Below are 71,391 nucleotides of genomic sequence, written 5' to 3' on the forward strand. Positions count from 1 at the left end.
TGTCATTTTTAGATACGGTGGAAGAACTAAGAAGGAACTACGAAGAACACGAAGAACAACCGAAACCCTAATGCGATCTGAAGCGTTGGAGGAGGAGCACTTACAGATGCAGATCCAAATACGGTGGAGCACCGGTATACTCTGGTCCGACACAGGTTGATGCAGTGGCCAAGGACGATGAGGATGAGGTGCTTCGCGGCGGCGGCGGAGCTCGAGTGGCAGAGAGTCGCGAGACAAGGAAGATGATGGAAAGGGTGGAGAATGAGAAGAGGTCGGTCGTGACTATTTATAAGGAGAAGGCTAATAAGTGGGCGTGAAAAACGAGGAGGCCAAAACATGGTTATCCAGCTGCCCAAGCGCCTCCATTGTTGGGACGATTATTAAAGTAAAGATGTGTTGAGATATGTTGGATATTGTGTGAATTTATGGCAGGCGACGTCATGGCGGGTTATCACAAATCCAGAAGATGACGTCATGGCGGGTTATGAATTCACAAATGGAGAAGGGAAGATTTCTTCTAAGTATTGAAGATTGACATGAACCAGTTCAAATCAATCTGGGGCCTAATGTTGGGGATATAACTATTAGGTATGACCCGCCCAGGAGGGGCCGGGTTATACCTATGGCGATTCATCATATGAAGCCCACGAGGAATTTGAGGATGGCGGTTTAGTTAAGGGCCCAAGGCCCAAAGGCGACTTAAGGCCCATAGGGGTAAACCGCCATATATGTAAAGACTTGTATTATAAGGCATGTAAAGATAGTCACCGAGTCGGACATGTATCTATGAGCCGTCGGGACTCTGTGAGCCGCTGGGCATCAACCTGTGTATATAAAGGGACGACCCAGCAGGGGTTCAAGACAAGAGACAACAGATCGAAAGCTAGGTCAAGCGGATTCGCTCCCTGGTAATCGAGACATAAGCAATACCACCTCAAACTGGATTAGGCCTTTACCTTCACCGCAAGGGGCCGAACCAGTATAAACTCCCGTTTCCTTTGTCCCGTTTAACCCCTTTAAGCTACCTAGTTGCGCTGGCTCCACGACTAAGTCCTTTTGCTAGGACATCTGTCGTGACCTTTCCACGACACTAGGCCTCCCCCTTTTCCTTCCCTAGGGCTGTCCAAACAAGTGGAGGGGCGCACCAGCCCCCTAGTGGGCTGGTCTATCCCTCCCTTTGGCCCATTAAGCCCATAAATTGCCGGGAGGGTGCCCGAAACCCCTTCGGGTGACCCGATTCCTTCCCGGTACATCCCGAAACACTTCCGGTGTCCAAATACCATCGTCATGTATATCGATATTTACCTCTCAATCATTTTGAGACTCCTCGTCATGTCTGTGATCTCATCCAGGATTTCGAACAAGAATCGTTCACCAAATCATATAACTCATATAACACTATATCGCTAACGAACGTTAAGCGTGCGAACTCTAGGGGTTCGAGAACTATGTACACATGACCGAGACACCTCTCCGGTCAATAACCAATAGCAGAACCTGGATGCCCATATTGGCTCCTACATATTCTACGAAGATCTTTATCGGTCGAATCATTATGACAACATACCTAATTCCCTTTGTCCATCGTTATGTTAATTGCCCGAGAATACGATCATCGATATCTTTATACCTAGTTCAATCTCGTTACAGGCAAGTCTCTTTACTTGTTCTGTAATACATCACCTCGTGACTAACTCCTTAGTCATTTGCTTGCAAGCTTATGATGTGTATTACCGAGAGGGCTCAGAGATACCTCTCTGATACTCGGAGTGACAAATTCTAATCTCGATCTATGCCAACTCAACAAACACCTTTGGAGATACCTGTAGAGCATCTTTATAATCACCTAGTTATGTTGTGATGTTTGATAGCACACAAGGCATTTCTCTGGTACCCGGGAGTTGCATAATCTCATAGTCGAAGGAATATATATTTGACATGAAGAAAGCAATAGCAATAGAACTGAACAATCATTATGCTAAGCTAATGAATTGGTCTTGTCCATCACATCATTCTCCTAATGATGTGATCCCGTTATCAAATGACAACTCATGTCAATGGTTAGGAAACCTTAACCATGTTTGGTCAACGAGCTAGTCTAGTAGAGGCTCACTAGGGACATGATGTTTGTTTATATATTCACACATGTATTAAGGTTTCCGATCAATACAATTCTAGCATGAATAATAAACCTTTATCATGAATAAGGAAATATAAAATAACAACTTTATTATTGCCTCTAGGGCATATTTCTTTCAGAAACCAGAATTGGGCACCACATTTGACTTGCTACAATTTCCCCTGTCTTTGCGATCAAATCATCTGAGAGAGAGGAGCTTCGGGCTTGTTACAATTTCATAACTGCACTGTACCACCTCAGTGGTTTCAGTCGACGAAAGAAAAAGGAAATCCTTGATGTTTCTTGTATCTATGTCATATGCTTATAATATTTTTGCTTTTAATGAATTGTTAGATCAAATGATTAAGATTGCACAACATGGTTCCAGGTGTTTGAGACTAACTGAACTTTGATAACTGCTGCTGGTATTGTATCATAGCAAAAATTCAATCGATCATCAATTGAGCAGTCCTCATTAAGAAGCGGCTCGGCGCGATGGCCAGGTCGCCACCAGACCGAACCTCGACACCCAGGTCGCCGCTGCCCACCAAGGTGGCCTCCTTTTCCTCTTTGTTGTATCCCATTCATAGTCATCGTCTTTGAGTTGACGTGATGATGATGATGATGCAGTAGATGGATGTTGAATAGGATAGAATATTCTGAGTTGATCGATACTGGGCAAGTACAGTCCAGATCCTCTTCATAAACAAGCTTCCTGAAAGTGTTCGTTTTGGGGGCAGAGAAGTTCATCCACTGAATAAATAGCCCTTTATAAGCAAACTTGCTGAAAGTGTTCATCACAGATCCTTTTGATGATTATGTATTGAGAATAATTCTGCTCTTAAATTAGGCAAGGTAACACTTCAAAACTAGGCAAGGTAGGTATTAATCTGCAAGTTTGAGGGTAGAGAAGTGTTTATTTTCCTAGGTAGCAGCTTACATCTAGCATGTTCGTCCATTGAATAAATAGCTCTTCCCATATGGGTTGATGTGATTTTATAGCAGGAGAGTGAAATTAGCAAGAGAGTGAATCCTTTATTGTTTTCTGTTGCTTTTTCTTTTCCACTTGTTTTTGATGTTATAATTTAATACAGTTTTACTATTTTAGCAAGTATGTTTCATTTAGCAAGGATGCTATGCTTCCCAGCAAACAAAATAAAACAATATCTAGAGCATGTTCATTTTTATTCTGTATATAGTGTTCTAAAACATAAGGAGATATTTGATCTCATTCGACATTGAACTATATGTAGTTGCAGGGCCCTTCAAAATCCATGTCAAAGGTTTCAACATATTGGAGATATTCAAAACAAGAAGAAATAAATGACTCATGTAGCCTTATCGAGTACATGTGGACTACTCGTAAAGTTGTAATAGCAATCTTTATGCCTTGACGTAAATTTGTCGGAAATTTTAGCATTGTTAGATGTACTCGGTGTCTTTGTTCACAGTTTTTTTTTGTCATTTCTATTGTTTATTAAGGAAGCAAGTGATGTTCACCTCTGAAGCAAAACTGGTGCTACAGTCTGGTTGATTGTAGCCTGAACCAAGGTTATATTATTTTCAGATGATTTCAATCAAGTGTTGTAGCTTGTATAACTTGCAACCATATTTGCATGTAGCATTGTTATCATTGGACACACATCGTGATACCATACTCAATCATATATGCATGTAGTTCGGGAAAAAAGAATCAGATATACGTTTGTTAAGGGGAGTCCACTGTGAAACCAGATCTGAGGACTAGTAGTTGGATTAAGAGTAAGTAATGTTTGATTTGGTGTTCAGTAAGGTAGTTTCATGTCCTAGGCTGTCCCTGGTACTGATGGATCAAAAATGTTTGTGTGGATGCTATCCAAGAGTAGAAATAATCAACATGGCATGAATCATATATAGTTTTGATCTGTCGTTGCCGAAAACATTGTAGGGGGTTGGCTGAAAAATCATGAGAGACGTTTGTTATTATTGTATGTAATTAGCTAATTGCTGGAATGTATGATTTGGTCGTGCACTAAATTCCTCTGTTCTGGCTTAGCCTGCACAAGTCGAAATCGGAACAGGTCCGAGCCCAACCGGACCATGAAAAAGGGCAAAAGATGAGACCGTAGAAGACCATGGTTGCGGGCATCAATAAATGCAGTCTGCATGGCTATCAGGCGCACTATACAACAAGTCTGAAGAACATATCAATACTCCATCTTATACCATCATACATTCAGATGACCAACAACTCAGATAATATGATCATATAGTAGTACAACCCATATGGAATTTTTTCTATGTTTACAACTTACCTACGATGTTCTATAACTGAAATCTCTATTTCTAAAAAAACAATGATATCTGTTGTTGTTGCATATGCTGCTTAACTTGCTTCTCACCTAGATTGAACTGAACGCATGAACACCTGGTGGAATTCGGTACTTTGGAGAGCTTCAAGATCACTGTTACTGGGGTAATGAGGTTAAGTTCTATGAACATCATGTAGATGCTCTCTTTGCCATGTTCTGACACAAAAGGCCACACTTCGACTACTACGTATACACTATCAATAAAACATATGCCAAGCCAGACCAGCGCACGGTAACCTAAAAAACAAACTATACCTTCCATATCACACAACACTCTACATTCATCTGAATTGCTTGCTTTCTCCTAACAAAATTTTCAGGTCCACTATATGAAAGAGAACCTGTTGGAGTACATTGATCCAGATGATCATACACTCATGGTCAAGCTCGCCAGTGGGCGGTCTGCTCGCCGAGTGTCGTATTATGGTAGGAACTGGCAAGAGGGCCACTATCGCCACCAACTGGTTCGAGTTTCATCACCGTGGCAACATTTGTGAAGGAGACTGTCGGTGTCAAAACCGGCGAATCTCGGGTAGGGGGTCCCGAACTGTGCGTCTAGGCGGATGGTAACAGGAGACAAGGGACACAATGTTTTTACCCAGGTTCGGGCCCTCTCGATGGAGGTAAAACCCTACTCCTGCTTGATTGATATTGATGATATGGGTAGTACAAGAGTGGATCTACCACGAGATCAAGGAGGCTAAACCCTAGAAGCTAGCCTATGGTATGATTGTTGTAATCGTTGGTGTCCTACGGACTAAAACCCTCCGGTTTATATAGACACCGGAGAGGGCTAGGGTTACACAGAGTCGGTTACAATGGTAGGAGATCTACATATCCGTATCGCCAAGCTTGCCTTCCACGCCAAGGAAAGTCCCATCCGGACATGGGACGAAGTCTTCAATCTTGTATCTTCATAGTCTTGGAGTCCGGCCAATGATGATAGTCCGGCTGTCCGGACACTCCCTAGTCCAGGACTCCCTCAGTAGCCCCTGAACCAGGCTTCAATGACGATGAGTCCGGCGCGCATATTGTTCGGCATTGCAAGGAGGGTTCCTCCTCCGAATAATTCATAGAAGATTGTGAACACTAGGATAGTGTCCGGCTCTGCAAAATAATTTCCACATTTCCCCGTAGAGAGAATATTATGTACACAAGTTCAATCTGCTGACGTATCTTGTAGCATGACGTCACGCCACTACCAAGCCTTTACTTGAATCGTTTTTTATTACACCACCTCAGCGCGTTTAGCGAAGTGGTTTCCCTGGCACGTCTTGTCGAAGCAGAGATCATGTTCCCCTTATTCCGGGATTCTCATCAATACGGACGTGGGTAACCCAACCGCGCCATTGATGGTGGCGCTTGGGAGATAAGCGAGTTTTACCAGGCCGGTGGGGACGCATAGTTTTTGTTCGCCCATATATAAGGGGATAAGGATCCACCCTTTTTACCTACGCCTTCTTTCTCATTTGCTTATCCATCTCCGCGCACTCGAGCTCCAGCGCCCAAGTCCGCGCATCTCGTCTCGACCTTCTCCGACCATGTCCGGAGCGGGAGGCAAATGGTTGGCCTCCTCCGTTACGGAGGAGCACATCACAAAAATGCGTAGCGCCGGATACCTTTCCGGTGACATCGCGCACCGGCTGCCCGACAAGGGGCAGCTCATCCCCACCCCCAGGCCCCATGAGAGGGTCGTATTCCTTCCCCACTTCCTCCGCGAACTGGGCTTCCCGTTGCATCCCTTTGTCCGGGGGCTCATGTACTATTACGGCCTGGATTTCCACGATCTGGCGCCAAACTTCATCCTCAACATCTCGGCGTTTATCGTCGTGTGCGAGGCCTTCCTCTGCATCCAGCCCCACTTCGGCTTGTGGCTCAAGACCTTCAATGTCAAGCCGAAGGTGGTGAAGGGCACTCAAGCGGAGTGCGGAGGCGCCATGTTGGGCAAGATGCCCAACGTCATCTGGCTCGAAGGGGCCTTCGTGGAGTCCGTCATGGGGTGGCAAACGGGGTGGTTCTACATCACCGAGCCGCACGACCCTAAGTGGGCGGCGGCCCCCGAGTTCAGATCTGGTATCCCTATGCAGCTCACCTCCTGGAAAGAGAAGGGCTTGCTATGGGGCAGTTCGGAGGAGCTGACAGGACTCCAGTCCTGTCTTCAGACCCTGGTGAACAAGAAGCTTAGGCTTGTCAATGTGATCCAGGTCATGCTCATCCGCCAGATTCTCCCCTGCCAACAATGGGCCTTCAACCTGTGGGAGTTCGATCCGGCACAGCACCGGACTCTGAGCGGGCTCTTCGACACGATGTATGAAGCCGTATGGAGGGTGCTGTTCAAGGGCGGAGAAGCCCCCGTGTCCGCGACTGAAGATCACGGATTCAGCACCAAGCGCCCGGCCGGTGAGGTAAGCATCGTTATCCACTATGGGACAGTTGTTTTCTTTCATAGTTTGACTCTATGTGGGATCTAAAACTCCCAACGCCTTTGACAGGACTGGCAGAGGACGTCTGGACAGGTAGACTGTCCGGCTCCCCTTCCCGAAGACCCAGCGGACGCCCGCTTAACGGGGCTGCTGGTCCTGATACTCTATGTGGTGCCAGAGAAGAAGGCCAAGAAGAAGGCCACGGGAACTCGAAGAAGTTCCCGGCGCCAGGTGATATCGGACTCATCGTCCAATGGCTCCGAGGCGGACTCCTCCCCCGAAGACGAGGAGGAGAAAGAGGACTCTCTCCCAGAGGAAGGAGAGAGGAAGAGGAAGGCCGAAGGGTCCAAGAGGGGAAGAACTATTCCCCCGGACAGCTCCGCCAACGCCAACGTTGGCGACGAAGAGTGGCCCTCAAGGGCCAGGCCTCCAGCAAGATCGTAAGTATCTGGATTCCTGAATGATTTATAATTTCTCTTTTGCTTCACATAGTGTCCTTCTAATGCCGCACACTGCCTGTAGTCCGGCCGATGATGATCTCCCCGCTTCATAGAGCGGGTCGTTGGCTCCGTCGGATGTAGACTCCATCCCGACTGCCTCCACCCCTCGCGACGCTGAGGACGCCGAGGTGGGATCCCGGGAAGGGACCCATCAGGAGGAGGCTCCGGAGGCGCCACAAGGCAGCCTCCCGGACTTTGCGCCGGACTCCACGCCGGAACTCGCAGTGGTTCCGGAGTCCGGCAAGCGGCCCCTTCGCAAGAAGGGCAAGACCGTGACGCCGGCGGCCTCCGTCCAACCGGAGGAGCCGGACAACTTGTTGGAGGCGCTCAAAGGCGCTTCCATCGAGGAAGAACACCGCACTATTATGAGTGCGGTGATTCAGAAGGTTCAGCTTGCTAAGAGCGGGCTGACCGAAGCCTGCAGTAGCCTTCTAACAGGCTTTGAGGTAAGAAGTTATAAATATGCAATGTAATACCGCATAGACAGTAGCCCCTGATACTCGGTTCGGTGTTCGGAAAGAAAAACCAGATTGAGGATCTAAAAAAGATATACGCAGGAGTGCTAAGAATTATGTCAATATGGGTTTGCAGGCTGCACTGCTGACCTCTGCCGCACTGACTGCAGAGGTCGGTGCTTTGAAGCAGGACCTCGAGCGGTCCGAGCAAGAGCTCGGCCTTGCCAAGAAGCAGCTCGAGGATAAAGAAGGTGCATAACACCACTTTTAAATGTATACCTTACAGAAAAGGATTTTGGTTGCAATAGAAATAACAAGGATAATGTGGGTACTGCAGGGGCCACGAATGAGGTGGCCACCCTGAAGGAGGCCGTGTCTGCGGCCGAACGCAATGCGGCCGCGGAACGGGCGGAGCGAGAGAAGCAGGAGGCGCGGGTGGCGGAGGTGCGGTAAGAGCTCCAGGCTCTCATAGAGAAGCATGAGAGTTTAGAGCGTGACTCGAAGACTCGAGAGTCCGAGCTTGCCTCGGCTCTTGAAAGTGCCAAAGCCGCTAAGGCCGAGGCCCATAAGGCCCTCCAGGAGATTGAGGCGGTGAAGAAAATAGCGGCGGGTAAGGCATTTTTCATGCAAAGCAAGCATGTTAATGTAAACTACCAAACACTTACCCGAATTCGGAGCTCTCCAGGGGCGTTTGCAGATCTGCCTCGTAGCGTGTCCGATGCCGCCGCATTCTACCGAGCCGAGGAGGGGAGCTCAACGGAGAAGGTCTTCTGGTCTCAGTACGCTGAGGCCGGCCATCCGGTGCCCCCTAGCGACCAGCTGAAGCAGCTGGTCGAGCTCCACAAGGTAGCCGAGCAGGCCATGAAGGGCCTCATAGTCCGGCTGTGGCCTGGGGAGGCCATGCCTGGGAGCTACTTCGGCCTCGTGGGGCGGTTGGTGGATGCGTGCCCCTGGGTGTAGGTCATCAAGCGCTCCGCATGTATTGAAGGTGCTCGTCGGGCCCTTGCCCGCGCAAAGGTGCACTGGGGCAGGCTGGATGCGAAGAGGATTATCACTGACGCGCCGCCAGCGGGCAAGGAGTATCGTACGCCCGAGATGTACTACAAGACTGTCCTGAAGGGTGCCCGCAAGATTGCGGATGAGTGCCCCAGAGATGTAATTATTGAGTAAATTCGCAATGTGTTATCCTGTGCGCTGAAAACTTTGTTCATATGCGCTAAGCAATGCTTATTGATTTAAAATATTACCTTCTGTGCGGCTGTTTATTAAATCTGAGAGATGGAAAGTCGTCGGCTTCAGCCCCCATGCCACGAGTGCTGGGGTGTTCGGGATAAACTTGAGCACTCTTGTTCCCATTTTTGGGTCCATCTAGGGAGGCGCTCAACACAACGAATAAGGCAACCGGACTTATAATGCTTGAACACTCTCACTTAGCCATAGAATTCTATAATTTTAAATTTTGGCGAAGCCCCTAGTATTCGAAAGACCGAGTTCGGGGCGCTATCCACGCCTTGGCCGGACATTATCCGGTTCTTTGCTCGAAGCGGCATAAGTCTTTAGGGACTCAAAAAGACCTCTCAAACAGCGACTAGTCTCTCGCCTTATCATGACAGTCAGTTTTAGCTTTCTCCACTGAGGCGCTCGCCCAGCTCAACCGGGGCGCAATCGCAGTGGTTCTCCCAGTGCTACCTTAGCCGATGGAACGGAACGTAAGGTACCAAAACATGGGAGCCGGGCAAACCGAACTATTGACCCAAGACATGATTCGGAGCCGATTCATATAATGCTATAAGTTCGGGGTGCCGCACTTGTGAAAGTGTTCGGACTTATCACACCATAATGCGGGGAACATAAGCCCCTGGTGTATTCGGCCGTACCAAAATATACGGATGCGAGATGTCATTGATGAACATATATATAATGTAATGCAATTATAGGCAAAAAGCGCTGCATTGTTTATTCAAGAAATTCTGCTATTAGCGCAGAGCGATACAAATACTGCGGTAAGCAAGGGATTGGACTAATTAAGCGTGTCCCCATCCAGGGGTGGGCTGCGGACTGATGTATTTAACAAATGTAATGCTCGTAATGGAGACCACCTGAGTGTTCGCCGCAGCCTTTGTCCCTCCCTGGCTGTTGCATCGTGAGTTCGGCAGGTTCGCCGCCGGACAGAGCCTCTGGTGAACGGAGTCCTGTGTATAAAAAGAAGGAAAGAAAAAAAAGAGCGACACACTTGGGAGCCCCTGGTGTGGTCGAGCCGCACTCTGGGTCTGTTGTGGTCGTGCCCCTCCCCCTATGCCCATGGTATCTCCAGAGCGTAATGATGTACGCGGAGGGCTGGCCTTGCAATCATGCGAGGGCTGGGGTTGGGGCCGCATTGCTACGCGTGCTCGGAACGTGCCAGGTGGTCTTGATTGATGTTGCTCCGGGCGCGTTTGGCCGTGTCCAGTCGTTTAACGGCCGGACTCGAAAATTGCCTTAGAAGGCTGTTCTGTACTTCTGCCGCGAGAGCCGCTATATGTTCCTCCGTTCGGAGGGAGCGTACCGTATTACCGTTGACCGTGATGACTCCACGAGGGCCTGGCATCTTGAGCTTGAGGTATGCATAATGCGGCACCGCGTTGAACTTTGCGAACGTGGTTCGTCCGAGCAGAGCGTGATAGCCGCTGCAGAACGGGACTATGTCGAAGATTAACTCCTCGCTTCGGAAATTATCCGGGGATCCGAAGACCACTTCCAGTGTGACTGAGCCTGTAAAATTGGCCTCAACACCTGGTATGACGCCTTTGAAGGTCGTCTTTGTAGGTTTATTCCTTGAGGGGTCTATGCCCATCTTGCACACTGTATCCTGATAAAGCAAGTTCAGGCTACTGCCGCCGTCCATCAGGACTCTCGTGAGGTGAAATCCATCGACGATTGGGTCTAAAACCAATGCGGCGAATCCGCCATGGCGGATACTGGTCGGATGGTCTCTTCGATCGAAAGTGATCGTGCAAGAGGACCATGGATTGAACTTCGGGACGACTGGCTCCATCGCATATACGTCCCTTAGTGCACGCTTACGCTCCCTCTTGGGTATATGGGTTGCGTATATCATGTTTACCGTCCGCACTTGTGGGGGGAAGCCCTTCTGTCCTCTATTGTTCGGCGGCCGGGTCTCTTCCTCGTCATCGTTGTGCAGCCCCTTGTCATTGTTTTCGGCAATTAACTTGCCTGCCTGCTTGAATACCCAACAATCTCTGTTGGTGTGGTTAGCTGGCTTTCCGAGGGTGCCATGTATCTGGCAAGAGCGGTCGAGTATTCGGTCCAAATTGGACGGGCCCGGAGTGGTTCTTTTGAATGGCTTCTTCCGCTGACCGGGTTTAGAGCCCCGGAATCCGGCGTTGACTACCGTATCCTCATTGTTGTCGTCGTTAATGCGGTGTTTGTTTTTGTTTCGACGCGACCTGCCATTGTGGTCCTTAGTATCCGGACTACCAGCATTTTTACTGAGGTTGTTGCTGCGAGCTAGCCAGCTATCCTCTCCCGCACAGAAGCGGGTCATGAGTGATTTCGGCTTTTCCTGTCCTAGGTGCCGGGCCAGCCACTCGTCGCGGATGTTATGTTTGAAGGCTGTGAGGGCCTCTGCATCTAGACAGTCGACAATTTGATTTTTCTTTGTTAAGAACCGTGTCCAGAATTGTCTGGCTGATTCGTCTGGCTGCTGAAATATGTGTCTTAGGTCATCGGCGTCTGGTGGTCGCACATATGTGCCCTGGAAGTTGTCGAGGAATGCGGCTTCCAGGTCCTCCCGACACCCAATTGACTCTGCGGGCAAGCTTTTAAGCCAATGTCGAGCTGGTCCTTTAAGCTTGAGTGGGAGATACTTGATGGCATGGAGATCGTCTCCGCGGGCCATATGGATATGAAGGAGATAATCTTTGATCCAAACCGCGGGGTCTGTCGTGCCATCGTAGGATTCAATGTTTACGGGTTTAAACCCTTCAGGGATTTGATGATCCATTACTTCGTCAGTGAAGCATAGTGGGTGTGCGGCGCCTCTATATTGAGCAATATCACGACGTAGCTCAAGAGAGCGTTGTCTGCTGTGTTCGGCCCAGCCGGAGTTGCTGTGTCCGGCACGACGGTATTCGTCGTAGGTCGTGGGGCGCCCACATGATCCATAGATAGATCTGGATTGTCTTGCCTTGTCCTCCAATATATCCCGCAAGTCCGGCGCGTTACCCCGTGGCTTCGTACTTTTTGAGCGGTGCCGGGGTACGGTTCTGGTGGAGGGCCTAGATGCCTCTCTGTCGCGGCCACGAGGTGGTCGGTCTGCCGTATTGTGCGCTGGTGATGAAGGTTTGTATGCTTCCTCCTCTAGTCGGGGGAGCAACTTGCGTTTTGGGTAGCTTTTGGAGGGGCGTTCGAGTTCATACTCTTCGGCCGTGAGGACCTCGGTCCATCTGTCGGCCAGCAGGTCTTGATCAGCTTGAAGCTGTTGCTGCTTTTTCTTTAGGCTATTTGCTGTGGCCATTAGCCTGCGTCTGAAACGCTCTTGTTCCACGGGATCCTCAGGCACGACGAATTCGCCGTCATCGAGGCTTGCCTCGTCTCCGGAGGGAGCTATGTAATTATCATCCTCGACCTCTTCATTTGCTGCTCTCTCGTGAGGGCTGGCTTCTGCGTCCTCCTACGCTGAATCTTGCTGGAGGGGATTGTCTTCGACACTTTCTGGGGTGTTATTATCTCCTGTGCCGGAATCTCCATTCTTGCTTCGGCGGGATTTAGAGCGGCGGCCGCTGATGTCGGCGCTTGGGCTGTTTCTTTAAGGAATCTGCCTCTGTTGCTTCTTAGCCGTCCCCATCTTTTGGGGTGTCCACCATGTATATGTCGTATGACGAGGTGGTCTTCCAGTGCCCTGTAGGCGCTGGTTCTTGATCGTCTCCGGCATCGTCGTCCATACCGTCGATGTCCTCGGAGTCGTAGTCTAGCATGTCGGTTAGATCGTCGACAGTGGCTACAAAGTGGGTGGTGGGTGGGCTTTGAATTTCTTCGTCGTCCGCATCCCAACCATCCTGGCTGTAGTCCGGCCAGAGCTCTCCAGATAGCGAGAGATGCTTTAGCGATTTTAGGATGTCGCCAAAGGGTGAGTGCTGAAAGATGTCCGCAGCGGTGAACTCCATGATCGGCGCCCAATCGGATTCGATTGGCAGGGGCGCGGGAGGTTCGGAGTCCGGCAAGGAGTCCGGCACCTCGGAGTCATGAGCTTTATAAGGGACGAGGTCAGTGTTCGGCTCCATCGCCATGGAAGTTGCAGCTCCCGAGGCGGTGTCCAGCCACCCGTCCTCGATCTGCGCAATCGGCTCCGGACTATGGGTCGGAGCGGATTCGTGTGCGGCCTCCAAGGTACTGTTCGGCGGCAGAGTTAGATCATGCCCATCGTGACAGTGCGGCACGCTCGGCTGCGACTCGGATCCATCAAAGATCAAGTCTCCGCGGATATCCGCCGTGAAGTTTAGGCTCCCAAATTTGACCTGATGGCCAGGGGCGTAGCTTTCGATCTGCTCCAGATGGCCAAGTGAATTGGCCTGCAGTGCGAAGCCGCCGAATACGAAGATCTGTCCGGGGAAAAAAGTCTCACCCAGGACTGCGTTGTTGTTGATTGAAGAAGCCATCAAGCCTATCGGTGACGACACAGAGAAACTCTCAATGAAAGCACCAATGTCGGTGTCAAAACCGGCGGATCTCTGGTAGGGGGTCCCGAACTGTGCGTCTAGGTGGATGGTAACAGGAGACAAGGGACACGATGTTTTTACCCAGGTTCGGGCCCTCTCGATGGAGGTAAAACCCTACTCCTGCTTGATTGATATTGATGATATGGGTAGTACAAGAGTGGATCTACCACGAGATCAAGGAGGCTAAACCCTAGAAGCTAGCCTATGGTATGATTGTTGTAATCGTTGGTGTCCTACGGACTAAAACCCTCCAGTTTATATAGACATCGAGAGGGCTAGGGTTACACAGAGTCGGTTACAATGGTAGGAAATCTACATATCCGTATCGCCAAGCTTGCCTTCCACGCCAAGGGAAGTCTCATCCGGACACGGGACGAAGTTTTCAATCTTGTATCTTCATAGTCTTGGAGTCTGGCCGATGATGATAGTCCGGCTGTCCGGACACCCCCTAGTCCAGGACTCCCTCAAAGACATCTGAACTTTTCGTTTCAAGCTCACTGCAAAGTGCCGCCTCACCGTGCACCACCTCTAGATGGACCATCGAAGCCTGTTGATGGGCCATCGAAACCTCTAGATGGTCCATCAAGGACAACGCAAGTCTTCTATGAATATAATCTAGCACTCTTAAGTACTCCTAATCAAGCTTTAAAATATCGATATCATGTTCGTATCGGTTTTGCTTTTACATATCGGGCGTCGAATATCGGGTGATATATCGGGCCATATGTAGATATATTGGAAAAAACATGTCCAATGTTTTTCATTATTCTTGTTTAACACATTTATTTTTAGTAAAACTAAATGTATGATGTCAATGCTTTAACATAACACTTTTAGATTCCTAGTTTATTAACTTGTTGATTAAGAAACTATTAAGGAAAGATTCACAAAATCCTTACTCTATGGGGAAAAGATTCACAAAATCCTTACTCTATGTGCAGGGGGCGCCGTGATGTCAAGTCATTGGCAAAGATGCACACACAGATAATACCCCAAATGAACTAACATGGCATATCTCTTAATCATTTCTAAACATGTACCAACAGTCACATTCAAGTATTGCCCCTTATTTCACAAGTTTTGGTTCATTGGCCCTATTAAACCTACAAAAAAAATCACAAAACCACAAAAAGGAAACGGAGTGGGAAATAGGAAATGTAGTATTCAGTAATTTCAAGGAAAACCCGGAAATAGGAAACACGCATAATCAAGGAAAAATAACTCCAATCCACATCACACGTTGACCATATATAACACAAATCACATATATAAGCAAGGATAAATTTGGTGTGCTAATCATGGTTTAATATTGAAAATATAACCAAGAAATCCAGCAATAATAAGCATTCAGTTCCATTATAAAGATGTACATATGGGACTGATCCATGCTAAAATGTGTTGTTACTGGAATAATCACTCTACTGGAACTTCCACCATCAAGTTCTTTGAACATTTTCATTGGTTAGCTTTAGGAACCTGCAAATCAAAAAAGAACAATGTAGTTACTATACAGTATCACATTTTAAACTATATGTAAGCACATATGCATGGTTCTCAATGAAATAGATGCAAACATAATATGCACACACTGATTCCCTCCGTTCCATAATAAGTGTCATGGTTTTAGTTCAAATTTGACATAAATAAAATATTGTACTCTTTTATTCCTAGATGACCATGGCATGAAAGCCATCATTTGGCAAGAAAAGAATGTTAAACTGAAACCAGCTTGAAAAAATAGTCCTCAAAGCTTTTCAATTGTATAAACATTATTCGAATTGTATAATGTTCAGAATAATATACACTAATGTCGGTTTCCCAGGAGTGGCAACCTTAAGATCAACACCCAAGATGCATATATATGTAATCAGCACAAGATCCATCATTAGCCCACGTGTGCATAGATGACTACACAACCCGATGCATATTTCCAAGAAAATTTACAGTACTGTGATGTGCATATAACAATTCAACAACATTTTGAGCTAGCTATAACCAGTAACAATCGATCAACTGACATACCACACCACTTAAATCAACAAAACACAATCTCATCATGGACTAGCCTACCAAAAGTATGAATGAAGAATATATTGCTGGACGGAAAAATATCCAACAAAGCTTATGAGTTTGTGTTCACGGTCTCCCCCAAGAAAGAAAATGGATGCCACCAAAGCTGTAGAGCATGCATTCACAAGAAAATGCAAGATAGCCCTCCAAGAAAAAACTACCATGAGTCCATGAGCATGAACTCATTTGAAGGTGTTGCTTTCTGTACCTTCCCTACTATACTATCTGCCAACAAAGGGCCATTTTCTAACAGTACATTAGTAACTGATGATTTAACAGCACTACATCGATAACAATATCAATTGGCTTTGCTGCAATCACATCAAAATGAAACCACCTCTCTTTTTTCATAGGAACAATTCGATTTGGTCAATGTCACTGTCTTCTAGGCTAGGAGGGTGACATGAATGTTTCTGTACTTTCAGGTTTTGGACAAGTCTTGTGTCGTAAAAAATGGATAACCTGTGTTCAAACTATCTTGATGTCTCGGGATAAACATCCCCTGTGCACTGATCGGTCTCGGTCATCAAATACAAATTTTCTATGACACATGTCTGCAAGCTAGCTGAAGTGCAGGGTGCAATTGGTCAATAGTCTAATCAAAATCATGACTTGGCTGCCTTTTGCGTTACATTTCTATATCAATATATTATATTCAGTTACGGTGTGTTGTGAGTAATAGTCTAGACAAAATACATAATTGAAGAGTTCATTGTGAGCCATAAAAAGGTACGAAAACAAAAAGAAGAATAGACACGTGAAAATTTACACAAAATAGAAGACTAGCACACAAACCTATCAGTGAAGCGCGGCATGCCGCCACGCACAAACCGGTGAGTTCACCTTGTTGGCTTTAGATAAGATTCCATGCGCCTTTGCACAAAGGAGAGATACTTTCGAAAGTAGCACGTACGGATGTAGTCACACCACGTCAGACGAAATGGACATATTCCATCCTGGAAAGAAGAATACAGATCAGAGGGTACAATATATATTATAATGGAAGGAACAAAACAAGTAACTTGATTTACCTTTGCAGCCTTCTCAGGAATATGTACATCACAATTTCTTAGAACATGAAACTGTCGCTCTCCTTTTTGTATTAGCTTTTTATTGTCATCCTCTTCATTCTCCAACTTCTCTTTGTTCTCCTCCTTTCTCTTCTCCAGTTTCAAAACCCCCAGTACCGAGTTATAACTGGCGACCTCAGTTAGGTAAGTGTTTTTTGTCATAGTGTCTACCCATGTTTCTATGTACGAGCACTGTCGGTGTCAAAACCGGCGGATCTCGGGTAGGGGGTCCCGAACTGTGCGTCTAGGCGGATGGTAACAGGAGACGAGGGACACGATGTTTTACCCAGGTTCGGGCCCTCTCGATGGAGGTAAAACCCTACGTCCTGCTTGATTAATATTAATGATATGGGTAGTAAAAGAGTGGATCTACCACGAGATCAAGGAGGCTAAACCCAAGAAGCTAGCCTATGGTATGATTGTTGTAATGTATGTTGTGTCCTACGGACTAAAGCCCTCCGGTTTATATAGACACCGGAGGAGGCTAGGGTTACACAGAGTCGGTTACAATGGTAGGAGATCTACATATCCGTATCGCCAAGCTTGCCTTCCACGCCAAGGAAAGTCCCATCCGGACACGGGACGGAGTCTTCAATCTTGTATCTTCGTAGTCTTGGAGTCCGGCGGACGATGATAGTCCGGCTGTCCGGACACCCCCTAGTCCAGGACTCCCTCAGTAGCCCCTGAACCAGGCTTCAATGACGATAAGTCCGGCGCGCATAATGTTCGGCATTGCAAGGCGGGTTCCTCCCTTGAATAATCCAAAGAAGATCATGAACACCAGGATAGTGTCCGGCTCTGCAAAATAAATTCCACATTCCACCGCAGAGAGAATAAAATGTACACTAGTTCAATCTGCTGACGTATTATGCGGCGTGACATCACACCGCTACCAAGCCACTGCTTGAATCGTTTTTTACTATACCACCTCAACACGTTTAGCGAAGCGGTTTCCTTGGCACGTCTTGTCGAAGCAGAGATCGTGTTCCCCTTATTCCGGGATTCTCATTAATACGTGCGTGGGTAACCCAACCGTTCCCGTCGCCACACCTCCTCTATCGAAGGTGAATCCCAAACGGTCACGGAGACGGCTCTTGGTATTTTTCCCCTTTATAAGAGGACCAAGGCTCGTTCTTGTTCTTCAATCTCGCATCGAATCTCCTCCTCGCTCCCAGTTCCAACACCCAGAGCCTCAGATTCGAGCGCTTCGGATCCTCAACCATGTCTGGCTCCGACCTCCAGGGCCGGTGGATGCCCTCCTCCGTCACGGAGGACATATTGAAGTTACGTGAGGCCAAGTACCTGGCCTACGAGGTTTCGCACAGGTTGCCCGCCCCCGAGCCCGGCGAATATGTCGTCTTCGTATCCCACCTCCATTGGGGTTTAGGCTTCCCGACGGACCCCTTCGTGAGAGGGCTCATGTTCTACTACGGGCTGGATTTTCATGATTTGGCTCCGGAGTCCATCCTCCATATCTCCGCATTCATTATCGTCTGCGAAGCCTTCCTCCGCGTCACTCCCCACTTCGGCCTGTGGCTGAAGACCTTCAATGTGAAGCCGAAGATGATCGGGGGGCGTCAAGCGGAGTGCGGCGGGGCGGCCATAAGCAAAAAGGGCGATGCCCCGTGGCCCGAGGGTTCCTTCCAAGAGGAACTCGGACTGTGGCAGCAGGAGTGGTTCTATATCACCGCTCTGAAGGGCAGCAAGCAAAAGCCGCCGCCTTCATTCCGCCCGGGACCTCCACGCCAACTGATGTCGTGGGTCAACCAAGGGCTCAATTGGGGGCCGTCCGAAGACGTGCCCTCACTGCAGGGACGGATTCGAGACCTCCAAGCGAGGGAGATCAATCTGGTCGTGGTGATGCAGGTTATGCTAATCAGGCATCTTCTGCCCTGCAAACGCCGTCCTCTCCGTCTATGGGAGTTCAACCCGGAGGGACCTCGGATTCTCCAACACTTCATGGGTGCAACACCCGTGGAGATGTACAAGTTGTTCTTCGAACCGCAGGTGGCGTGTCCGGAATTAGCCGAGGACGCAGGCCTAAGCCGCAATCGCCCGGATACTCAGGTAAATAGCTCAGAGTCCGGACATTCCGTTTATCTGCCTTTCTAGAGTTCGCCTCCTGACCCATTACTCTTCACAGGAGTGGGTGGCGCGATCAAGGCTGATAAGGTGTCCGGCCCCCCTCCCAAAGACCGCACTGGAGCCCGTGCTGGTCAGAATGCTGGAGGTCGCGCCCACAGAAGGGAGCGATGGGGAAAATAGAGGAGCTAATATTTCGCCCAAAGGGGCGTTTGAAGAGGGGGGAATTAAAAACCCCTCCCTCCAAGGGGATAAGAGGACCGCCTCCGAAGATCCGGAGGCCAAAGCCCCTAAGCGGGGGAAGAGATCTTCGCCGGGGGGTCCGGCGTCCGGGGAGAGTCCGGACACACAATCATCGCCAAAGGATCAGCCCTCCAGCGAGCCGTGAGTATGAAAAGGGGGGGTTAATTAGTAAGGAAATACCTCCATTTGTGCTTCTGTGGGTGACCAAAATGTTTATCTTGCAGGTCGGATCTGCAGCCTTCTCAGATGAGTTCATCTTCGGGGGACCTTCTTCTGGAGATGATGGAGAGCGAAACGCCTCCGTCTTTCGCGCCGTCAGATAAAGCGGACGAGCCTGAAGTATCGTCACGGAGGGTATCCCCGAGTCCGGAGGGGCCAGAGAGTTCGGCACACACTAGTATCCGGCCGGGAGAACTGAAGAATCTGCTTGAGAGGGCGTCCATTTCAGAAGATCACCGTGCGTTGATGCGTATGGTGATTGGAAGGATTTCGTCCGCCGAGAGCGGATTGCGCAATGCCGCCATGAGTTTGCTGGCGGGGTTTGAGGTACACGAAAATGACGCATCCCTTTGTCTATTAACAGTTTTGCACATAAAAATGCGCCCTGTATAGATAGTAGCCCCCGAGACTCGGTAGGTTGTCGAAGACGACAGCGTGCCGAGGATCAAGATCGCAAGTAATTAATGTCGCCATTCCTATGCAGGTGGCGGATAGTCCGAGGGGTAGCTGGACTAGTGGAGTTGCCGAGTTAATGCGGCAACTTGACGTGGCGGATGCGGACATCACGCTTGTCAACCGGCGACTTGACGAGTCGCAAGGTAAATGAGTTGTCCGCAGTCGCTTTATTAAGGGGGTCAAAGCCCTCCTCTTGATAAATTATATGATGTTGTACAGACGGTGCTGCTGCTGTGGAGAGCCTTCGGGCCGAACTTGCTCAAGCTAAGGAGCAAGCCCGAAGGAGTGACGCGGCTGCCTCGAGGGCGGCCGAGGAGTTGAAAGCCGAAAAGGCTGCTCTCTGCCTAAGCAGGGAAGAGGTGGCCGAATTGGCCGTAAAAGTGAAAGATGCTGCCGACCGCAATGAGGCTCTTGAAAAGGAGCGCTTATCGGAGCGGGAAGACCTGAAGAAGGCCACCGCCGAGGCCAAGGATGCCCGCTCTGCAATGCAGGCCATGAGGGAGGAGCTGCGCCAGGCCGGAGATATTGTGGCTGGCAAGCCTTATCTGCTGCGTCGCCGGTTTATGGATCAAAAGTATGCTCAATTTGATCGGCTGTGGAGTCCGGAGGATCCGTATATGGACTTAGCGGTAAGTGCGGCTGATGCCGTTGAGCACTTCCGGAGCCAGAAGGATCACAAGACGGAAGAGCTATTTTGGTCTCAATTCCATAGTCCGGATCGCTCACTTCCGTTGACCGACCGGTTGGCCGAATGGGCCGAGCTAAATAGGTTGTCCGGACTTGCCATGACTGACATCGTAGCTCATGTCTGGCCAGAGAGGCCCAAGGCGACGAGCTACTTCGGCTTACTGCAGCAATTCCTTGGGGCGGTGCCGCATATCAAGGAGATGAAGCGGTCGGCCTGCATCGAGGGCGCGCGGATGGCTCTTGCCCGCGTGAAGGCACATTGGACGGAGATGGATGCCACCGCTGTTGCCGCCCAGGGCTCGGATGAAGACCGGCTCCCCGCCGAGCACTATTTCGGGGAAGTTATGCGTGGCGCTCGTGTAATAGAGTCGCAGTGCTCAAAAAATGTCACGTTCAAATGAACGTTTTAGCTTGTAAAACGATGATTATGCTATAACTGCTTTTTATACTTGTGCGTCCCAAGTAGTAAAACTTCTCCTATGCGGCCGTTTACGTATACACTTGTATAACCTGAAAGATTGCAGTCTTCGGCTTCAGCCCCCACGCACAAGGTGCAGGGGTGTTCGCAAAAATAGCGCGTTTTCACACTTAATCCGACGTCTCGGTCCTGTTAAGGAGGTGGTAGCGTAGCAAACGAGGCAATCCGGACTATAATGCTTTATCACTTTCACTTAGCCAGTGGAGCTCGAGGGTGGGGCTACGATATAGCCCCTTGGGGCACCGCACTTCTCCGAGTTCGGGGCGCGTGTGTGCCTGGCCGGGAAACGGTCCTTCGTCAAAGCGGGGAATTCTAAACATTCCGGTGGTCGATCGAGTGGTTGACCAGTCTCTCGCTATATCATGACAGTCAGTTTTCGGCTTTCTCTACTGAGGTGCTCGCCCAGCCGAACTGGGGCACAATCGCAGTAGTTCTCCTGGTGCCACGTTAGCCGATGATACGGAACGTAAGGCAGCAAAACACAGGAGCCGGGCAAACCCAACATTTGACCAAAGACATGATTCAGAACTGATGCATATAATGCCTAACTCGAGACGCCGAACACTCCCTGAGGTGTTCGGTCTTTATAATAATGGGCAGAACAATGCCCTAAGCCCCTGGTGTCTAGGTACGGGCATGGTCTTCTGACGCGGCCAATGCCAAAACGTCAGGCTCCGCTTTGGCTATAGGAAGAAACCAAGGGATAATAACAACAAGAGACAGTAAAAAAGGTCTACGCAGGGTCTTAATCTGAAAAGAATCCTCACAACGGGTCCCTACTGCACGTCTGCGCCTGTGTCTCCATTGCGCCGTTATCCTGGACGGGTATGCATGTTGTTCATCTGTAAAAAGAGAGGAACGCTCAGTTTGAAAACAATTTGTGCGAAAAATATATGTGTAAAAGAAATATGAATAAGTAAAGCGGGGTTTGTACGAACCCGCGGTTGTTTGTGCGCACAGCCCCCTGTGAAGAGGTGTGCGGCTAGGGAACCCCTAGCCTGCTGAAGCCGGACTCGTCTATCCGAGTCCGGGGTCTTTGAGTGACCCTCGCACTGAAATGATGCCACGCGGACCGGGCATCTTGAGTGTAAGAGACGCGTAATGCGGTATGGCGTTGAAACGGACAAAAGCCTTTCGTCCCAATAGTGCTTGATATCCACTTTTAAATGGGACGATGTGAAGAATTAGTTTTTCGCGCCGAAAATTGTTCGGTGATCCGAACACAACTTCTAGTAATATGGAGCCTGTGCACTTGGCATAAGGGCCTGGCGTCACTCCTTTGAAGGAGGTGCGGCTGTGTCGAATTTTGGTAGGGTCTATCCCCATCTTGCGGATTGTGTTTGAATACAGCAGGTTTAAGTCACTGCCTCCGTCCATTAGGACTTTAGTAAAATGTAATCCGTCGATTATGGGATTTAATATCAAGGCAGTCCGTCCCGCGCTTCGAACGCTTTTGGAATAGTCCAGGTGGTCGAAAGTGATTGGTTTTGATATCCAATCTCTATGGTCTGCTGGGTTGGACTGTGCGAGGCTCTTTTTAGGAAGTGCCGCACTATTTTTCCGTATTATCACATGAAGTGAGTTTACTGCTTTGACCTCTTGTGGGAAAGTCTTATGTTTTCCGGTGCTCTGCTGGTGGGGTTTATCTTCTTCGCTTGACGCGTCGAGCCCCTTGTGTTCGGCGTTTAGTCGGTCGGACTGTTTAAAAACCCAACAATCCCTGTGGGTGTGATTTGCAGGCCTTCTGGGGGTACTGTGGATTTGACATATCCGACCCAAAATCTTGTTTAAGTTGGACAATTCATCGATGTCATCCTTAAGAGGCGGTGTTTTGTTGTTTGGCCGCGAGCTTTTGAATCCGGCGTTGACTGCCGTGCTCTTTGGGCTTTTCTCTTTATTCCGGCGCTGCTCTTTTCTGCGCCGTGATTTTCCGTTTCCATCTCTTATCTCGGATGTACTTGGGTCGCTGGTGCTGCATCTTGCTAGCCAGCTATCCTCTCCCGCACAAAAGCGGGTCATGAGGCTTGTTAGTGCGGACATTGTCCTCGGTTTTTCTTGGCCGAGGTGCCTGGCAAGCCATTCGTCTCGGACATTGTGTTTGAAAGCTGCTAAGGCTTCGGCGTCCGGACAGTCGACTATTTGGTTCTTTTTGGTGAGAAACCTGTTCCAGAATTTCCGCGCTGACTCTCCGGGCTGTTGAGTTATATGACTTAGATCATCTGTATCCGGAAGGCGGACATAAGTCCCTTGAAAATTTGCTCTAAATGCGTCCTCGAGCTCTTCCCAACTTCCAACAGTGTTTTCTGGGAGGCTTTTAAGCCAATGATGGGCTGGCCTTTTAAGCTTGAGGGGTAGGTATTTTATGGCGTGGAGATCGTCTCCTCTGGCCATGTGTATATGCAGTATATAATCTTCTATCCAGACTCCAGGGTTTGTTGTTCCATCGTAGGCTTCTATTTTTATGGGTTTAAATCCTGCTGGGAATTCATGGTCCAGCACCTCATCGGTGAAACATAGTGGGTGTGCGGCGCCCCTGTATTTGTGTGTGCCGCTATCTTCGGACACTTGACGTGTTGCCTTGCTTCTTGGGGCCTTCTTCTTTGGCCCATAGATGGACCTGGCTGGGCCATCTGTCCTTCCAAGTTCGCTGGTTGGTTTATGTGTGGCGCCGCCTTCCGAATTTGGCCTGTCATCCGGTCGTCTATCCAACCAGGCTGCCTCTTTATTTTTTGACTGTGGGGGCTCTATGGCCTCGTCGTCGAATTCTGGTAGCAGCTTGCGCTTCGGGTAGCTCTTTGATTGGTGGCCATTGCCGTATTTATCTGCGGTTTTGAGCACTTTGTTCCATCTCATTCTGAGTGTGTCTTCCGCTGTTTTGAGCTTCCGCTTTTCCTTCTTCAGGCTTCTTGCAGTGTTGACGAGTCTTTTCCGAAGGTTTTTGCTCTCCGGCGGCGTGTCCGGCATGAGGTCGTCCGGACTGTCGTTTTCACCGGGCCTGGACTGATTATCTGACTCGTCATGTTCGGACGGTTGCTTATCTGCATGTTCGTCGTCCACTTCGGTGCCCTGCTGTAATGCGGGGTCCTTGGGAGCGTTGTTGTTGTCGAGGCGGGACTTAGGGCGGCGTCTACGTCACCGTTTTGGTTGTTTATCGGCGGGGTTATCTTCTGCCGCGGCCCGTTGGTCCTCGTCATCGCTCTCCTTTGGGGTATCCACCAATGTATATGTCATATGACGAGGTGGTCCTCCCGTGCCTTATAGGCTCTGTTTCTTGTTCGTCTCCGACATCGTCGTCTATTCCGTCGATGTCTTCGGAGTCATGGTCTAGCATGTCGGTTAGATCGTCGACAGTGGCTACAAAGTGGGTGGTGGGTAAGCTCTGAATTTCTTCGTCGTCCGTACCCCAACCAACCTGGCCATAGTCCGGCCAGGGTTCTCCTGATAACAAGAGATGCTCTAGTGAATTCAGGATGTCGCCGAAAGGCGAGTATTGGAAGATGTCCGTGGCAGTGAATTCCATAACCGGCGCCCGATCCGATTTGATTGGTAGGGGCGCGGGAGGTTCGGAGTCCGGCAAGGAGTCCGGCACCTCGGAATCACGAGTTTTGCGAGGGACAAGATTAGTGTTCGGCTCCATCGCCGTAGCAGTTAAAACCCCCAAGGCGGCGTCCATCCACCGATCCTCGATCTGGGTGATCGGCTCCGGACTGATGGCCGAAGCGGATCCATGTGCGGCCACCAAGGCACTGTTCGGCGGCAGAGCTAGATCATGCCCATCGTCACGGTGCGGCACGCTCGGCTGCGGCTTGAGTCCGTCAAAGATCAAGTCTCCGCGGACATCGGCCGTGAAGTTTAGGCTTCCGAATCTGACCTGACGGCCAGGGGCGTAGCTTTCGCTCTGCTCCAGATGGCCAAGCGAATTAGCCCGCAGTGCGAAGCCGCCGAATACGAAGATCTGTCCGGGGAGAAAAGTCTCACCCTGAACAGCGTTGTTGGTTGAAGATGCCATCAAGCCTATCGGTGACAACACAGAGGAACTCTCAATGAAAGCACCAATGTCGGTGTCAAAACCGGCGGATCTCGGGTAGGGGGTCCCGAACTGTGCGTCTAGGCGGATGGTAACAGGAGACGAGGGACACGATGTTTTACCCAGGTTCGGGCCCTCTCGATGGAGGTAAAACCCTACGTCCTGCTTGATTAATATTGATGATATGGGTAGTACAAGAGTGGATCTACCACGAGATCAAGGAGGCTAAACCCTAGAAGCTAGCCTATGGTATAATTGTTGTAATGTATGTTGTGTCCTACGGACTAAAGCCCTCCGGTTTATATAGACACCGGAGAAGGCTAGGGTTACATAGAGTCGGTTACAATGGTAGGAGATCTACATATCCGTATCGCCAAGCTTGCCTTCCACGCCAAGGAAAGTCCCATCCGGACACGGGACGGAGTCTTCAATCTTGTATCTTCGTAGTCTTGGAGTCCGGCGGACGATGATAGTCCGGCTGTCAGGACACCCCCTAGTCCAGGACTCCCTCAGGCACCCTACGAAGAAATCTTCCAAATTTCCATTTGGATCGTCGCCATCTTTACCACATAACATAGGTTTTACATTTGTCATGTACTCGGTATGCAAAAGAACCAAGAGTTCTCTCCTCTCTTTTGCTGACAGCAGGGAGCAATCACCTTTCCCTGCTTCAAGATTGGGCAGAGGATCTGATAGCAAAAGATCAAGCATCTCACTTAAATCACTAGGGATGAGGTCTTTAGGGAAGCATCCTCTTATTAACCCAACAACACACACTACATTGTCTTCTGCTTGATTTTCCTCAAAATGTACAAATTCCACCCCATAGAATTTGACTTTGGACCCATTTAGAAAGATATGTTTGCGCCCTATTATCTTCATTTTGATACATTTGTCACGAGAGAAGAGCTTAACAAGGTATGCAAGGATGGATCTGATGATATACTTGGCAATGTTTCTCACAAACAAACACTCCTCGCCAGTTTTTTATCCAACAATATGTTTTATTTTCAATAACGGTTGCTCTGCAAGAAACTCCTCAAGGCTAACATTATAACCCTCAAATGCTGACAAATCATGACCATTCTCCATAAGGATCGTATAGTTTTCGTCATTCAAGTAGAGGGAATGAGGTGCTATGCAAGATCCCAATTCAGGTGACAAACTACAATATTGAATGGGACACACTTTAATCTGCAAATGAATTTTCATATAATATTATTAGCTAATAAACCAATATTCTACTAATATAGTGCATATTAGTTTTTTTAAGTCAAACTTGTAAATTTTAACCAAATTTATAGATAAATTATCAGCAACCAATATCAGGTCCAAATAGTGCTCTTTTTTAAAGTTCCTTTCACAACCAATTTTCAGTTTTTTGCAAACTTGTTTTGGGCACGCACATCATACATTCAGGCATCTTGTATGCCAAAAAAATAGATTGAAAAAAATGCTATTTTATTTGATTTTACTTTTCACATCCAGGTGCCAAATCGCCACTCTTGGAAATGGACTTTTCTCTTCTAGATATAGATAATTTGTATATAAACTGGGCCAGAGTTTGTTAAGATTGACTATTGTGAAAACCAATGCACACTATATTATGGGACAGAGAGAGTAACTACAGTAAATTACGTTACCTTATTTTGTGGAACAACATCTGAAGGTAGATATGTGACAGCAGTCTCTCCATGAATATCCACAAGCTTCAGGCAAAAATAAGGTCCAACCTGAATGTTTCAAACATTTAATAATGTTTAGGCATGAGCAGTGCATATCTTATAACTGTTAGGTACGAGTTAATGAAATTAATAAGGATGAGAATTTACACCTCTTTCAGATCCAATGGCTCGCCTTCGGCAATATTGGGGAAATCATTAATCTAGATGATATAGAATAAACTAATATTAGGAAAAACATAAACATGAATTCATATTCATACCGAAACAGAGCCAGTCTTTCTGAAGTAGACTTATGGGTGTGTATTGGCATTCACAAAAATCTTTTTGAAGTAGACTTATGGGTATATTGGCAATCTCAAAAATCTTTCTGAAGTAGACTATGGGTGTAGTGGCATTTACAAAAATGTTAACACGACAAAAAACACTTTAAAGGTGGGCTGATTGGATACCTTTATATTTCTGAAGTAGACACAATCATCTATCCTTGTGAAGACATACATATTATCAGGAGCTTCAGATGTCTTGTGTTGAGGTGAAGAAAACACCTATGGGGTTTGACATAGCATTCAGGCATTCATACATGAAGTACATAAATAAAAAGATAAATAAACACTAACTACAACACATTCGTACCATCTCCAAAGCATTCTTTACACCAGCCCATTTTTTATCACTACAGAAGTTTAATGAGAAAGCACAAGCTGCACGCTTAACTTTCACTTCTGACATTTCAGATACAAATGCTGCAAAAGAAAATGAAAACATCATTAAATCATCAACAAAAAGTAAAAAATCACAATAATAATTTAAGATATGTGTGGAGGAGCGTTCTCGCACTAATTCACGACGATATGATGCAAGGCGTCTCGCATGACGTAAGGATACAACATGTCTACCCAGCTTATTCTAGAATAAACTGCCCCCTACCCAGCTTATTCTAGAAGCCCAACCAAAATTATCTTTTAGAAGACACCTAGTGAAGACTTAACTAGTAGGCTTCTAAAATGAAAATTTTGGTTGGGCTTCTAGAATAAGCTGGCTAGGGGGAACTTATTCTGGAAGCCCAAAAAGGCCACCAAAAGTACTGGCCCTAAGGCATGCCCAGCGCGGACGAAACCATCAAAAGGTGCCCCACGTGGGTAGCAGGCACTGCCAGGGGGAAGCCCAATGCCGAGGGTTCCATCAAGGTTTTGTCCTTTGCGGGTGCTGGGCACGCACTCGTGGGCGACCTGTTAAGAGGGACATCATCACCAAAGGCTACGCTCTATGTGAGGGTCGTCACACTCATGCCGCTTCACCCAACAAGGATTACTCGATATATGATATTGTGTGGGGATATTCAACTGGAATATTCCTTTAGGATTCCCTTAAAGCCCATAATATCCCTCACTGTATGTTGTAGATCAAGGGGCAAAACTGTAGTCTCACAACTCTACCCTCCATTTATTATCTAGGCTTGGTACTACGAAAATATGTGGTGATATATATTTAAAAACAAACTTTAAAATCTATTGAATTTTACCTGGATTTACAAGGAACTGAGTAGAATTATTTTTCGATATATTAATTATCCAACAAAACATCTCCTTATCTCTTTGAACCCACTGCCACAAAAATAAGACTAATGTAAACACAATGAAATGGACATCACACAATATACAAATAAATAAACTTCATGATTACCTTAGTAAATTAAATTTTTAGATGAGTTTTATTCTTCTTACCTCAAAGAAAAGACATAAACCACATCTGGTTCGACTTATCAGATCTTTCACTGTGTTGGGATCACATTCATATGCCTTCCCTTCACTCTTGTAAGGCAGAAGAAAGGTAATCGACCTTAGCAAATGTCCATACCTAACAAAAATATTTAATTTAGATTAATACGGATTGTTGCATGGTTGCATGGTTACAACACGCACATGGTTGATTCGTAGAATTTGAAAAAACATAGGGAAACTTAGGAGTAGAATAAGTTTGTAGGATTGCGTGTTTGATAGCATGAATAGGAAAAACACATGAAACCCTAATAGGCATACTCAGATTAAGTAGAACATATGCAAAGGTAAGATTAAATTAATACTATTCTACTAGTTAATACTATTTGCCTTGATCTTTGTGCATAATAAAAATCTAATTTGAGGTGAGTGGATTGTAAAATTCCTTGTTTTCTCCTATGAAGCTCAAACCCAAAAAAATAATCCTATGATCCATTCCTTTGAATCACATGGATAAATAGTGTAACCATAGGGAACTTCCTATTATTATGCTCTTCCTTCACTTCTCTATGAATCAAAGTGGCCCTACAAAAATAACCTGTGTGGCATGTCTGGAGCATAAGCAACAATAACAGTCAATGATGCACTCAACCGAATGTCCTCTGGCACCGGCTCTGGCTTCCACTTCTTTGCCACCGGATCTGGCTTCCACTTCTTTGCCACAGGAGCAACCTCCGGACCATCCTGCCCGACCAGCACGGTGTGGCCTTTCCCCTCTTTTCTCTTCTTACCCGTGAGCGGCTCACTGGATTCCCAGATCGATTCCCTCGATGATGCATTCGGTTCACTCACCGGATGTGTCTTCAGCTTCTTTGAAACAAGCACAACCTCCGGATCCTCTTCCCGGACCAGCCTATCCACGTCGCGCCTTTCCCCCTTTTTGGTACCCGGCAGCTTCTTCCGCTTCTTGTTCAGCTTCTTTGAAACAAGCACAACCTCGGGATCCTCCTCCCGGACCAGCCTATCCACGTCGCGCCCTTCCCCCTTCTTGGTACCCGGCAGCTTCTTCCGCTTCTTGTTCACCTTCTTTGAAACAAGCGCAACCTCCGGATTCTCTTCATCCTTATCCCTAATGGAATTTTCCCCGGGGCTCAATTTGCCCTTCATCAGCTCTTGGAGTTTCCTCAACGACGACGGCGGCGCCATTGGTGGTGGAGGAGGAGATGGAGGTGGCGCAGCTAGGGTTTAGATATTCCCATTTTTTGTTTTGGAAGAGGAGGCTAGGCCTGGATTGGACCAGAACTAATATAGAGCTCTTTACGTCAAAAAATTGCCCCCGTGCAAGAACCGGGCCAGCCCATTAAGCTACGTGAACCGAATGCACTTCCATTTCCCATTTCGACCACGAAACACTTTAGCGACCCAAACTGTAGCGTTTCAAAATGTAAACATTTTTCTAAAAAAAATCAGATCTGAAACATTTTTTAAAACGCAAAGAATTTTTGAAAATTTACGATATGTTTAAAAACCTGAACCTTTTATGAAAGCACAAACATATTTTCAAATTTGTGAACAGTTTTTTAAAAAATGAACATTTCCTAATAACATGAATATTATTCCAAAATTGCAATGCTTTTAATAAAATAAAAATAAAAAATAACTTTTTTAATAATTGATTTTAAAAAAACATAAAGAGAAATGGGAAAAGGAAAAGAAAGCCCCGATAATAGGAAAAAAGAACCCTCTAAAAGGTTCCCAAAACTGGGACCTATAGTAGAACATTAGCAATCTATAAGCGGGGCGTCCCATTTACATCGCTTCCATCCCCTCGATTGTGCGAAACGCCAACATTTTTTACAATGGATTTTGTTGAAAATATGCCCTAGAGACGATAATATTTTAGTATGATTTATTTCCAAGTTTATAATTATTGTTAATATTCTGTGCTATAACTGTTATGGTACCTGAATATGCAATTCGGAAAAAACTATGAGCATGTCTAGAGTTAGAAACGGTAAAACAAGATTCCTAGTCTTGCCTCTAGGAATAGCTCAAAGTGTTGACTGTAGATTCTGCTTTCGTGATCATGGGCATGACCATAATGCCGGCAATATTTGAGAGCATGAAGTTGGTAGAACACTCGTGTTGAATTGACCCAAGTTGTTTGTTATACTTGAAGATGAAATCGTCTAAAGTCTATAGTCCATAACATGAGAGTTAACATTTGTATGACTCCTTAGACTATGAGAGTATCGAGTCACTCCATACCGGACGGTGAACTTTGGGGTTGTTCCAACGTCATCCGTAATAGGCTGATCACAATGGCAACTTATAGGTTCATCAAAAACATATGATGAGGGATTATATAGCCCAAAATTGGAATTTACTCCTTCGATGATGGAGTGGTATCCTTAGGACCCTCTCGGTGTGACGGCATCCACCATCATATGGCCAGACATAGCGTGAATTGGATCACGGGGATGCCGAAACACGGGAGTGAGAAAAGGAACAAAACCACTAACAAGGAGACTAGTATAGCGAACATGTGTTGGTCTCACGGGGATACTGATATATCTCACCTCAGTTTTTGTAAAGTACTATGAAGCAAAAGGTATAACATATTATAACAAAAGGTTCACTAGAAAATCGTTAATGTGAGAATAGGGGGAATATTTGTTGGAAATATGCCCTAGAGGCAATAATAAAATAGTTATTATCATAATCCTCGTTCGTGATAAATGTTTACTATTCGTGCTAGAATTGCATTGATCGAAAACTTAAATACATGTGTGAATACATAGACTACACAATGTCCCTAGTAAGCCTCTACTAGACTAGCTCGTTGATCAAAGATGGTTAAGGTTTCCTAACCACAGACATGAGTTGTCATTTGATAACGGGATCACATCATTAGGAGAATGATGTGATGGACAGACCTAACCATAAGCTTAGCATCACATCGTATCACTTTGTTATTTGCTACACCTTTCTTCATGTTAAGTATCTATTCCTTACACCATGAGATCATGTCACTCCCGGATACTGGAAGAATACCTTGTGTGCTATCAAACGTCACTTCATAACTGGGTGATCATTGATACGTCCATTTTGCATCATGTTTACCTACTGTTATTTACTATGTTTTCATGCATAATATGTTGGGGAACGCAGTAATTTCAAAAAAAATCCTACGATCACGCAAGTCTATCTATGTGATGCATAGCAACGAGAGGGAGAGTGTTGTATATGTACCCTCGTAGACTGAAAGCGGAAGCGTTTTATCAACGAGGTTGATGTAGTCGTACGTCTTCACGATCCGACGATCTCAGCACCGAACGTACGGCACCTACGTGTTCAGCACACGTTCAGCTCGGTGACGTCCCTCGTACTCTTGATCCAGTTGAGGCCGAGGGAGAGTTCCGTCAGCACGACGGCGTGGCGACAATGATGATGAAGTTACCGGCGCAGGGCTTCGCCTAAGCACTACGATGATATGACCGAGGTGGAATACTGTAGAGGGGGGTGTCGGTGTCAAAACCAGCGGATCTCGGGTAGGGGGTCCCGAACTGTGCGTCTAGGTGGATGGTAACAGGAGACAAGCGACACGATGTTTTTACGCAGGTTCGGGCCCTCTCGATGGAGGTAAAACCCTACTCCTGCTTGATTGATATTGATGATATGGGTAGTACAAGAGTAGATCTACCACGAGATCAGAGAGGCTAAACCCTAGAAGCTAGCCTATGGTATGATTGTTGTTCGTCCTACGGACTAAAACCCTCCAATTTATATAGGCACCGAAGAGGGTTAGGGTTACACAGAGTTGGTTACAATGGTAGGAGATCTACATATCCGTATCGCCAAGCTTGCCTTCCACGCCAAGGAAAGTCCCATCCGGACACGGGACGAAGTCTTCAATCTTGTATCTTCATAGTCCAGGAGTCCAGCCAACGGTGATAGTTCGGCTATCCGGACACCCCCTAATCCAGGACTCCCTCAGTAGCCCCTGAACCAGGCTTCAATTACGACGAGTCCGACGCGCATATTGTCTTCGGCATTGCAAGGCGGGTTCCTCCTCCGAATACTTCATAGAAGATTTTGAACACAAGGATAGTGTCCGGCTCTGCAAAATAAATTCCACATACCACCGTAGAGAGAATAATATTTACACAAATTCAATCTGCTGACGTATTCCGTGGCGTGACGTCACACCACGGCCAAGCCTTTATTCGAATCGTTTTTACTGTCCCACCTCAGCGCGTTTAGCAAGGCGGTTTCCTTGGCACGTCTTGTCAAAGTAGAGATCATGTCCCCTTATTCCGGGATTATCATCAATACGGGCGTGGGTAAACCAACCGTGCCATCAATTACGGCGCTTGGGAGATAAGCGAGTTTTACCAGGCTGGTGGGGACGCACAGTTTCGTCCGTCCATATAAGGGGATAAAGATCCACTTTTCACACACGCCTTCTTCCTCCTTTGCTCATCCATTTCCGTGCACTCGAGCTCCAGCGCCCAAGTCTGCACATGTCGCCTCAACCTTCCCCAGCCATGTCCGGAGGGGGAGGCAAGTGGATGGTCTCCTCCGTCACGGAGGGACACATCAAAAAGTTGAGGAAAGCCGGATACTTGTCCAGCGACATCATGCATCGGCTCCCTGACAAGGGGCAGCTTATCCCCACCCCCAGGCCCCATGAGAGGGCGGTGTTTCTCACCCACTTCCTCCGCGGACTAGGTTTTCCACTTCACCCATTCGTCTGGGGGCTCATTTTCTACTACGGCCTGGATTTCCACGATCTGGCCCTGAATTTCGTCCTCAACATCTCGGCATTCATCATCGTGTGCGAGGCCTTTCTCTACATCCGGCCCCACTTCGGCTTATGGCTGAAGACCTTCAATGTCAAACCGAAGGTAGTGGGCGGCCGCCAGGCGGAGTGCGGAGGTGCCATGGTGGGCAGGATGCCCAACGTTTTATGGCTCGAGGGCTCCTTCGTGGAGACCATAAAGGGGTGGAAATCGGGGTGGTTCTACATAACCGAGCCGCGTGACCCCAAATGGGTAGCGGCCCCCGAATTCCGATATGGCTTCCCTACACGGCTCACCTCTTGGAAAGAGACGGGCCTGACATGGGGTGATTCGGAAGAGCTGACCGGACTCCAAACCTACGTCCAAACCCCGGTGAACAAGAAGCTCAAGCTTGTTAACATAGTCCAAGTCATGCTCATCTGCCAGATCCTCCCGTGCCAACAATGGGCCTTTAATCTGTGGGAGTTTGATCCGGCACAGCACCAAACCTTGAGCAGGCTCTTCGACACCACGTATGAAGATGCCTGGAAGGTGCTGTTCAAGGGCGCCGAGGCTCCCGCATCCGCTACCGAAGATAGCGGATTCAGCTTGCAGCGTCAAAGCCAGCGAGGTAAGATATTTTACCCTTTATAGGACACTTGTTTTTCATAGTTTGAATCTATGCGGGATATAAACTCCCCTACCTTTGACAGGCCTGGCAGAAGACGTCCGGGCAGGTTAACTGTCCAGCTCCCTTGCCAGAAGACCCAGCGGACGCCCGATTGACGGGGCTGCTGGTTCCGGCACGTCACGTGGTGTCGGAGAAGAAGGCCAAGAAGAAGGCCACAGGAACTCGAAAGAGCTCCCGGCGCCAGGTGTTATCGGACTCATCATCCGATGACTCTGAGGCGGACTCCTACCGTGAAGATGAGGAGGAGGAAAAGAAGGCCTCTCCCCCAACGGGGGGAGAGAAGAAAAGGAAGGCCGCCCCAACTGGGGAGGCCGGAGGGTCCAAGAAGGGAAGGACCCTTCCTCCGGACTACTCCACCAACGCCGACGACGGCGAAGAGGAGTGGCCGCCGAGGGCTAAGCCCCTAGCGACATCGTAAGTATCCGGATACCAGAATAACTCATGGTGCTTCATTTGTCGTATAGAATCTCTTAACGCCGAATACAACCCGGCAGCCCGCCCAGGGACGGGCTCGACACTTCAACGAGCGACTCCCTGGCTCTGTCGGACGTGAATAGCACTTCACTTCCGGCCGCCTCCTCTCCTCGCGATGCGTATGACGCCGAGGTGGGGTCCCAAAAGGGGCCCAGCCAGGAGGAGGAGGTCCCGGAGGCGCCGCAAGGCAACCTCCCAGACTCCGGGCATAAGGGGGATCAAACCCCAAAGGGCTCTAAGTCCTGCCCTGGGCCGGACTCCGCACCGGAACCTTCGGTGGCTCCGGAGTCCGGTAGGCGGCCCCTTCGCAAGAAGGGCGAGACTGCGACACCTGTGACCTCCGTCCAACCGGAGGCACCGGATAATTTGCTGGAGGCGCTTAACGACGCCTCCATCGACGAGGAGCACCGCACTGTTATGAGTGTGGTGATCCAGAAAGTTCAGTCCGCCAAGAGCGGGCTGACTGAAGCCTGTGCCAGCCTTCTAACAGGCTTTGAGGTATGTATTTAAGATATGTAAAAATATTACCACATAGACAGTAGCCCCTGATGCTCGGTTTGGTGTTCGGAAAGAAAAGCCGAACTGAGGATCTAAAAAGATGTACGCAGGAGTCTAACATAAGTATGTCGATATGGGGAATGTAAGCTGCGCTGCTGACCTCTGCCGCACTGACTACGGAGGTCGATGCGTTAAAGCAGAGCCTCGAGCGGTCCGAGAACGAGCTCGGCCTTGCCAAGAAGCAGCTCGAGGACAAGGAAGGTAAGTAATACCTTATAGAAGTATATAAAAGATGTGGTTGCATAAAATGACAGGAATCACGTGAAAATTGCAGGGGCCACGAACGAGGTGGCGACCCTGAAGGAGGCGGTGTCCAAGGCCGAAAGCAATGCGGCCGCGGAACGCACCGAGCAGGAGAAGCAGGAGGCGCGGGTGGCAGAGGTGCGGCAAGAGCTCCAGGCTCTCGTGGAAAAACACGAGAGTTTGGAGCGTGACTCAAAGACTCGAGAGTCCGAGCTCGCCTCGGCTCTTGAGAGTGGCAAAGCCGCTAAGGCCGAAGCCCAAAAAACCCTCCAGGAAATTGAGGCAATAAAGCAGATAGCAGCGGGTAAGGCATTCTTCATGCAAAGCAAGCACGTGAAGTGAATTACTTGTTACTTACCCGAATCCGGAGCTCTCCAGGAGCATTCGCAGATCTGCCCCGCAGTGTGTCCGATGCTGCTGCATTCTACCGGGACGAGGAGGGGAGCTCGACGGAGAAGGTGTTCTGGTCTCAGTATGTCGAGGCCGGACACCCGGTGCCCTTGAGCGACCAGCTGAAGCAGCTGGTTGAGCTCCACAAGGTGGCCGAACAGGCCATGAAGGGCCTCATAGTTCGGCTGTGGCCTGAGTGTGCCATGCCTGGGAGCTACTTCGGGCTGGTGAGGAGGCTGGTGGACGCCTGTCCATGGATTGAAGTCGCCAAGCGCTTCGCCTGTATCGAAGGTGCCCGTAGGGCCCTTGCCCGTGCTAAAGTGCACTGGGGCAAGATGGACGCTGAGAAGCTTGTGACGGACGCTCCACCACCGGGCAGGGAGTATCGCAAGCCCAGATGTATTATGCGGGCGTCCTGAAGGGTGCCCGCCTTATAGCGGGTGAATGCTCCCAAGATGTAATTTTTTATTGAGCTCGCATTTGTTATCCTGTACGCATGAAAACTTGTTCATATGCGCTAAGCAACGCTTGTTAATTTAAAATATTACCTTATGTGCGGCCGTTTATTAAATTTGAGAGATGGCGAGTCGTCGGCTTCTGCCCCCATGCCGCGAGTGCTGGGGTGTTCGGGATAAACTTGAGCGCTCTTTTTCCCATTCTTGGGTCCTTCGAGGGAGGCGCTCAACGCAACGAACAAGGCAACCGGACTATAAGGCTTGAACACTCTCACTTAGCCATAGAATTCTATAATTTTAAATTTCGGCGAAGCCCCTAGTATTCGGAATTCCGAATTCGGGGTGCTATCCATGCCTGGGCCGGACAAAGCCGGCTCCTCGCTCTAGGCGGCATAAGTCTTTCGGGACTCGAAGACCTCTCGAACAGCAACCGGCTCTCGCCCTATCATGACGGTCAGTTTTAGCTTTCTCCACTGAGGTGCTCAACCCAGCTCAACCGGAGCACAATCGTAGTGGTTCACCCAGCGCTACCTTAGCTGATATAACGGAACGTAAGGTACCAAAACATGGGAGCCGGGCAAACCCAACTATTGACCCAAGACATGATTCGGAGCCGATGCATATAATGCTATAATTTCGGGGTGCCTCACTTGTGAAAGTGTTCGGACTTATCACACCATATTTTGGGGTACTTAAGCCCCTGGTGTATTTTGCCGTACCAAAGTGTACGGATGCAATATGTCATAAGTGAACATATATAGATAATAAAAAGGGAATGCAATAATGGGCAAAAGCTGTGCATTGTTTATTAAAAAAGCTGCGGTAAAAGCAGAACGATACAAATAGTGCGATAAGCAAGGGACGGGACTATTTGACATGTCCCCCTCCAGGAGCGAGCTGCGGGATGATATGTAAAACAAGTATACTGCTCGTTATAGAGACCACCTATACATTCGACGTAGCTTTCTGCCTCCCTGGCTGTTGCATCGTGTGTTCGGTGATTCTACTGCTGGACAGGGCTTCTTGATAAAGGAGTCCTGAAAGTAAGAAAAAGGAATTACACAATCGGGAGCCCCTGGTGCGGTTGAGCCGCATTCTGGGCCTGCCGTGGTCATGCCCCTCCCCCTATGCCCATGGTATTTCCAGAGCATAATTATGTACGCATAGTACTGGTTTTGCAATGTCGCGAGCGCTGGGGTTGGGGCCGTATTGCTACGCGTGCCCGGGACGTGCCGGGCGGTCTTGTTGTAGGTTACTCCGGGCGCGCTTGGCGGTGTCCAGACGTTTAATAGCCGGACTCGAGAATTGCCTTAAGAGGCTGGTTTGTACTTCCGCCGCGAGAGACGTCGTATGATCCTCCGTTCGGAGAGAGTGTTCGGTGTTTTCGTTGACCATAATGACTCCTCGAGGGCCTGGCATCTTGAGCTTGAGGTATGCATAGTGCGGCAGCGCATTGAACTTTGCAAATGCGGTTTGTCCGAGCAGTGCGTGATAGCCGCTGCGGAACGGGACTATGTCGAAGATTAACTCCTCGCTTCGGAAGTTATCCGAAGATCCGAAGACCACTTCAAGTGTAACTGAGCCTGTACAGTTGGCCTCTACACCTGGTATGACGCCTTTAAAGGTCGTCTTTGTGGGTTTAATCCTTGAGGGGTCTATGCCCATTTTGCGCACTATGTCCTGATAAAGCAGGTTCAGGCTGCTACCGCCGTCCATCGGGACTCTAGTGAGGTGAAATCCATCAACGATTGGGTCTAGAACCAATGCGGCGAATCCACCATGGCGGATGCTAGTGGGGTGGTCCCTTCGATCGAAAGTGATCGGGCAGGAGGACCACGGATTGAACTTTGGGACGACTGGCTCCATCGCATATACGTCCCTTAGTGCATGCTTCCGCTCCCTTTTGGGTATGTGGGTTGCGTATATCATGTTCACCGTCCGCACTTGTAGGGGGAAGCCCTTCTATCCTCTATTGTTCGGCGGCCGGGGCTCCTCCTCGTCGTCGCTATGCAGCCCCTTGTCATTGTTTTCAGCATTTAACTTGCATGCCTGCTTGAACACCCAACAATCCCTGTTGGTGTGGTTGGCTGGTTTTTTGGGGGTGCCATGTATCTGGCACGAGCGATCGAGTATTCGGTCCAAATTGGACGGGCTCGGAGTATTTCTTTTGAATGGCTTTTTCCGCTTACCGGGTTTAGAGCATCTGAATCCGGCATTGACTACCGTATCCTCAGCATTATCGCCATTAATGTGGTGCTTATGCTTGTTGCGACGCGACCTGCCGTTGTTTTCCTTGGTATCTGAATTACCAGGGCTCTTGGTCATGTTGTTACTGCGAGCTAGCCAGCTGTCCTCTCCCGCACAAAAGCGGGTCATGAATGTTGTGAGGGCTGCCATGGATTTCGGCTTTTCCTGTCCTAGGTGCCGGGCAAGCCATTCGTCGCGGATGTTATGTTTGAAGGCTGCAAGGGCCTCTGCATCCGGACAGTCGACGATTTGATTTTTCTTGGTTAGGAACCGTGTCCAGAATTGTCTGGCCGATTCTTCTGACTGCTGAATTATGTGACTTAGGTCATCGGCGTCTGGTGGTCGCACATAGATGCCCTAGAAGTTGTCGAGGAATGCGGCTTCCAGGTCTTCCCAACAACCAATTGACTCTGCTGGCAAGCTGTTAAGCCAATGCTGAGATGGTCCTTTAAGCTTGAGTGGGAGGTATTTGATGGCGTGTAGATCATCACCGCGGGCCATGTGGATATGAAGGAGATAGTCCTCGATCCAGACCGCAGGATCTGTTGTGCCATCGTATGATTCAATGTTTACGGGTTTGAAACCTTCAGGGATTTGATGATCCTTTACTTTGTCTATGAAGCATAGTGGGTGTGTGGCACCTCTGTATTGGGCTATGTCACGACGTAGCTCAAATGGGCTTTGTCTGCTGTGTTCGGCCCGGCCGGATTTGTTGTATCCGGCATGACGGTTGTCGTCATGTGTAGCGAGGCGCCCACGCGATCCGTAGATCAATCTTGTTTGCCTTGCCTTGTCCTCCAATATGTCTCGCAGGTCTGGCGCACTTCCCCGTGCCTTGGTATTTTTTGAGCGGTGCCAGGGTGCGGCTTGAGTGGAGGGCCGAGAGGCCTCTCTGTCGCGGCCACGAGGTGGCCGGTCAGCCGCGTCCTGCGCTGGTGATGTGGGTTTGAGTGCTTCCTCCTCTAATCGGGGTAGCAGCCTGCGTTTCGGGTAGCTTTTGGAGGGGCGTTCGACTTCGTACTCTTCGGCCGCAAGGATTTCGGTCCATCTGTCAGCTAGCAAATCTTGATCAGCTCTGAGTTGTTGCTGCTTTTTCTTGAGGCTGCTTGCCGTGGCCATAAGCCTGCGTTTGAAACGCTCTTGTTCGACGGGATCCTCAGGCACGACAAATTCGTCGTCGTCGAGGCTTGCCTCGTCTTCGGAGGGAGGCATGTAATTATCGTCCTCTACCTTTCCGTCTGCCGCTCTCTCATGGGGGCTGGCTTCTCCGTCCTCCTGCGCTGAATCCTGCTGGAGGGGGTTGTCTTTGGCACTTTCCGGGGTGTTATTGTCTCCCGTGCCGGAATCACTATTTTTGCTGTGACGGGATTTAGAGCGGCGCCGCTGACGCCGGCGCTAAGACTGTTTCTTGGAGGGGTCATCCTCCGTTGTTCCATCGTCGTTCCCATCTTTTGGGATGTCCACCATGTAAATTTCATATGACGAGGTGGCCTTCCAGTGCCCTGTAGGCGCTGGTTCTTGGTCTCTCCTACATCGTCGTCCATACCGTCGATGTCTTCGGAGTCGAAATCGAGCATGTCGGTTAAATCATCAACAGTGGCTACGAAGTGGGTGGTGGGTGGGCTTTGAATTTCTTCGCCATCCGCATCCCAACCTTCCTGGCCATAGTCCGGCCAGGGCTCTCCTGACAAAGAGAGAAACTTTAGCGAATTCAGGATGTCGCCAAAGGGCAAATGCTGAAAGATGTCCGTGGCGGTGAATTCCATGACCGGCGCCCAATCGGATTCGATTGGCAGGGGCGCGGCAGGCTCGGAGTCCGGAGAGGAGTCCGGCACCTTGGAGTTACGAGCCTTGCAAAGGACAGGGATGGTGTTCGGCTCAATCACCGCAGAGATCGCAGCCCCCGAGGCGGTGTCCAGCCACCCGTCCTCGGTCGGCGCAGTCGGCTCCGAGCTGAAGGTCGGAGCGGACACTGGTGCGGCCTCCAGGGCACTATTCGGTGGCAGAGCTAGATCATGCCCATCGTAACAGTGCGGCGCGCTTGGCTGTGGCTCGAACCCGTCGAAGATCAAGTCTCCGAGGACGTCAGCCGTGTAGTTCAAACTTCCAAATCTGACCTAATGGCCAGGTGCGTAACTTTCAATCTGCTCGAGATGGCCAAGCGAATTGGCCCGCAGTGCAAAGCCGCCGAATACGAAGATCTGTCCAGGGAGAAAAGTCTCACCCTGGACCGCATCATTGTTGATGATTGGAGGAGCCATCGGGCCTAAAGATGACGACACAGAGGAACTCTCAATGAAAGCACCAATGTCAGTGTCAAAACTGGCGGATCTCGGGTAGGGGGTCCCGAACTGTGGGTCTAGGCAGATGGTAACAGGAGACAAGGGACATGATGTTTTTACCCAGGTTCGGGCCCTCTCGATGGAGGTAAAACCCTACTCCTGCTTGATTTATATTGATGATATGGGTAGTACAAGAGTAGATCTACCACGAGATTAGTGAGGATAAACCCTAGAAGCTAGCCTATGGTATGATTGTTGTTCGTCCTACGGACTAAAACCCTCCGGTTTATATAGGCGCCGAAGAGGGTTAGGGTTACACAGAGTCGGTTACAATGGTAGGAGATCTACATATCCGTATTGCCAAGCTTGCCTTCCACGCCAAGGAAAGTCCCATCCGGACACGGGATGAAGTCTTCAATCTTGTATCTTCATAGTCCAGGAGCCGGCCAACGGTGATAGTTCGGCTATCCGGACACCCCCTAATCCAGGACTCCCTCAGGGGGGGCACCGCACACGGCTAAGAAATCAACTTGTGTGTCTATGGGGTGCCCCATCCCCCGTATATAAAGGAGTGGAGGAGGGGAGGGCCGACCCTCTCTATGGCACGCCCAAGGGGGGGAGTCCTACTCCCAGTAGGAGTAGGTTTCCCCCTTCCCTACTTGGAGTAGGAGAAGAAGGAAGAAGGAGAGAGGGAGGAGGAAAGGGGGGCGCCCCCTACCCCAATTCGGATTAGGCTTGGGGGGCACCCTCCACCTGGCCGCTTCCTCCTCTCTTCCACTAAGGCCCAATAAGGCCCATTGACACCCCGCCACCACCATCATCCCGACGCCATTAACTTCCCCCTGGCACTCGCCGACGCCGGAGCTCGCCGCAGCGAGAACGGGCACGGTCCGGCCAATCCAACAGTGTGCGGTGCACTGTGTTCGTTGCCACCCCAGTGTTCCTGTGCTCATCTCCATCCGTTCACAATGCCCGTGTGAGCTGCGTCACCTTCCATCTCGCTCTCTGATGCCGTTCGTCACCGGGCGCAGTGTCCAGGTGTCCTCCGGCGGAGCCCGATCCCCTCACTCCGCTCGGCTATAAATCTAGCCCCCCAGCCTCCTCGAGCATCCCCAGCTCCTCTCACACACTCCACAAACTCGTAGGTAGCCGTATCCTGGCCGGGCAGGCCTCGGTGCGCCGTCCCCGAGCTCGAGCTCGCCGGTGATCCCCTTTGCCCGTCCATACTGCTCTAGCCCCTCCCAAGCTCAGGCAACTGTTCCCGGGCCTTCACCATTGTCGGCGTTCTGGGAATGGGGGTCCCCAGACTTGCCTGCCTGCGGCCTGCGGCATGGCTCAAAGGAGGCCCAGCACGGCCCATCTTCATCAACACAAGCTCAAGATCCTCGCGAGGGGCCAAGCCTCGCGGGGCGGACGACAAGGAGCTTCCTCAGGCACGGCCTCATCAGGCTAGCTCACGAGGAGGCGGAGAGTTCAAGGTGGGGTACCTCACGAGGTGCCCATGATGCAAGCCATGACGACCAAGGGCGCCAGTCAGGCACCAGCCCGCGCAGTGTCCTCCTTTCCTCTTTAGTGCAAAGGGAGCAAGCGCAGGCGAGAGCATCAAGCAAAGGCATCCATTTCGGTGCAACAAGACCAAGACCAGCCCAACGGCAGGAAGGAAGTCATTGTGGAGCCCAAGTAGGCGTCACCACCAGAGCCTTTGACAGGCGAGGACCAACTTCAGTCAGGATAAGTGTACCCGATGTTCCCCTTCAAAATGGCCAATTGTTGGCGCCCTTCCCGCTCAATATTTGGGAAGAGGCCCAGGGCATTTGCCTATAAATAGGACTAGCCACCCCCAGGGTAGAGACATGTGAATCAAGAGAGAGAGAGAGAGAGAGAGAGAGTGAGAAGGGCGGCTGAACTCCTCCTAGCAGTTCATCGTCCCAGCCAAGAACAGACCCTCACGAGGCTGTTCTCCCTTGTATTGTTCATCATCAGCCCAAGAGGCAATCCACCACCACACACTGGAGTAGGGTATTACACCATAATGGTGACCTGAACCAGTATAAACTATGTGTCTCTTGTGTTGTTTCTACCGTAGTTTAGATCCTAGCGAGTCGGCGAGTAGCAGGTAGGTAGAGGATGAAATCTCCGCGCGCACCCCAGTGTTCGAACCTCAAGGGTCTGCCGAAACCCGAAATCCCACATTTGGCGTGCCAGGTAGGGGCTGCACCGGAGTTTTCCTCTCCGCCACCGTCGCGACCTGCCCCGCGATGGGCAGCACGCCGCCCGCTCCGGTCGCCAGCCCCAGCCTTGCAACGGGTGCGGTGGCCAGACAAGTTCAAGCCGACGATGCTGCCACACTACAACAGCGCGACCGATCCGCTGGCCTTCCTGCTGGCGTACGAGGAGGCCGTTCTTGAAGCTGAAGGTGACAACGGGGTCATGGCCAACTGGCTTCCCATGGCCCTCACCGGCGCTCCGCGCGCATGGCCGCTCCACCCGCCGGCGGCCTCTGTGGCCTCTTGGGAAGAGCTGCGCGGCCTCTTCCTTGCCCACCACGTCACGCTGGCGCCCCTGGTCATCGCGGCCCTCTTAGGCGGCTCGCAGGCGCCGCCCTCCAGTCACCACGTCAAGCCATTCGTCCGTCGGGTCGGCGCCGCCTCCATGTGACAGGGGGCTCCCCGGATCGGTCGGAGCCACAGGCCAATCTGGCCTTCAGCTTTGAGGACCACCCCTCCAACTCGGCCTGCTCGGGTGCGCTCCCCATGCTGTGCACCCCCACCATCTGCCAGGTGGCCGTCACTAGGACTCTCATCGGCGGCGGCGCGGGCCTTAGCGTGCTCTCAGTTGAGGCCTTCAACCTCCTCCGCATACCCTGGGAGCGGCTGCAGCCCAGCCGGACCTTCTCGGGCGTCGGGGGTGGGTCATCCAGCTCCTTGGGACAGATCCAGCTCCCAGTAACTTTAGGCACCTACGACAATTTCCGCACGGAGCTGGTCGATTTTGATATCGCCCCCATCGGCCTCCCCTACAATGCCATCCTCGGCTATCCAGCACTGTCCCAATTCATGGCCGCGACTCACCCAGCGTACAACCTTATGAAGATGCCCGTGAGTAGCGGTGTCACACCGTGTCTGGGGACACCGGGGATGCGCTGCGAGCGCTCAAGCTCGCCTTCAAGACGACGGCGTCAGCACAACCCGCCAACGCGGGGACCCCCGAGCCCAAGGGGGCTGCACCAACCAAGAAGAAACAGTTGTTCACCCAAGACAAGGCGAAGACCAAGCAGATACCCGTCGACGAGGACGGGTCCACTAAAACCACTTTCACCATAGGCGCCAACCTCGGGCCCGAGCAGGAGGAGGCCCTGGTCAAGTTCGTGCGCGCAAACAAGAAGGTATTCGCCTGGGAGCCCGATCAGTTGGCAGGGATCCCACGGGGCGTAATCGAGCACCACCTCAACGTGTGCCCCAACATGCGCCCCGTGAAGCAGAAAGCGAGGCGGCAGTCCACTAAAAAGCAGGCCTTCATCATCCAGGAGACCCGCAAGCGAGAAGCCGCGGGGGTCATTCGCGAGGTCTGATATCCAGATTGGTTGGCCAACCCTATGGTTGTACCAAAGAAGGGAGAGAAGGAGCGCATGTGTGTCGACTTCACCAACCTCAACAAAGCGTGCCCGCAAGATCCGTTCCCGCTCCCTCGCATCGATCAGATCGTCGATTCCACTGCTGAGTGCGACCTGTTATGCTTCTTGGATGCCTTCTCCGGGTATCACCAGATCAAGATGGCGGTGGAAGACGTGGAGAAGACGGCCTTCCTGACCCCGTGTGGGGTGTACTGCTATACATGCATGCCGTTCGGACTGCGCAACACGGGGGCAACCTTTCAGCGGCTCATGCACATCACCTTGGGCCCGCAACTCGGGAAGAATGTGGAAGCTTACGTCGACGACATTGTGGTGAAGTCTCGCAAGGCCAAGACCCTGATACAAGACCTGGAGGAAACCTTCGCAAACCTCAACACAGTGAACCTGCGGCTCAACCCGGAGAAGTGTGTGTTTGGAGTCCCCTCGGGCAAGCTCTTGGGCTTCCTCGTGTCCCACCGAGGCATCGAGGCCAACCCAGAAAAGGTCAAGGCGGTCGAGGACATGAGCCCGCTAAATACCCTCAGAGAGATGCAGAAGCTCGCTGGGCGCATGACTGCACTAGGGCGCTTCATCTCCAGGTTAGGGGAGCGAGCGCTGCCTTTCTTCCAGCTGATGAAGAAAAAGGAGCCCTTTGAATGGACTGAAGAGGCCGACAAGGCGTTCCAAGATCTCAAGAGATACCTAACCAGCCCTCCGGTGATGGTCGCCCCACGCCCTCAAGAGCCCTTGGTGCTCTACCTTGCCGCCACTCCCTACTCCGCCAGCGCAGCTCTGGTGGCGGTTAGAGAGGAGCGTCGGACCAAGGCCGCGGCAGCTACCCGTGTCAAGGCGAAGCAGGACCAAGAAGGACTCGCAGAGATCACTACCACGGCTGAGAAGGATCAGCCACCGCAGGGGAGCGCACCGGGAACGGAAGAGGCCCTTCCCCCAGGCAACCAGCTTCTGGAGGCTCCACCGCCTCAGGAGGCGCCACGGCCTCCGGAGGACGCCACCAGCACCGACGCTCCAAGCCTCGTCAAGCACCCAGTGTACTTCGTCAGCACGGTGTTGCGGGATGCGAGGGCACGATACCCCATGCCTCAGAAACTCCTCCTCGCGCTACTGGTGGCCTCGCGCAAGCTGCGGCACTACTTTCAGGGTCACCCTATCAAGGTTGTCTCAGCGTACCCCTTGGAAAGGGTGCTCAGGAGCCCTAACTCAGCCAGAAGGGTCGCCGAGTGGAACATTGAACTACAAGCGTTTCAGCTCGAATTCAGCACGACCAGAGTCATCAAGGGGGGCGCGCTAGCGGATTTCATGGCCGAATGGACGAAGGCTCCGGGCCTCAAGGCCGGCGAGGATTGATCCCTCTCCCCGGGAAGCGAGGCGCCAGAAGGCTGGGCCATGTACTTCGACGGGGCGTTCTCCAGGCATGGCGCTGGGGCTGGCGCGATGCTCATATCTCCACTCAGGACAAGCTCTATTACGCCGTGCAGCTCTATTACCAGCAAGGCGAAAAGGTCTCCAACAACATAGCGGAGTATGAAGGTCTAATAGCAGGCTTGAAGGCCGCGGCTGCCCTAGGGGTAAAGCGCCTTACCATCAAGGGCGATTCGCAGCTCCTCGTCAACTTCTCCAACAAAGTGTACGAGCCAAAAGATGAGCACATGGAGGCCTACCTTGCGGAGGTCCGCGGGATGGAAAAGCAGTTCTGGGGGTTGGAGTTGCAGCATGTGCCCCGTGGCACCAATCAGGAGGACGATGACATCGCCAAACGAGCATCCAGGCAGTTACCTCAGGACCCTGGCATCTTCGACGAGTGGCTCTTCAAGCCCTCGGCCATGCCATCACTATCAAACACGGCGCAGCCTCGGGAGGAGCTCCCCCAGCCACCTGCCTCGGGAGCCCCGGTCTGTGGCCCAGCCTCAGGAGCGCGCCTGCTCCTGACAATGGAGCCTCGGGAGGGGTGCTGGATCACAGAGCTCCGGAGTTACTTAACGCAAGGGACCCTGCCGGAGGAGGAAGCGGAGTGTGTGGCGCGGCAAGCCACAGCGTACTGTATCAGGGATGGAGAACTCTACCGGAAGTGACCAAATGGTGTGTCCCTACGCAGCATATCCAGGGAGCAAGGGAAAGAGCTGCTGGCGGATATACACGGTGGAGACTGTGGGCACCACTCGTCATCACAGACCCTCGTGGGCAAGGCATTCCGCAGCGGCTTCTATTGGCCTACTGCGCTCAATGACGTTGTCGAACTAGTGAAGGCTTGCGAAGCCTGCCAATTCCATGCCAAGCAGATCCATCAGCCGACAGGAGGTCTGCAAACTATACCCCTCTCGTGGCCATTCGCAGTCTGGGGGCTGGATATCCTTGGCCCGTTCCCTCAGGCACCGGGGGGCTATCGCTACCTCTACGTCGCTGTGGACAAGTTCACCGAGTGGGCCGAAGTGGAAGCCATCCACACCATCCCTGCGGGTTCGGCGGTCAAGTTCATCAAGGGCATCGTGAGCCGGTTCGAGGTGCCGAACCGCATCATCACCGACAACGGTTCGCAGTTCACTAGTGACCTCTTCAAAACATACTGTGCTAACCTTGGAACGCAGATATGCTACGCTTCAGTGGCGCACCCCCGAAGCAACAGCCAAGCCGAGCGGGCCAACGCGGTGGTCCTGAGGGGCCTCAAGACCAAAACATTCAAGAAGAAGCTGGAAGCCTGCGGCAGAGGTTGGTACGATGAGCTTCAGTCCGTGTTGTGGTCCATCCGCATGACCGCAACCAAGCCGACTGGAGAGACCCTGTTCTTCTTGGTCTATGGAGCTGAAGTGGTCCTCCCTCATGAGGTCAGACGTCGTTCCGCATGGGTCCTGGCATTCGACGAAGCGCAGCAGGATGCCATGCAGGGGATGGACCTCGTGCTGGGGGAGGAGCGTCGCCGAGAAGCCGCGTTGCGAGCGGCAAGATACCAACAAGCACTGCGGCGATACCACTGCCGCAACATCCGCCCCAGAACTCTTGAGGTAGGGGACCTCATGCTCAGGCGGGTTCTCTCCAGGGAGGGACTGCATAAGCTCTCTCCCATGTGGGAGGGCCCGTTCAAGGTTATTCATGTTTCCAGGCCCGGCTCCGCGCGCTTGGAGACCCAGGAGGGGATGCCAGCCCAGAATGCGTGGAACATCCAGCACCTCCGGAGGTTTTACCCCTAAAAAGGCCTAGAGCCTGTGAAGAAGGTGAATGCCTATGAAGATTATCTTTTTGGAAAAGGCCCAGAGCCTGTGAAGAAGGCGAATGCCTGTGAAGATTATATTTTTGGAAAAGGCCCAGAGCCTGTGAAGAAGGCGAATGCCTGTGAAGGTTATCTTCTTGGAAAAGGCCCAGAGCCTGTGAAGAAGGCGAATGCCTGTAAAGGTTATCTTCTTGGAAAAGGCCCAGAGCCTGTGAAGAAGGCGAATGCCTGTGAAGGTTATCTTCTTGGAAAAGGCCCAGAGCCTGTGAAGAAGGCGAATGCCTATGAAGGTTATCTTCTTGGAAAAGGCCCAGAGCCTGTGAAGAAGGCAAGTGCCCGTGAAGCTGTCACGTTTTGGAAAAGGCCCGGAGCCTGTGAAGAGGGCCAATGCCCGTGAAGCTTGCTTCCCCGAAGAAAGGCCCGGAGCCTGTGAAGAAGGCCAGCGCATGTGAAGCTCGCCGCCCATGACACTCTCACGTAATAATGAGTTGGGGTTGTACATGCCCTGGAGTCTCAGGAGCGCCGGCCTCAGGCCCTGGGGCTCCCTCCCACGCCCAATGGCAGCACTTACCTGCGCGCTGGTGAGAATACGTCGAAGACTAGACTAGGTGCCGGACACGGCTTTTTCATTTGCTTTCTGCAGTTGGCTAGTTCATTCTCATTTGAAGTTTTATTGAAACTATCGCTGTCTTTTGACTTATGGCTCTTTGGCTTTTCGCCCTCCTGCCTTGATTTCTCTTGTGCAAGGTCTCGCGAGGGGGCAGCCCGAGAGCCCTCGCGAGTCTTTCTGTCCTCATCGTTCAAGGTTTCACAACCCGGGTCCACTACAGGAGCACCCCTCCAGTCCATGCCTCACGGGCACCGCGACACGAATACAGGACCTGGGTCGGTCGCCCCCATGGCTGAGGCTGGGAATTACCTACGCGCGGGTGTGCGGCCGGAAGGAACAGTACCAAAATAACGGAAACAGTGCGATGATTAACAACGGTAACCTAAACACGCCCCCACGGGGCCCCACACTACTGTCTTTTTACGCAGGAAAAAGGAAAAGAAAGAACAAATTAGGCGTGGCTCGCCCTACACCGGCCCTCAGGGATGACTCGAGCCGCCTCCGGGGCTCAGGCGGACTCCCTCTCGCACTTCACCGAGGCGCGACGGCGGGCAGACCCGCTACCACCCTCCAAGCAGGCATGACGGCGTGGAGGCTGACCGCGGCCGCTGCTAGAAGAGTCGCTGCTCGAAGAAGAACCAGTGAAGCTTGAGGAACCCTGGGCGCCGCCAACCACACGCGCGCTGTCCTCTCCATCCTCGCCGGGGCTGGGTCCTCGACCGCGGTCGTCGTCTTCAGGGCAGCAACCTGCGCGGCGACCATCTTCCCCAAACACCGTCACGTAGAGGGTGGCATCGCCGTCGAACTTGAAGTGCAGGGTGCACCGACGGCTCAGGCCATGCGCGCGGGCAAACGTCTGCCAGCCGCGGGTCAAGGCCAGGCTCCCGGCTGCGGAGACCTCCAGCGAAGCCCACGAGGCCCGGCTGCAGCAGCCATCTACCTGGAGCCAGAGGCCGCCTGGGGCGCCAGCCGGGAGCTCACCTAGGAGGAAGCGAGGGAGCTGAAGCCGGGCGCTAGTCAGCTTCGCCGCCCACACCACGAACTCTGGCAGCACCTCCGCAGTGTGGAAGCGTGGCCTAGGGGGTCGCACGGCCGAAGCACGCCCCCCAGCCGCGGCCAGCCGCCCGTCACCGCGTGGGAAGTCACCTCCGCGACCGCGGGGAGCCGCCATAGAGGCCACAGGGTGTTTGCGAGGGCGGCCTCGACCGCGCTTGGGCAGGGGAGAGGCAGGCTCGACCTGGCGGGCCTTTCCTTTCTCTGCGGATGAGAACTTCCTTGACGGGGCCATGAAGAAGAAGGAGAAGCAAGAGGGGATAAACTGGAAGGGCACGCGACGTGCCGTACTTAAAGCCAGAGGAGGCCAACCGCCGACCTCCACGATCGCAGGTAATCATGACTCGCTTTGCATGCAGGGACTTGTCAATTCGTGTAGTTGCCGAGGCGTCATGGGGAAGTGGAGACGCCCACGTCCAATCAACCGCCACGCGGCGCCCAGGGCCGCAGGCTGTTAGGGCCCGCGGTGCTTCGCACTTGCCCTTTCGCCTCTCCGCTCGGCCAAGTCTGAACGCGCCTTGGGCCCGAGGGCTACCGTCCCTAGACTTGCCTGCCTACGGCCTGCGGCGTGGCTCAAAGGGGGCCCAGCACGGCCCATCTTCATCAACACAAGCTCAAGATCCTCGCGAGGGGCCAAGCCTCGCGGGGCGGACGACAAGGAGCTTCCTCAGGCACGGCCTCATCAGGCTAGCTCACGAGGAGGCGGAGAGTTCAAGGTGGGGTACCTCACGAGGTGCCCATGATGCAAGCCATGACGACCAAGGGCGCCAGTCAGGCACCAGCCCGCGCAGTGTCCTCCTTTCCTCTTTGGTGCAAAGGGAGCAAGCGCAGGCGAGAGCATCAAGCAAAGGCATCCATTTTGGTGCAACAAGACCAAGACCAGCCCAACGGCAGGAAGGAAGTCATTGTGGAGCCCAAGCAGGCGTCATCACCAGAGCCTTTGACAGGCGAGGACCAACTTTAGTCAGGATAAGTGTACCCGATGTTCCCCTTTAAAATGGCCAATTGTTGGCGCCCTTCCTGCTCAATATTTGGGAAGAGGCCCAGGGCCTTTGCCTATAAATAGGACTAGCCACCCCCAGGGTAGAGACACGTGAATCAAGAGAGAGAGAGAGAGAGAGAGAGAAGGGCGGTTGAACTCCTCCTAGCAGTTCATCGTCCCAGCCAAGAACAGACCCTTGCGAGGCTGTTCTCCCTTGTATTGTTCATCATCAGCCCAAGAGGCAATCCACCACACCACACATTGGAGTAGGGTATTACACCACAATGGTGGCCTGAACCAGTATAAACTCTGTGTCTCTTGTGTTGTTTCTTCTGTAGTTTAGATCCTAGCGAGTCGGCGAGGAGCAGGTAGGTAGAGGGCGAAATCTCCGCGCGCACCCCAGTGTTCAAACCTCAAGGGTCTGCCGGAACCCAAAATCCGACAGCCGTGCTTCAGTGGTACCGTCCAACTCGGTTGGAGCCACTGGGGCGGCCCCTCGTCGCCGTCATCTCCAACTCCGGCGACCTCATCCCTCTGCCGCCGCTGGAGAAGCTCTTTCCATCCTGTCCGACCACCCCTAGCTGTTCTACGGGTACGGGCAGGTGCGCCTCTCTCTGCTCTTTCAATCCCTCCTTCAGATCGGGCCATGTCGCCCTCCACGCTGGCATGGGCTCCGGCGAAGCCCCGCCGTGCCCTATCTCTCTCTCCCCCTCCCTCTCACCTGACCAGCGGGGCCCGCTATCAGTCACTCTGCCGCAGTCGAAGCGGTATGAGTGGAGGCGGCCTGCAGGGTTTACGCTTTCGACATCCCCCCCAGTTCTGTTTATATTAAATCAAATTCAAATAATTCCAGGAAACTTCAAACAGCCACAACTTTTTAACCATAAGTCCAAATGAATTGATTCTTTTTGCATTGTGTTCTGTATGAAGATCTCTAGCAGCACACCAAAGATGAGATTTTTCTCTGCTGCCTAGATTTTCTGGTGAATTTCAGAGTGTTTCTTGATGTTTTCTTTTTGTGTTTATAATTGTTTTCAGAAGGTGAAGCTTGTCTTGAGGATCACCAAGAAGAGTGTGACCCTCCTCTGCACTAAGGCAAGCCACAACAACATTTTCATGGTGGCATTGCAATATTTGTGATTTATTTTCAACTTGAATGATTAAATTTAGTTCATGCATTTAATCACTAAGATGAATATCTATTTTCATTCTGTATAAAGCTAGAATATGAGTACTTGTTGAGTTAAAGTAAGTTAAGAAGTTAACTAAGTTAGTTTTAAGTCATGTTAACTTATGGAGAAATAATTTGCTTATGGAAAAGAAATAGTTGTGATAATATTTTCTTGGTTAAGAAAATAATTATGATAATTTATTGCCATGATTAGTTGCTGCATAAACATAACAAGAATAGTGCCATGAGTTTCTGAAATGTTTGGCTAGTGCTTGATTTAGTTGACCCAGTAATGTTCGGAGGATTAGTGAAGATGTTATATGAGTGCATTTGCATGGCATATCATGACACCGGTTATTTTTACTTTAAGTTGAACCTGGTAATAAATCAACTTGAACATATGGTTGATCGGTTCATGGTGCCACTGAATCGAGTTTTCCCAGTGCAACCACATTTGCCTTTATGGGAAGGCCTTTATTTGTTCCGTTGTCATACCTCTAGTCGGTGCCTCCAACGAGGGAATGTTATGGGCGTGCGGTACCCTGGCCCAGTAAGCAGACATAACCTTGTGTGCTTGTTGATGTTGTTTTGGTACCTTGTCCCCGTTTGGGACCGTTTTGCCACGATGGGGGCCGTTTTGCCACGATGGTGGCCGTTGGTGTCTGGGGTAGACACGGGGCCACCCATGACAGCCAAGTGGGGAGTTAGTCGGATTGGCCGAGAGAGTGTCATGGCAATGGAGGTGTTTTGTTGGAATGTCATTGGTCCATCCGAATGGGAGTGTGAGGCCATGGGTTCCCTGGTGTGGGTACAGTGCGGTACCTCTGCAGAATGTATTAAACCTATCGATAGCCGAGTCCATGGTCACGGACACTCTCGAAAGTAGGTCACACCATGGGTCAACGTTTAATAAATCTTGCACACTAATTTAATAACATGGCACTATTGGATGGTTGGAAAACCATGTTCATGTTGATGACCAAGTTGTTGGTCCGTTTGTGATCCGAAAAAGATCACCATTTGGTTATGAGGTAACCCGTTTGATGACCAAGTTGTTGGTCCATTTGTGATCCGAGAAAGATCACCGTTTGGTTACGAGGTAACCCGTTTGATGACCACGAGGTTGGTCCGTTTGTGATCCGAGAAAGATCACCGTTTGGTTATGTGGTAACCCATTGGTAAGCAAGTCCGTGGGACTTGAGGCACGAGAATTCATTCACTGCATCCATAGTATGATTTTGCATTGATGATTAAATTGGTTAATATCATGATATTGTTTGTCATTATGTTTATGATTGTTGTGAGCTTGCAAGTACATTCAAGGTACTGACCTGGCGTGTCATGCCAGATTTTAGGAAAGGTTCGTTGGAATGGAGTGTTGTTTGAGTCTAGATCGTGTTCACATCGGTGTCCCTGTGCTATGGAATCCCGCTTCATTGTCGTTCCGCTGCTGTGTAGTTGTCATGATCGAGGCCCCCTCTATGTTCATTACATAATGTACATATTGTTCAGCCGCACCGTGTGTGCCGCTTGGCCTCCTAACTTGTTGTAATATGAATCATGTTCTGCTAGCATCAATAAAGCGGTTGTTTTCTGTACCAAGATGTTGGGTGTTGCCAGAAGACATGGTCTCTCCGGTGGCAATGCAAGGTAATCCGGTTGCTCTGAGCCGGGCTGCCACAACACTTGGTATCAGAGCCGTGCTGACTGTAGGACACGCTAGACTCATGTCGCGCTACTAAACGTTAGTTAGCATAAAAGTTGAGTGACGATAGTGTTTCTAGCTGATTGTTGCATAGCATGCATTTGGTTATTTTATTTCTAACCTGCTAATGGTTGTGAGTGTAGATGGCGCAGGTACTGTATCCGTGCCAGTTGCAGCTGATGTCGTACATGTCGCCGCTTCTCCTTCGCAACGTGTGGCATCAACTGTATCCTCACGGTGACGACCCAGTCCGTCGTGTGTACCGGGAGCGTCTGTCAGACTCAGTGTATGAGTATCACGCTGTGGTTACTCTGTGCACCAGTTCCTCTTACACATCTTACACTCGCACTTCCAAGAGCGGTTATGCTTCTACCGCTTCTCATGCTGTCCAGTTTGCTGCATTTGAGGTCCTCATCAAGCTACGCTATAACGAGGTCCGAATGCAGAACCATCCAGGTTTCTACTATTATCCCTCCCTGCACGAAAATGGTCGTGTCCATTTTCCTACTATTGATCCGGAGTCCGATAGTACTGCTAGCCACCTTTCTCATTACATCACTGCTAGCTACCTTCTGATCCACGAGCTGGCTCGAGAGCTGACTCGTGCCCGCATTGCTTTAGCCGCTACTAGAGCTGTCACTACTCCATCATCTACAGGACTTACTCCTTATCTCCCATCCAGTTCTAGCTCACCTGTTGCACCGATTACTCCTTCGAGTAGCTCGGGCACCTCGACCGTGAACCCTCTTAGTGCTCCTGCTGAGTGGGTTTCTCTTCTCACTACCCCTATAGCCTCGATACTTCAGCCCCATCATGCGCCTGCTCCTGAGGGTGAACGCTCGAGGCAGCGTCATCATCTTACATTTAACCCGGAGGTCTCGGTTAACGCTGTCAGTTCAGGATCCGAGTCCACTTCAGGAGAGGATGCCGCAGCACCAGCAGAGTCTTAGAGCGCTCAAGTATTCACAGTTATCAGGTTTATGTAGTCGTATGAGTCATGATGTTCCGTTTGATGTATGAGAGTAGTTGAACTTATTAAACCATTTATCTTTTATGTACGGGACTATGTATAATTATGTTGGACTTTCTTCTATTCAGTGTGTTTCCTTCGGTATTTCGTTTTCTTTCGGGTTTTGTCGCTGGATTTTCCCCACTATATTTCTTTTTGGATGTTGTTCATCTCGATGATGTTGTCTTGGGAAAAACAATAGGATGACGCGGGGAGGCAGCAATAGCGACGCTTGTGAGGATACCCCTGTTAGTCGTTCCGCACAACAGGCAGGACACTCCCCCGAGCCGTACGTTCCACCACCGCCTCCACTGCCAAATCCACCCTCCACCGAGCAAATTCACTGTATGTTTGAAGAAAAGCGAAACAATGATCTGCTTGAAATGTTGAGAAGTGTGCAAGCTATTGTTGGACAGAATGGAAATCAGAACTGTCATCACTCCAAACTATCAGATTTTCAGAGAACCGACCCTCCTAGTTTTAGTCAGGTTTCTGATCCGTTGGATGCAGACGACTGGTTGCGAACTATTGAGAAGAAACTTGAGATTGCCCGTACGGATACAAATGACAAAGTCCCATTTGCAACTCATTATCTTGAAGGTGGTGCCGCAATATGGTGGGAAAATGAAAAAGTAATGTGGCCTGCCGATGAACAAATCAAAGATCAGTTTCGCAAATATCATATCCCTGCTGGAATTATGAAAGTCAAGCAGCGCGAATTCCTCGCGGTCCTCCAAGGGAGTCAGTTTGTGAGTGAATATTTGAATAAGTTCAATCACTTGTCCCGCTATTCTCTTTATGATGTGGCCATCGAAGAAAGCAAGATTGACCGGTTTCTTGGAGGATTAATCAACATCTTTGATACACCCTCAGCATGTTTGATTTCACTGATTTCCAAACTCTGGTAAACAAGGCCCTCATTGCTGAGAGGGAGCACAAACTGATGCATGACAACAAGACTTCAAATAATGATCACAAGCGCAAGTTTGAGCCAAGAAAGGAGGTCCAGCCTATGCAAAAAGCTCGTACCTGGCAGCAAACACAAGTAGAGTACAAGCCCAATTGGCAGCAAAGTGTCAACAAGACCACTACACAAGTCAAGAATGTCGTAACCAACCTGGTGCGAGAAGAGTGCCAGTGCAACCATTCATGTTTCAATTATGGGCAAACCGGACATTACGCCAGACAGTGTCCTAAGGGCGGCAGGAATCACGTTCCATTCAGGCTTCAAGTCAACTTTATGGGGTCATACCCTATCCAGCAAAGCATCACCGGGCAAGTCCATCACCTCTCCGCAAACGAAGCCCAAGAAAACCGCGAAGTCGTCATTGGTATGTTTTCAGTTAATAGCATACATGCCATAAGTTTATTTGACTCTGGGGCTTCCCACTCTTCTATTTCATGGAGTTTTGTTGCCCAAAACAAATTTCCTTGTTCGATTTTGAGCAAGAATATGCTGGTACAATCCCCGAGATCTTTGCTCAGAAGCAATCTTGTCTGCCATAATCTGGAGATAAATATCAACTGAGTCCACTTTCCAACTTCCTTGATAGTCATTGAGTCTGTTAAGTTGGACATCATTTTGGGAATGAATTGGTTGACACAATACCAAGTATGCATTAATTGTGTGACCCGAGAAGTCACCTTGACAAGTCCATAAGGGCAGGCTACAAAGTTCCATGCCCGCAGGAGCATACCTTAGAAAGATATGGTTTTCACCGCTATGGCTGAATTGGAATTAATTCTTGTGGTCAGTGAGTTTCCCGGTGTATTCCCTAAAGAGCTGCCAGGCATGCCACCAGACCGAGAGCTCGAGTTTGCAATCGATCTTGTGCCTGTAACCGCACAGTTATACAAGAAATATTATCGGATGTCGTCATCAGAATTAGTGGAGCTAAAGAAACAGCTTGATGAGATGCTCCAGAAAGGTTACATCCGTCCCAGTTCCTCACCATGGGGATCACCTGCTATATTCGTGGATAAGAAAGATGGCAGCCTCCCTATGTGTGTGGATTACCGTCAGCTGAATGATGTCACCATCAAAAACAAATACCCACTGCCCAGGATTGATGACTTATTTGATCAGCTCAGTGGGGCAAAAGTGTTCTCCAAAATTGATTTAAGGACATGATACCACCAACTCAAGATCAAAAAGGAAGATATTTCTAAGACCGCATTCACTACTAGGTACGGTCTTTATGAATATACCGTTATGTCCTTCGGCCTCACCAATGCCCCTGCTTTCTGTAGGATCGAAAGTATGTCTAGAGGGGGGATTAGACTACTTGACCAAATAAAAACTTAACCTTTTCCCAATTTTAGTTCTTGGCAGATTTTAACAACTTAGCACAAGTCAAGCAATCTTAACACAGTTCAAGCAAGCATGCAATGAGTATATAAGCAGCGGAAAGTAAAGCATGCAACTTGCAAGAATGTAAAGGGAGGGGTTTGGAGAGTGCAAAAGCAATAGGAGACATGGATGTTTTTGTCGTGGTTCCGATAGGTAGTGCTATCGTACATCCACGTTGATGGACACTTCAACCCATGAAGGGTAATGACTGCGCGAGTCCACGGAGGACTCCACCCACGAAGGGTCCACGAAGAAGCAACCTTGTCTATCCCACCATGTCCATCGCCCACGAAGGACTTGCCTCACTAGGGTAGATCTTCACAAAGTAGGCGATCTCCTTGCCCTTACAAACTCCTTGGTTCAACTCCATAATCTTGTCGGAGGCTCCCAAGTGACACCTAACCAATCTAGGAGACACCACTCTCCAAAAGGTAATAGATGGTGTGTTGTTGATGAACTCCTTGCTCTTGTGCTTCAAATGATAGTCTCCCCAACACTCAACTCACTCTCATAGGATTGGATTTGGTGGAAAGCTGATTTGAGTGGAAAGCAACTTGGGGAAGGCTAGAGATCAAGATTCATATGGTAGGAATGGAATATCTTGGTCTCAACACATGAGTAGGTGGCTCTCTCTCAGAAAATGGATAATGGAAGTGTAGGCATAATCTGATGGCTTTCCTTACGAATGAGGAGAGGGTGGAGGGGTATATATAGCCTCCACACAAAATCTAACTGTTACACACATTACACCAAACTCGGTTGGGCCCGATCAGAAATCTCAGTCGGACCGATTCAGTTCATATGTGACCGTTAGACAATTTCGGTGGGACTGACATGCATCTCGGCAGGACCGATATCATTACTGTTAGGGCATAACGTAATCTCGGTTGGACCGATTACTCAAACTCGGCTGGACCGACTTTGGTAATAAGAAAACCAGAGAGTTGGTCAGGCAAACTCGGTGGGACCGATTCACTCGTCTCGGTGGGACCGAAGCGTTACGAAAAGGAAACAGAGAGTTTGCATTGCAGACTCGGTGGGAACAATCGCTCATTTCCGTTGGACCAAAATGTTACAAAGGGAAACAAAGAGTTTGCAATCCCATCTCGGTGAGACCGAGATCCCTATCGGTGAGACTGTAACAGCCCAAAACTGGGTTATCAATTTTTGTGCTGTTATTCCTTCCCGGCTTCATTTTTCAAAATCTTTCTCCTGAGTTTGTTGGATGACCCTGAGAATTCTTGTCATTTCCAACCTTCCAAGCTTGCTCATGTCTTTTTCAGTGGGCAATACCTCAGTTGCATCATCTTAAACCCTCTCAAACCCTAATTCCAAATTTTTGGGGTTTTAATATGCCCTTGTGATTTCAAAGGGGCTATCATTTTCCTTGATCTGTTGATCATCCCATCTATTCCTAGAGACCCTTCTATCCTTCTAAACCTTGGATATGCAAAAATATTGCCAAGTCCCATGCAATATTTTTGAATTATGATTTATTCCTTTTCTTGCCTTTCTGAGGAATAAAATCCAAAGGCATAGCTAGACATCTCCTAAATTCATGTGAATTGGTGGAGTGGATAATTATGCCTAATCCAAGCTCTGGCAATCATATTGGCCATAATTAAATAAGGAAAATTGCCTTTTCTTATTTAATACCAATATTGCATTTCTACCATTTCCTAAAGGAACTATTATTTTTATAGCGGGGAAAATTCCTACATAAATTGTGGAGCTTGTCCTTGTTATATAATCACTAGTTCCATCGTCAGCTCATGTTCCTGAGTTCAAAATTTTGGCACATGATCCAATGCAAGTTTCTGCCTTCTCTGAAATTTTTGCAAAGGAAGTGCCTTATTACTAATTCCATTTGAGCTTCCATTTGGCAGGGTGATTAATATTCATAAATAAGCCAAGCAAACCAAAGATGAGCCCAATCCAATCATTCTAGCTCCCTGTGCAATTTTCCAAAGTTTCTGACCAGAGTAAAATTTTGTGAAGGAAGTACCTTCATAGTGATTCCAAATGATATTAAACTCTTACATCTTGTCAAGTATCCCAAATAATTATCCTTCACCCAAATTCAGATCATTTCAATGATCTATGTGAGCACAGGGGCAATTCTTGTATTCTGTCCATATTTTCAGGTTGTGAAGCAAGTATATTTTATCTTGCTCCATTATGGCTGAAAATATTCCCAAGCCTTCTCCTATCCATATAACCCACCTAACCAAGAGTTTGGATAATTTTATTTAGCACATATTTTCCTAGAATTTTCCCAAGTTTCTGGTCAAAGCTGATGCTTGTGAAGCAAGTACCAATTTGGCTAGCCCAATTGGTGTGATCCTTTTAAAACATCTAGTTATGACCAAATCATTAGTATTTGCCAAGTTATAGCTCAATCCAACCCCCCTAGTGATTGCTTCATCATCATTTGATTTCTGGACATATTTTAGCAGTTGTTAAGCAACTATGCTAAATAATTGTCCCAATGACCTCATAAACCCCAGGACCGTAGCCCTTTAGACCCTAAGACTCCCAGACATCAAAGTTTGCATTTACCCTCTCTGGTTTTACCTCTAGGACATTGACAAGTTTACTTCAGTAAACTTGTGGAGCTTGCTTTACTCAGCTCACTTTGTCTCTGCCCGTTCCTTTACCATAGTAACTATACATCTTCGAATGACTATGCAGTAGACATGGTTTAACCTCATTAAAATCTCCAGAGCGCGCTATGCCAGTGGTGACCACGAGTGCAGCCAGCCAAAACGGTGGTCTAGCCACTGTTGGCCTCGGCATCGTTGCTCCAGCTAGTTTTGGCTCGACCCCGCATGTCCTTCAGCTCCACATCATCGTCGCCGTTCGCTTGGACCCCGCGCCCCCTTCGTTTTCTTCTCCGATGAGCCGTGCCAAGGGTCGAGCAGTGCGTCCGTGGCCATCGTCGCTTTCCTCCCTGGTGTCCTCTTCCTCCTCTCGTCTGCGAGCGCTCCCCATCTCCGTGAGCCTCTGCAGATCGGCTGCATCCCCTCGTCGCCTCCCCGCTGCCTCCCGTGAGCCTTGGCCGTGACTGCCGATGCTGCGTCGTCGTCGATGCACGGACACGTCGCCCGCCGCGTGCCATCTTGCCCCCTCTTTACCGAGCTCTCCCCGCGGCTATTTAAGCACGCCTCGAGATCTCTTGCAGTCCACCATCCCTCCCTGAGCCTCTCCCCGAGCCCAGAGCCCCTCCCTGACCTCCATTGCCGCCATGGCCGCCACCTCGGTCCTCCTAAATTGAAGCGACCCGAGCCACCCCTCCTCTCCCTGATCGCACCCACGTCCTCCCCGTGCTCCGGTGATCCTCCCCAGCCCCTTACCTCATCACCGGAGTACCTAAAGCCGCCGCCCCCTAGATCCAGTGCCACCACGGTCACTCTCCTTTCCGGTGGCCATCTCCTCCCCGCGCCTCCCCGGCAGACGTCCCTCCTCTGAATGGATGCGATGGGCCACGCCGAGCTCAACGGTGGCCGCGCCACTACCGGAGACGACCGGAGCCGGCCAGCCCCCTCGCCTGAAGCTCGCCTCTGCCTCGGCCAGTCGTGCACCCGAGCGCGAGAGGAAGAAGAAGCCGGCCAAGTGGGCATTGACCTGGCCAGGCGGGCCCTGCGACCCCACTTGTCAGCGTCACTGGAGCCCGGCCCTACCTCTGCCCTTGACCCAGTCCACGCCACGTCATCCAAGTGGAAGCGCCCGCCGCGAGCCATTTTCCTGATTCAAAGACGTATTTCAGAAAAGACGCGTTCGGTTTAAAACTGCCAGGGACCTGTTTGTAGAAGTATTTTTACAGATTAGTCCCTGAGTTTTAAACGTTCGTATCTTTTTACCTGTAGCTTCGTTTGAGGTAAATCCAACGCCCACGTCTTCGTCTCGTCGAGCCCGTTCCGTTCCCATTGTTTTCACTATGGTTTGACACTGTGAAAATGACCATTTTTGCCTTGTCCGTAAACAGCCCCCTTCGAGAGAGAACTGTTTCCGGCAAAGTTTTCCGCGGTCGTTTCTCACTTCTTCCCGGAGTATTTGTCGATCCCCAGGCAAGCCAACCTCTTATGATAAGCCCCGAACTTGCATATTGACCTTGCTTGCACCTTGTGTGTGTGTGTAGTTGCAGTTATTTCTTATCATTTTCTTCTGCAGCTATTCCGTTATGCTTGCCATGCATGCTTGTGTATTCATGATATCTTTTGCCAGACTAGTTAGAATGTTGTTATTAATGATGCCATGTCACTACTCTAATTTATTTTCATGTCATCGTTATAAAATGATATGATGATGGTAATGCACCGTGGATATGTTAGTACTTGGTATTGCCATGTTCTTTATGCTGTAAGTGTTCACTTGAGAAGCTCGATGTTTTGTTAAAGCATTTGTATGATGTATGTTCATTGTTGCATTCATGTTAAAATGCTTGTATGATGATTGATGATGGAGAAGATAATAATATGACTTAATAACAAACCCCTCCGTCATCAATGGGATCGACTCATAGTGCCGCCAAATCAAAGTTTTTCTAGTGCAACCACATTTGCCGATATGGGACGACCGTAATGCGGTCTATTGTCGTGCCTCTCGCCGGTGCCTCTAACGAGGGAAGGTTATGGGCGCGCGCTACCCTAATCAGGTAGGCGGACATAAGCCTTGTGTGCCCGGTTTTGATTTGATTTTTGCGCGAGGGTCCCAGAGTGGATGGGGCCACGACGGTGGTCGTTGTGTCTGGAGGTAGACACGGGGCCACCCAGGACTAGCCCGATGGGGACTGAGTCGGAGTGGCCGGGAGAGTGTCATGGCAGTAGATCGGTTTTGTCGGAACGCCGTTGGTCCACCTGAATGGGAGTGGGAGGCCATGGTGAAAGGGCTAGTTATCGACTAGAGGGGGGGTGAATAGGCGATTTTTATGAAAGTCTTCAAAACATGAGAGTTCCGAAGACAAACAGTAGAAACAACACTATTCGAGTGCAGCGGAAGGTAGACTACACTAGACAAGCCATAGTCAAGTATTCAATGAATTAAAAGCACGAAGACTATAAGCAGCTAGGTAGTAAGGATCAGAAAGGAAGATAGTGCGAAGCCAATCAGGATAAGTAGTCACGTAGTGAAGTCAAACAGACAATTGCAAGCAGGCAATGACTTCACGAAGACAAATGGTAAATAAAGAGAAGTGAGAGATAGAACCAGTGACTTCAGAAGGACAGGGGTTTGTTCGACCAGTTCCAGTTGTTGTGACAACTGTACGTCTGGTTAGGGAGGCTGAGATTTAACTCAGAAGACTGTATCTTCACCTTATTCCCCTTGAGCTAAGGACTCTCAGTCCCTGCCCAATCACTCTGGTAAGTCTTCAAGGTAGACTCCCGAACCTTCACAGACTTCGTTCACCGGCAATCCACAATGACTCTTGGATGCTCAGAACGTGACACCTAACCGGCTGGAGGATTCACAGTCCTCAAGTGAAATAAGTCTTCAGATCACGCGGACCGAAGGACTTAAGTGATGCCAAACACTCTTTCGGCTCTGGGTGGTTTGGTGTCCTCGCAAGGATTCTCTCTCTCAAAGGCTTCGGAGGTGGGTTGCTCTCAAACGACAAAAGCCGTATCTAACTCTGAGCAGCCACCAATTTATGGTGTAGGGGGTGGGCTATTTATAGCCATGGGCAACCCGACCCGATTTGTCCGAAATGACCCTGGGTCACTAAGGAACTGACACGTGTCACAACAGTTAGATTTCAAACACACGCGGCAGCTTGACTTGGGCTACAAGTAAAGCTGACTTATCCGACTCTGGATAAGATTTGCTCTCATTGTCTTCGCTCGAAGACATAGGATTTGGTTGAGCATCACTTTAGTCATTCTGACTTTGTTCACTTGGACCCCACTTAACAGTGCGGTGGTTCCTATGACTCAACAAGGAAGAAAAGAAACAACGAAACAGCTAAGTCTTCGCGCTCCATAGTCTTCATACATGTCTTCTCATGTCATAGTCTTCAACGTGATTAGCTTCACAGACCACCATTGTCTTCAATGTCTTCACACATTTTTAGGGGTCATCTCCAGTAGGTAAACCGAATCAATGAGGGACTACTACATGTGTTATCCTGCAATTCTCACAAACACATTAGTCCCTCAACCAGGTTTGTCGTCAATACTCCAAAACCAACTAGGGGTGGCACTAGATGCTCTTACAATCTCCCCCTTTTTGGTGATTGATGACAAACTGGTTGAAGTTTTCAACTGGGATAAAAGTATGTGAAATTGTAAGGGATTAAGGCATTGTCTTCATATATGGCAAGAGGCTCCCCCTGAAGATGTGCATATAAATGTTTTGCGTTGGAATACAAATGCACATGGCAGGTTGTACTTGTGGAGATTCTTCTCACCATATGAAGACAATACATCATGCATGAAAAGATATACAAGGATAATGACATGCATAATGAAAGATGGATGTCTGCTGTCGGTGTCAAAACCGGTGGATCTTGGGTAGGGGGTCCCGAACTATGCGTCTAGGAGGATGGTAACAGGAGACAAGGGACACGATGTTTTACCTAGGTTCGGGCCCTCTTGATGGAGGTAAAACCCTACGTCCTGCTTGATTAATATTGATGATATGGGTAGAACAAGAGTGGATCTACCACGAGATCAAGGAGGCTAAACCCTAAAGCTAGCCTATGGTATGATTGTTGTAATGTATGTTGTGTCCTACGGACTAAAGCCCTCCGGTTTATATAGACAGCGGAGGAGCCTAGGGTTACACAGAGTCGGTTACAATGGTAGGAGATCTACATATCCGTATTGCCAAGCTTGCCTTCCACGCCAAGGAATGTCCCATCCGGACACGGGACGGAGTCTTCAATCTTGTATCTTCGTAGTCTTGGAGTCCGGCGGACGATGATAGTCCGGTTGTCCGGACACCCCCTAGTCCAGGACTCCCTCAGTAGCCCCTGAACCAGGCTTCAATGACGACAAGTCCGGCACGCATAATGTTCGGCATTGCAAGGCGGGTTCCTCCCTTGAATAATCCAGAGAAGATCATGAACACCAGGATAGTGTCCGGCTCTGCAAAATAAATTCCACATTCCACCGTAGAGAGAATAAAATGTACACAAGTCCAATCTACTGACGTATTATGCGGCATGACATCACACCGCTACCAAGCATTTACTTGAATCGTTTTTTATTATACCACCTCAACACGTTTAGCGAAGCGGTTTCCTTGGCACGTCCTGTCGAAGCAGAGATCGTGTTCCCCTTATTCCGGGATTCTCATCAATACGGACGTGGGTAACCCAACCGCGCCATTGATGGTGGCGCTTGGGAGATAAGCGAGTTTTACCAGGCTGGTGGGGGGCGCATAGTCTTCGCCCACCTATATATAAGGGATAAGGATTCACCTTTCCACCCACGCCTTTTTCCTCCTTTGCTTATCCACCTCTGCGCACTCAAGCTCCAACGCCCAAGCTCGCGCATCTTGTCTTAACCTTCCCCGACCATGCCCGGAGGGGGAGGCAAATGGTTGGCTTCCACCGTCAAGGAGGAGCACATCACCAAGCTGCGCAACGCCGGATACCTTTCCGGCGATATCGCGCACCGGCTGCCCGACGAGGGGCAGCTCATCCCTACCCCCGGGCCCCATGAGAGGGTCGTTTTCCTTCCCCACTTCCTCCGCGGACTGGGCTTTCCACTTCACCCCTTTGTCCGGGGGCTCATGTTCTACTACGGCCTGGATTTCCACGATCTGGCGCCGAACTTCATCCTCAACATCTCGGCGCTCATCGTCGTGTGTGAGGCCCTCCTCTGCATCTGGCCCCACTTCGGCTTGTGGCTCAAGACCTTCAACGTCAAGCCGAAGGTAGTGAAGGGCACGCAGGCGGAGTGTGGAGGCGCCATGTTGGGCAAGATGCCCAACGTCCTCTGGTTCGAAGGGGCCTTCGTGGACTCCGTCAAGGGGTGGCAATCGGGGTGGTTCTATATCACCGAGCCGCGCGACCCTACATGGGCGGCGGCCCCTGAGTTTAGATGTGGTATCCCTACACAGCTCACCTCCTGGAAAGAGAAGGGCTTGCTATGGGGTAATCCGAAGGAGCTGACGGGACTCCGAGCCTGTATCCAGAAGCTGGTGAACAAGAAGCTCAGGCTCGTCGACGTGGTCCAAGTCATGCTCGTCCGCCGGATCCTCCCATGCCAAGAACGGGCATTCAATCTGTGGGAGTTCGATCCGGAACAGCACCAGGCGCTAAGCGGGCTCTTCGACACGACATACGAAGGCGCCTGGAGGGTGCTATTTAAGGGCGCCGAAGCCCCCGCATCTGCGACGGAAGATCGCGGATTTTGCTCGCAGCATCCAGCTGACGAGGTAAGTGATTCAACCCCTTTACGGGACACTTGTTGTAAATAGATTGATTCTAAGAGGGTTTCAATCTCCCTTTTCCTTTGACATGAATGGATGAAGAAGGCCGAGCAGCTCATCTGCCCGGCTCCCATGCCAGAAGACCCAGTGGACGCCCGTCTAGCGGGGATGCTGGTTCCGGCACCGCACGTGGTGCCGGAGAAGAAGGCCAAGAAGGTGGCCACGGGGACTCGAAAGAGTTCCCGTAATCAGGCGTCCGACGACAAGGCAGACTCCTCCCCTGAAGACGACGAGGAGGAAGAAGACTCTCTCCTGGAGGAGGGAGAGAGGAAGAGGAAGGCTTCCCAACAGGGGAGGCCGAAGGGTCCAAGAGGGGGAGAACTATTCCCCCGGACAGCTCCGCCAACACCGACGTTGGCGAGGAGGAGTGGCCTTCAAGGGCCAGGCCTCCGTCGAGATCGTAAGTATCTGGATCCCTGATATGCAATTTCTTTCGTGTCACATAGTGTCCTACTAATGTCGCATACTGTCCGCAGTCCGGCCGATGATGATCTCCCCGCTTCATCGAGCGGGTCGTTGGCCCCGTCGGATGTGGATTCACTTCCGACTGCCTCTACCCCCCGCGCCGATGAGGACGCCGAGGTGGGATCCCAGAAAGGGACCCATCAGGAGGAGGCTCCGGAGGCGCCGCAAGGCATCCTCCCGGACTTTGCGCCGGACTCTACGTCGGAACCTGTAGTGGTTCCAGAGTCCGGCAGGCGGCCCCTTCGAAAGAAGGGCAAGACCGTGACGCCGGCGGCCTCCGTCCAACCGGAGGCGCCGGACAACTTGCTGGAGGCGCTCAAAGGCGCTTCCATCGAGGAAGAACACCGCATTGTTATGAGCGCGGTGATTCAGAAGGTCCAGCTCGCCAAGAGCGGGCTGAGCAAAGCCTGCAGTAGCCTTTTAACAGGCTTTGAGGTAAGAAGTTAAAATTGTGTAATGTAATATCGCATAGACAGTAGCCCCTGATGCTCGGTTCGGTGTTCGGAAAGAAAAGCCGGACTGAGGATCTAAAAAGATATTCGCAGGTTGCCAATAAATTATGTCAATATGGGTTTGCAGGCTGTGCTACTAACCTCTGCCGCACTGACTGCGGAGGTTGGTACATTAAAGCAAGATCTCGAGCGGTCCGAGCGAGAGCTCGGCCATGCCAAGAGGCAGCTCGAGGACAAAGAAGGTGAGTAGCACCACTTTGAATTGTTACCTTACAGAAAAGGATTTTGGTTGCAATAAAATTAACCAGGATAATATGGGTATTGCAGGGGCCACAAACGAGGTGGCAGCCCTGAAGGAGGCTGTGTCCGCGGCCGAACGCAGTGCGGCCGCGGAACGGGCAGAGCGAGAAAAGCAGGAGGCACAGGTGGCGGAAGTGCGGCAAGAGCTCCAGGCTCTCATGGAGAAGCATGAGATCTTGGAGCGCGACTCCAAGACTCGAGAGTCCGAGCTTGCCTCGGCTCTCGAAAGTGCCAAGTCCGCCAAGGCCGAGGCCCGTAAGGCCCTTCAGGAGGTTGAAGATGTAAAGAAGATAGCGGCGGGTAAGGCATTTTTCATGCAAAGCAAGCATGTTAATGTAAACTACCTGACACTTACCCGCATTCGGAGCTCTCCAGGGGCGTTTGCAGATCTGCCGCGTAGTGTGTCCGATGCCACCGCATTCTACCGTGGCGAGGAGGGGAGCTCAACGTAGAAGGTCTTCTGGTCTCAGTATGCTGAGGCCAGCCATCCGGTGCCCCCAAGCGACCAGCTGAAGCAGCTGGTCGAACTCCACAAGGTAGCTGAGGAGGCCATGAAGGGCCTTATAGTCCGGCTGTGGCCTGGACAGGCCATGCCTGGGAGCTACTTCGGCCTCGTGCGGCGGCTGGTGGATGTGTGCCCCTGGGTGGAGGTCATCAAGTGCTCTGCCTGTATTGAAGGTGCTTGTCGGGCCCTTGCCCGCACAAAGGTGCACTGGGGCAGGCTGGATGCGGAGAAGCTTCTTACTGACCCGCCGCCACCGGGCAAGGAGTATCGTACGCCCGAAATGTATTATAAAACTATCCTGAAGGGAGCCCGCGATATTGCGGACGAGTGCCCTAGAGATGTAATTTTTGAGTAAACTCGCTATGTATTATCCTGTGCGCTGAAAACTTTGTTCATGTGCGCTTTGAGCAACTCTTTTTTAATTTAAAATATTACCTTCTGTGCGGCCGTTTACAAAATCTGAGAGATGGCAAGTCGTTGGCTTCAGCCCCCAAGCCGCAAGTGCTGGGGTGTTGGGGATAACTTGAGCGCTCTTGTTCCCATTTTTGGGTCCATCTAGGGAGGCGCTCAACACAATGAACAAGGCAACCGGACTTATAGTGCTTGAACACTCTCACTTAGCCATAGAATTCTATAATTTTAAATTTCGGCGAAGCCCCTAGTATTCGGAAGACCGAATCCGGGGCGCTATCCACGCCTTCGTCGGACATTATCCGGAACTTCGCTCGAAGCGGCGTGAGTTTAAGGACCCGAAAAGACCTCTCGAACAGCGACCAGTCTCTCGCCTTATCATGCCGGTCAGTTTTAGCTTTCTCCACTGAGGCGCTCGCCCGGCTCAACCGGGGCGCAATCGCAGTGGTTCTCCCAGTGCCACCTTAGCCGACAGAACGGAACGTAAGGCACCAAAACATGGGAGCCGGGCAAACCCAACTATTGACCCAAGACATGATTCGGAGCCAATTCATATAATGCTATAAGTTCGGGGTGCCGCACTTGTGAAAGTGTTCGGACTTATCACACCATAATGTGGGGAACATAAGCCCCTGGTGTATTAGGCCGTACCAAAATATACGGGTGCAAGATGTCATGTAATGAACATATATATGTAATAACCGACAAAAAAGTGCTGCATCGTTTATTAAAGGAAGTCTGCTATGAGTGCAGACTGATACAAATAGTGCGGTAAGCAAGGGTTTTGGACTAATTAAACATGCCCCCCTCCAGGGATGAGCTGCGGACTTGGTGTATATAATCGAATTTAATGCTCGTAATTGAGACCACCTGAGTGTTCGTCGCCGCATTCTTTACTCCCCGGCTGTTGCATCATGAGTTCGGCAGGTTCACCGCTGGACAGGGCCTCTGGCTAACGGAGTCCTGTGTACATAAAGAAGGAAAATAATAATAAGAAAGAGTGACACACTTGCGAGCCCCTGGTGTGGTCGAGCCGCACTCTGGGTCCATTGTGGTCGTGCCCCTTCCCCTACGCCCATGGTATCTCCAAAGCGTAATGATGTACGCGGAGGGTTGTTCTTGCAATCATGCGAGGGCGGGGGTTAGGGCTGCATTGCTACGCGTGCTCAGATCGTGCCAGGTGGTCTTGGTTGATGTTGCTTCGGGCGCGTTTTGCTATATCCGGCCGTTTAACGGCCGGAATCGAAAATTGCCTTAAAAGGCTGCTCTGTACTTCTGCCGCGAGAGCCGCTGTATGTTCCTCCGTTCGGAGGGAGCGTTCCGTATTTACGTTGACCGTGATGACTCCACGAGGGCCTGGCATCTTGAGCTTGAGGTATGCATAATGCGGCACCGCGTTGAACTTTGCAAACACGGTTCGTCCGAGCAGAGCGTGATAGCCGCTGCGAAATGGGACTATGTCGAAGATTAACTCCTCGCTCCGGAAATTATCCGGGGATCCGAAGACCACTTCGAGTGTGACTGAGCCTATACAATTGGCCTCCACACCTGGTATGACGCCTTTAAAGGTTGTCTTTGTAGGTTTAATCCTTGAGGGGTCTATGCCCATCTTGCGCACTGTATCCTGATAAAGCAGGTTCAGGCTACTGCCGCCGTCCATCAAGACTCTCGTGAGGTGAAATCCATCGACGATTGGGTCTAAAACCAATGCGGCGAATCCGCCGTGGCGGATGCTGGTCGGATGGTCTCTTCGATCGAAAGTGATCGGACAAGAGGACCATGGATTGAACTTCGGGGCGACTGGCTCCATCGCGTATACGTCCCTTAGTGCGCGCTTCCGCTCCCTCTTGGGTATATGGGTTGCGTAGATCATGTTCACCGTCCGCACTTGTGGGGGGAAACCCTTCTGTCCTCTATTATTCGGCGGTCGGGTCTCTTCCTCGTCGTCGCTGTTTAGCCCCTTGTCATTGTTTTCGGCAATTAACTTGCCTGCCTGCTTGAACACCCAGCAATTTCTGTTGGTGTGATTAGCTGGCTTTTCAGGGGTGCCATGTATCTGGCATAAGCGGTCGAGTATTCGGTCCAAATTGGATGGACCCGGAGTGGTTCTTTTGAATGGCTTCTTCCGCTGACCGGGTTTAGAGCCTCTGAATCCGGCGTTGACTGCCGTATCCTCCTTGTCGTCGCCGTTAATGCGGCGTTTATTTTTGCTTCGACGTGACCTGCCGTTGTGGTCCTTAGTATCCGGACTGCCAGAATTTTTACTGAGGTTGTTGCTGCGAGCTAGCCAGCTATCCTCTCCCGTGCAAAAGCGGGTCATTAATGATGTGAGGGCTGCCATGGATTTCGGCTTTTCCTGTCCCAGGTGCCGGGCTAGCCACTCGTCGCGGATGTTCTGTTTGAAGGCTGCGAGGGCCTCTGCATCCGGACAGTCGACGATTTGGTTTTTCTTTGTCAAGAACCGTGTCCAGAATTGTCTGGCCGATTTGTCTGGCTGCTGAATTATGTGGCTTAGGTCATCGGCGTCTGGTGGCCGCACATACGTGCCCTGGAAGTTGTCGAGGAATGCGGCTTCCAGGTCTTCCCAACACCCAATTGACTCTATGGGCTAGCTGTTAAGCCAATGCTGAGCTGGTCCTTTAAGCTTGAGTGGGAGATACTTGATGGCATGGAGATCGTCGCCGCGGGCCATATGGATGTGAAGGAGATAATCTTCGATCCAAACCGCGGGGTCTGTTGTTCCATCGTCGGATTCGATGTTTATGGGTTTAAACCCTTCAGGGATTTGATGATCCATTACTTCGCCAGTGAAGCATAGCGGGTGTGCGGCGCCTCTATATTGAGCAATATCATGACGTAGCTCGAGAGAGCGTTGTCTGCTGTGTTCGTCCCGGCCGGGGTTATTGTATCCGGCGCGACGGTATTCGTCGCGGGTCGTGGGGCGCCCTCGTGATCCGTAGATGGATCTGGATTGCCTTGCTTTGTCCTCCAATATGTCTCGCAAGTCCGGCGTGTTCCCTCTTGGCTTCGTACTTTTGGAGCGATGCCGGGGTACGGTCTTGGTGGAGGGCCTGGATGCCTCTCTGTCGCGACCACGGGGTGGTCGGTCGGCCGTATAGTGCGCTGGTGATGAAGGTATGTGTGCTTCCTCCTCTAATCGGGGGAGCAACTTGCATCTTGGGTAGCTTTTGGAGGGGCATTCGAGTTTAAACTCTTCGGCCGCGAGGACCTCGGTCCATCGATCGGCCAGCAGGTCCTGATCAGCTTGAAGCTGCTGTTGCTTTTTTCTTTAGGCTATTTGCCGTGGCGATAAGCCTGCGTTTAAAACGCTCTTGTTCGATGGGATCCTCGGGCACGACGAATTCGTCGTCGTTGAGGCTTCCCTCGTCTTCGGAGGGAGGTATATAGTTATAATCCTCGACCTCTTCGTCTGCCGCCCTCTCGTGAGGGCTTGCTTCTGCATCCTCCTGCGCTGAGTCTTGCTGGAGGGGATTCTCTTCGGCACTCTCTGGGGTATTATTATCTCCTGTGCCGGAATCTCCATTCTTGCTGTGGCGGGATTTAGAGCGGCGCCGCTGACGCCGGCGCTTGGGCTGTTTCTTTAAGGAATCTGCCTCCGCTGCTTCTTCGCCGTCCCCGTCTTTTGGGGTGTCCACCATGTATATGTCGTATGACGAGGTGGTCTTCCAGTGCCCTGTAGGCGCTCGTTCCTATTCGTCTCCGGCATCGTCGTCCATAGCGTCGATGTCTTCAGAGTCGTAGTCTAGCATGTCGGTTAGATCGTCGACAGTGGCTACAAAGTGGGTGGTGGGTGGGCTCTGAATTTTTTCGTCGTCCGTATCCCAACCATCCTGTCCATAATCCGGCCAGGACTCTCCGGATAGCGAGAGATGCTTTAGTGAATTTAGGATGTCGCCAAAGGGCGAGTGTTGGAAGATGTCCGCGGCGGTGAATTCCATAATTGGCGCCCAATCAGATTCGATTGGTAGGGGCACGGGGGGTCCGGAGTCCGGCAAGGAGTTAGGCACCTCGGAGTCACGAGCTTCGTGAGGGACAAGGCTAGTGTTCGGCTCCATCGCCGTGGAAGTTGAAGCCCCCGAGGTGGTGTCCATCCACCGGTCCTCGATCTGGGCGATCGGCTCCGGGCTAAGGGCCAGAGTGGATTCGTGTGCCGCCGCCAAGGCACTGTTCGGCGGCAGAGCTAGATCATGCCCATCGTATCAGTGCGGCGCGCTTGGCTGTGGCTCGAGCCCGTCGAAGATCAAGTCCCCACGGATGTCGGCCGTGAAGTTTAGGCTTCCGAATCTGACCTGAGGGCCAGGGGCGTAGCTTTCGATCTGCTCCAGATGGCCAAGTGAATTAGCCCGCAGTGCGAAGCCGCCGAATACGAAGATCTGTCCGGGGAGAAAAGTCTCACCCTGGACAGCGTTGTTGATTGAAGATGCCATCGAGCCTATCGGTGACGACACAGAGGAACTCTTAATGAAAGCACCAATGTCGGTGTCAAAACCGGCGGATCTCGGGTAGGGGGTCCCGAACTGTGCGTCTAGGCAGATGGTAACAGGAGACAAGGGACACGATGTTTTACCCAGGTTCGGGCCCTCTTGATGGAGGTAAAACCCTACGTCCTGCTTGATTAATATTGATGATATGGGTAGTACAAGAGTGGATCTACCACGAGATCAAGG

At 50.5% G+C, this 71,391-nt stretch overlaps 1 protein-coding gene and 1 long non-coding RNA gene across 4 annotated transcripts; both read right to left on the reverse strand.

Annotated features, from left to right (window-relative positions):
* Nucleotides 1-14,777: 14,777 nt before the first annotated feature.
* LOC119276517 lies at nucleotides 14,778-17,018 on the reverse strand. Its single transcript, XR_005136648.1, has 3 exons — nucleotides 16,667-17,018; nucleotides 16,431-16,591; nucleotides 14,778-15,041 (listed from the first exon to the last, which is right to left on the reverse strand). It is a non-coding gene; the product is annotated as an uncharacterized LOC119276517 (long non-coding RNA).
* Nucleotides 17,019-21,659: 4,641 nt separating this feature from the next.
* LOC119276518 (ribosome biogenesis protein BRX1 homolog 2-like) lies at nucleotides 21,660-29,565 on the reverse strand. Of its 3 annotated transcripts, none has more exons than XM_037557590.1 (8): nucleotides 28,899-29,565; nucleotides 28,307-28,439; nucleotides 28,105-28,186; nucleotides 27,216-27,325; nucleotides 27,032-27,127; nucleotides 26,732-26,782; nucleotides 26,541-26,630; nucleotides 21,660-21,712 (listed from the first exon to the last, which is right to left on the reverse strand). In XM_037557590.1, exons 1-8 carry the CDS (start codon nucleotides 29,504-29,506, stop codon nucleotides 21,683-21,685), a joined length of 1,200 nt encoding a protein of 399 aa, XP_037413487.1. In that variant the 5' UTR covers nucleotides 29,507-29,565; the 3' UTR covers nucleotides 21,660-21,682. The 3 variants fall into 3 exon arrangements, with proteins under 3 accessions (XP_037413487.1, XP_037413486.1, XP_037413485.1); XM_037557589.1 differs by lacking the exon at nucleotides 21,660-21,712 and adding an exon at nucleotides 25,310-26,091 and having other exon boundaries at nucleotides 28,953-29,565; XM_037557588.1 differs by lacking the exon at nucleotides 21,660-21,712 and adding an exon at nucleotides 25,310-26,091.
* Between the last annotated feature and the right edge of the window lie 41,826 nt (nucleotides 29,566-71,391).

Source organism: Triticum dicoccoides, chromosome 3B, assembly GCF_002162155.2.
Source record: "Triticum dicoccoides isolate Atlit2015 ecotype Zavitan chromosome 3B, WEW_v2.0, whole genome shotgun sequence".
Classification (NCBI taxonomy): domain Eukaryota; kingdom Viridiplantae; phylum Streptophyta; class Magnoliopsida; order Poales; family Poaceae; genus Triticum; species Triticum dicoccoides.

Coding starts and splice junctions, on each gene's coding strand:
- LOC119276518 (XM_037557588.1), bottom strand. CDS start 29,506: ATGGCGCCGCCGTCGTCGTTGAGGAAACTCCAAGAGCTGATGAAGGGC. Junction 27,128..27,215: donor TAAAGAATGCTTTGGAGATG/GTACGAATGTGT, acceptor CAAACCCCATAG/GTGTTTTCTTCACCTCAACA. Junction 26,092..26,540: donor ATGTTGTTCCACAAAATAAG/GTAACGTAATTT, acceptor ATTCATTTGCAG/ATTAAAGTGTGTCCCATTCA.